This window comes from Chiloscyllium punctatum, chromosome 51 (genome assembly GCF_047496795.1).
Source record: "Chiloscyllium punctatum isolate Juve2018m chromosome 51, sChiPun1.3, whole genome shotgun sequence".
Classification (NCBI taxonomy): Eukaryota; Metazoa; Chordata; class Chondrichthyes; order Orectolobiformes; family Hemiscylliidae; genus Chiloscyllium; species Chiloscyllium punctatum.
In genome coordinates this window covers 27753278-27825366 of record NC_092789.1, presented here as the reverse complement: position 1 = coordinate 27825366, position 72089 = coordinate 27753278, and positions in this window count along the sequence as shown.

Sequence of the window (72089 nt, the reverse complement as noted above, 5' to 3'; positions counted from 1 at the left end):
CTGTAATGAAGAGACTAGAACTGAAAGCAATGTTGCAAGTCTGGTCTTACCCGGTCTCGAGAGATCTACATCAAACCCACACCATTCTTAAACTCAATCCCCCAGCTAACGAAAGCCAACGTACCATAAGCCTTCTCAACAACCCAGTCCACCTGTGTGGCAATTTTGAGGGATCAATGCACATTAAGCCCAAGATCCCTCTGTTACTACACACCACCAAGAATTCTGCCTTGAGCCCTATAATCTGCTTTAAGATTTGACCTTCCAAAATTAATCACTTCACGCTTTCCAACTGTAACTGCGTTTGCCACGTCTCAGCCCAGTTCTGCATCCTATCAATGCTCCGTTGCAACCTTCAAAAGCCCTACAAAGTATCCACCACTTGATCCACCTTTATGTCGTCAGCAAAATGACTAACCCACTCTTCCACATCTACATCCAAGGCATTTATAAAAATCACACAGCGCAGAGGGCCCAGAGCCGGCCCTGCACAACACCACAGGTCATCGTGCTCCAGGCTGAATGCTTTCTGTCTATTGCCACTCTGTCTTCTCTAGGCCAGCTCATTAAGTATCCAGACAGCCAAATTTCCCTGTACTCCATGCCTCCGTAATTTCTGAACAGGCAATCAGCGTGTTTTGTAACATCCTGAAAGAATTCAATATACAGACCCTGGAGAGATGTCTTGGGAGGAGGAGCTTACAGGGATAGACATGACTGTCGGAATTTACAGAGATAAAGGAAGGTAGTATCTACTGGAGACGTTTATGGCTTAGAGAGTTAGGTATGTCTGAAGCTGACAGAGATAGGGAGTGTTCCAGGGGTGGTTACAAACAGAAGAATGTTCGAAATGATATCACAAGGATCACTCTTTCAGCACGGGGCAGGATTGATCCCCGTGCTGAAATCCCCTATGAAGTCTCAGTAAAGACCAGTCAACAGAGGTAAGTGCATGTTACTCACAGGCTGGTGGCAATGAAGCCGAGAGCATTGCGTTTCCCTGCACAGTACTGTATCTATGCTATGTTATGTGGGTCTGAATATAGCAGTCCACTCGCCTCCATATGCTGTCTCCTGTGAGTGATCTTACCGACTGCAGGATTTACTGAAGGGTCCAGATCTCACTCTCCATCTCTCTTTGGCTGACCAACCGTCCTCCATGAGGGGATGGACGAGATGTTTTTGGGATGTCTGTTGAGTCAAGAACGTTCTATGTACCTGCCAGAGACGGAGAAAGAGGAAGAGTCAGACATTAGACTGATGCAGTGAGTCTTACATATTCAATGAAGACTGCTAACTGTCCTCAGTGAGGAGTGAGCTATTACATCAGGATGGGTTCATCTGGAAGGGTGCTGGGGCCAGTGCTCTGGTTAATCATATGACCATAATTGTGCAGAGTCTAATAAACTGACATCGATGAGGAGAAGCACGGCTCAGGTAAAAGTAAATTCCAAAGTCTGCAGGGAAATTTGGAAATATTGGATCACCATCGGGATATGGCTGAAGAAAGAAACAGGAATGGCCTGAGTTTCCCTAAAATTGTACATGAGCAAATAAAGTTTGTGACAGGGAATTGTGGTGAAACAGTAAGCTACTATTTCTTAATTTGAATCATGAAGTTTCTGAAAAAGGTTAATATGTGTATCTTGATTTCTATCTAATAAGGGAGATGTGGTCACAGGGTGAACCTAAAGGTGGGGTAGTAATATGCATGGATACACAACATTGTGGAAGGTCAGGCAGAGTGGGAAGCAGAATGGGGAGCACTCATACTTAGGGATAACAATGGGATGACCGAAAAATACGTGGCCTCAGATCATTAACGAATATGAACGCAAATTGTGACACAAAAGTGTCAGAACACAGTCGTAGAAGGACACTGTTAATGCCACTGTACAGCATTGTATTGAGGTACTGCATACAAGGAAATTATTGAAATATGTGACAGAGGCACTGTGATAATTGTGACAGGATCTGCTCTTCCTATCTCATCATCTCATTGACGCTGAGCCACAGACGATGCTGTCTGTTTCCACTCGCAGGCAGAGTCCGGAGTTGGCTGATAGACGGATGAGGAGAGCTTCTTCTCCTGCTCCTTTGATGCTGACTGACCTGCTGCGCTTTTCTAGCAACACATTTGTAATCTCTGATAGACGAATGAGGTCTTCCACAAACTCTGTTACATTTGGGGCAAAAGGTAGCCATGGGAAGGGATGGGCGTGGCGTTGGCGTGCTAGCGCACCCATTGTGCTGTTTGCTCCTGGATTTCCTTTTCTCCCCAACAGCAAGTCTCACGGTGATCGAAACGTTCCCAATGATCCAATGGCCCAGTGATTCACAGGTGTCGATTGGAATGCTTCACTTGCCCACTGAAACCTTGATGGTATTGCTGGAGCACTTCCTCTGTCCACCTGAGGCTCGCCGGCCGTTTCAGAGCTGGGAGTACAGCACCTGCTTGGGAGTGTCTCGTGTCAGTAATGGAGACGATGTACCCAGCCCATTTCAGCTGATCGGAGGCGGTGTGTTAGTGCGTCGATGCTGGGGATGATGGCCTGGTCGAGGACGCTGGTGTTGGTGAATCTGTCTTCCCAACTGATTCCCAAGCTCTTGCACAGGCAGCATTGGTGGGACTTCTTCAGCACCTTGAGGTCCTTGCTTCAGACATTCCACCTCCCAGAAACACACAGCAGGTTGGGTATCTCCGCAGCTCGGTATAATTTGAGTTTGTGGTTGGATCTGCTATTGTTGTCCTCGAACACCCTTTCCCTCAGACGGCAGAGGGCGGTACTAGCACACTGGAGGCAGTGTTGGATCTCTTTGAAACACCTGCTATGATCGACAGGGTACTCCGGAGGGGTTGGAATGTCCAAAGCGTCCCCTTGGACATTGATAATCGGGGATTCACTCAGCGATGCCGAGCCAGGGTAATTCTGAGCCTGTTTTGTGGATGTTCAGGACGAGACCCATGTTATCATATGGCCCTGTAAAGGTTCTGACAATGGTCTTGAGTACACCCTAAGATAACATCCACACGTAAAAATACCATCTACGTACTGCAGCTCGATGACACTGAGTTGGGGCGATTTTGGTTTTGGTTTTAAAGGCGCTGGGAATATGACTAATTCCTGTGAGGACTGGAGTTTAGCATGACTCCAGTGGGAAGCTTGGGTGCGGTGACGTGAAGCATTGCAAAAAGATGGATTGGGAACTTTGATGGGACAATGCTTAACACTGGTCCAAACAGGGCATGGGTTAATGATGGAGCCATTGGTCACTATTATTTATTCTCATTCATCATTAACACAAGACTTGGAGCGTTGGGTGATAAGAAGTAATTCAAATCGACAATGAAGATTCACACTGAGCACTCCAAGCTTCCCTAAATATCTGAAATTAAAAGAAAGCAAGCTACATGGGGATGAGGGGAGAATGGCCCAAGGACAACAGGGTAACCGGACTGAAATGCATGGCTCTAAATTAACAGCAAGAAAATCTTCAACGGAAGGACATTTCGTTGACATGGACAAAACTTCAGCAAGAAAGACCAATCATTGGACTGCAGCAATAATCGGATAGATTATCACCTCTCAGCAAAGAGTTGCCATTGTCTCCTCACTAAAGTTTTAACTTGAACTGTGAACGTCGTTTCCGTTTCACATAACGGTGCACCTCCTTTAATGTATTGCTCCTGAGACCCTTAAAATAAGCTTGTAATGCTGCTGACTTATTCCTTAACTTTTTTTAAAATAATGTTTTCAGAAAGCATTGGAAACATATTAAGATGTTTTATAAGATTACAGAAAGAGATGTTGGAGATAGTACCTTAGAACGGAACAACGATATGGCTAAATAATAAAAACCAGAGTGTCGGGACAAGGGGATAATTTTCGGGTGGCACATTGTACCTCGGGGACTGCCACAGGGATCAGTGCTTGGGCTGTAATTACCTCAAGTCGACATTAATTAATTGTACGAGGGAGGCGAATGCACCTAAACCAAGTTTGCAATGACATTATGATAGTCTGGAAGACAAATCATTTGGATCATGTGAAGATACTACAGAGAAACATAGAGAACCGATGTGAATGTGAAAAAAAATGGATGTTGCGACATAATGTGGGGAAATTTGATGTTGTGCATTTTGACAGGAAAAAAAGAGTAGCTCAATGTTATAAAATGGAGAAAGAATGCAGAACATTCTAGAACCGGGTGATTAGCGGGGCTCTATCCATGAATTTCGAAAATATAACATCGATGTGCAGCTTTTACGAGGGACAGCAACTGGAATGTGAGCTTTATTTCAAAAGGAATGGCGTGTATAATTCGTGTGGTTTTGCTGAAATCATGCAATGGACTGGTCAAACTACGGCTGGACATGTCAAAAATATTTAACTCTATTTAACCACACAAATACAGATTGGCATTGGAAGCACTACACAGAGAATCAACTGCTAGGCCTGAGCATGGAGGAATTGTCGTCAAAGCCGTGGTTAAGTTAATTGAGCATGCACTATTTGGAGTTAGATGAATGAAAGGAGATTTCCCTTAGTCGACAAGATTTGGAGCACTGTACAGTGTTCTGATCTGCATACCACATATTGCGAACACTTTGGGAACTCAGCATGTAGTTCTGCTCACCATATCCCTCACTTCCATAAACATTAAGCATGATGAACATTTCTGGTCTCCATATCGCTCGGCTAGATCATACTTGGATCTCTGTGCACTGTCCTGGATCTCCATGATCCTCTGTCAGAGGTTACTACAGAGTTCTCTTTACGTCCTTCCGTTGTTGCACAAGTGGAGCACGATGGATAATTCCGCCTTCAATATTCCTCTATTTGACCACTCTGCACTGTTATCTTCGAGGAAAAACGAACCCGGGAGACTACAGGAAAGGTAAGACACTTTGTTTCAAAATTACTTACCTGTAGCGGGCAGCGGAAGTGAGGTTGGAGCGCATAGCTGGGCGGGAAGGCAAGTGATTAGTATTTGAGTGGGTGTGTTCTAGACCCCAGGTCCTACTTTCGTAGGGCCTCCTCTAACCTAACTTTAAAGTCCACAGGTTATTGACTCAGTGTTCTTGTTTTTGGAGACAGTGTACAGTCATGGCAGCGCAGGCGGTGGAATGTTCCTCCTGCAGGATGTTTGAGGTAGGGGTGACCACCGATACTCCTGCCGACTTCGTCTGCAGGAAATGCAGTCAGATCCTGATCCTCACCGAGCGAGTTAGGGAACTGGAACTGGAGCTGGATGAGCTGAGGATTATTCGAGAGGCTGAGAGGGTGATCGATAGAAGCTACAGGGACATAGTTACGCCGGAGAACAGAGGTAGCTGGGTAACAGTTAGAGGTGGGAAGGGGAAGAAGCAGGCAGTGCAGGGTTCCCCTGTGGTCGTTCCTCTAAAAAATAGGTGTACAGCTTTGGAAACTGTTGGGGGGGACAGCCTTGCAGGTGTAAGCTGCAGTGAAGGGGTCTGTGGCTCTGAGATTCAGAAGGGAAAGGGGGAGAAGAGGAAAGCGCTAGTTATAGGGGACTCACTAGTTAGAGGGACGGACAGGCGGTTCTGTGGACATGGGCGAGTCTCTCGGATGGTTTGTTGCCTCCCGCTTGCTAGGGTCCGAGACATCTTGGACCGTGTCTTCAGAATCCTTAAGGGGGAGGGTGTGCAGCCAGAAGTCGTGGTACACATTGGCACCAACGACATAGGTAGGAAGAGTTGTGGGGAGGTCATTCAAGAGCTCAGGAGTTAGGCTGGATGCTAAAAGCTAGGACAGACAGAGTCGTCATCTCTGGGTTGTTGCCGGTGCCACGTGACAGAGAGGCAAAGAATAGGGAGAGAGTGCATTTGAACACGTGGCTGCAAGGCTGGTGTAGGAGGGAGGGCTTCAGATATTTGGACAATTGGACTGCATTCTGGGGAAGGTGGGACATGTGCAAACAGGACGGGTTGCACCTGAACCGGAAGGGCACCAATATCCTGGGGGGTAGGTTTGCTAGCACTCTTCGGGGGGGTTTAAACTAATTTGGCAGGGGGATGGGATCCGGACTTGTAGTCCAGCAAGTAAGCTAGCTGTGTGTCAGGATGTTCAAGACTGTAGGGAGGCTGTGGAGAAGGTAGCACTGACAGGGACTACTTGCGGACACGGAGATGGGCTCAAGTGCGTATACTTCAATGCAAGGAGTATCAGAAATAAGGTGGCTGAACTTAAGGCGTGGATCGGTACCTGGGACTACGATGTTGTGGCCATCACGGAAACATGGATAGATGAGGGACAGGAATGGCTGTTGGAGGTTCATGGTTACAGATGTTTCAGTAAGATTAGGGAGGGTGGTAAAAAAGGAGGGGGGGTGGTATTGCTAATTAGAAATGGAATAACGGCTGCAGAAAGGAAGTTTGAGGGGGATCTGCCTCTGGAGGTAGTATGGGCTGAAGTCAGAAATAGGAAAGGTGCAGTCACCTTGTTGGGTGTTTATTATATGCCCCCCAATAGCAGCAGAGATGTGGAGAAACAGATTGGGAAACAGATTTTGGAAAGGTGCAGAAGCCACAGGGTCGTAGTCATGGGCGACTTCAACTTCCCAAATATAGATTGGAAGCTCTTTAGATCAAGTAGATTGGATGGGGCGGTGTTTGTGCAGTGTGTCCAGGAAGCTTTTCTAACGCAGTATGTAGATTGTCCAACCAGAGGGGAGGCCATATTGGATTTGGTACTCGGTAATGAACCGGGACAAGTGGTGGGCTTGTTAGTGGGTGATCATTTTGGTGATGGCGACCACAATTCTGTGACTTTGACCTTGGTTATGGAGAGAGATAGGTGCGCACAACAAGGAAGTTTTTACAATTGGGGGAAGGGAAATTACGATGCTGTAAGACAGGATTTGAGGAGCATACGTTGGGAGCATAGGCTGTCAGGGAAGGATGTGGTGGAAATGTGGGACTTTTTCAAGGAGCAGATACGACGTGTCCTTGATATGTATGTACCGATCAGGCAGGAAAGAAATGGTCGTGTGAGGGAGCCTTGGTTGACGAGGGAGGTTGAATGTCTAGTAAAGAGGAAGAAGGAGGCTTACATAAGGTTGAGGAAACAAGGTTCAGACAGAGCAGTGGAGGGATACAGGATAGCCAGAAGGGACCTGAAGAAAGGGATTAGGAGAGCTAAGAGAGGTCATGAAAAATTCCTGGCGGATAGGATCAAGGATAACCCCAAGGCATTCTCTGCGTATGTGAGAAACCTGAGAATGACGAGAACGATAGTAGGTCCGATCAAGGACAGTGGTGGGAGACTGTGTATTGAGTCGGAAGAGATAGGAGAGGTCTTGAACAAGTACTTCTCTTCAGTATTTACGAACGAGAGGGACCGTATTGTTGAAGAGGAGAGTGTGAAACGGACTGATAAGCTAGAAGAGATACCTGTTAGGAAGGAAGATGTGTTGGACATTTTGAACAACTTGAGGATAGACAAGTCCCCCGGGCCTGACGGGATATATCCGAGGATTATGTGGGAATCAAGAGAGGAAATTGCAGTACCGTTGGCAATGATCTTCTCGTCTTCACTGGCAACTGGGGTGGTACCAGGGGACTGGAGAGTAGCGAATGTTGTGCCCCTGTTCAAAAAAGGGAATAGGGATAACCCCGGGAATTACAGGCCAGTTAGTCTTACTTCTGTGGTAGGCAAAGTAATGGAAAGGGTACTGAGGGATAGGATTTACGAGTATCTGGAAAGACACTGCTTGATTAGGGACAGCCAGCACGGATTTGTGAAGGGTAGGTCTTGCCTTACAAGTCTTATTGAATTCTTCGAGGAGGTGACCAAGCATGTGGATGAGGGTAGAGCAGTGGATGTAGTGTACATGGATTTTAGTAAGGCATTTGATAAGGTTCCCCATGGTAGGCTTATGTGGAAAGTCAGGAGGCATGGGATAGAGGGAAATTTGGCCAATTGGATAGAAAACTGGCTAACCGGTCGAAGTCAGAGAGTGGTGGTAGATGGTAAATATTCAGCATGGAGTCCAGTTACAAGTGGAGTTCCGCAGGGATCAGTTCTGGGTCCTCTGCTGTTTGTAATTTTTATTAATGACTTAGAGGAGGGAGTCGAAGGGTGGGTCAGTAAATTTGCAGATAATACAAAGATAGGTGGAGTTGTGGACAGTGAGGAGGGCTGTTGTCGGCTGCAGAGGGACTTAGATATGATGCAGAGCTGGGCTGAGGAGTGGCAGATGGAGTTCAACCCTGCCAAGTGTGAGGTTGTCCATTTTGGAAGAACAAATAAGAATGCGGAATACAGGGTTAATGGTAGGGTTCTTGGTCAGGTGGAGGAACAGAGGGATCTTGGGGTCTATGTACATAGATCATTGAAGGTTGCCACTCAGGTGGATAGAGTTTGTAAGAAGGCCTATGGAGTATTATCGTTCATTAGCAGAGGGATTGAATTCAAGAGTCGTGATGTGATGTTGCAGCTGTACAGGACTTTGGTTAGGCCACATTTGGAGTAGTGTGTGCAGTTCTGGTCGCCTCACTTTAGGAAAGATGTGGAAGCCTTGGAGAGGGTGTAGAGAAGATTTACCAGGATGTTGCCTGGAATGGAGAGTAGGTCGTACGAGGATAGGTTGAGAGTTCTCGGCCTTTTCTCGTTGGAACGGCGAAGGATGAGGGGTGACTTGATAGAGGTTTATAAGATGATCAGAGGAATAGATAGAGTAGACAGTCAGAAACTTTTTCCCCGGGTACAACAGAGTGTTACAAGGGGAAATAAATTTAAGGTGAAGGGTGGAAGGTATAGGGGAGATGTCAGGGCTGGGTTCTTTACCCAGAGAGTGGTGGGGGCATGGAATGCGCTGCCCGAGGGAGTGGTAGAGTCAGATTCATTGGCGACCTTTAAGCGGCATTTGGATAGGTACATGGATGGGTGCTTAATCTAGGATAGAAGTTCGGCACAACATCGTGGGCCTAAGGGCCTGTTCTGTGCTGTATTGTTCTATGTTCTATGTTCTATGTTCTATGTTCGATGTTAGAAATATAAGAAGGAAAGTGAATCCTGCAGGAGATTAGAGGAAGCGGGATTCACGGAACCTGCAGGATGGGATCGAGAATGGGTTGTGAAATCTGAAGGAAGGTACAATCTTGATCTGATTTGTTTGTGGGATTCAACGGTAAAATATTTTGTTTCTGTAAATACACAAATCTGGTTCCTCGCTAAGCTGATGCTGGGACTCTTTACTGGAATGGATGAGCACAGCTTCAAATTCCCAGGCGGGGAGATGTGATATCAGATGGCAATCTATTTACTCATTCTGTCTATGTGTCTGGTACTGATCTGTTGCTCCTCATGTGACCTCGAGATCTGCATAAACGACCAAAGCTCACCTTATCAAAGCCTTCAATTGGAATATTCTTTACTGTTTTCATTATTTTTAAGTGGCAGTTCTGTGATATGCAGTAATCGCTGGTCAAATGCAGAGAATGTCAGCTTTTCCATTTAGCCAGACTTATGCAATGGGGTTTTGTGGATTCTGTCCTTTTCTGTAGACAATCATTCAGAGGATTTTATACCCAGGGAATCTGAGTGCTGATATTCTTTGCTGTGCCGATTTAGTCATCATGTGACTGTAACAGAGACGGATTGTTTGTGGCTCGGCTGTAACACTGTAAATACCGATACTGGGTCAGTGTTACTGCACTGGCCTCTGAGCACCAGGACCTGTTTTTTTTACGTGGGGTTCGTCACTAGACAGGGAGAGAGCAGTTCACTGAGTAAATGACATTTCGAGATTTTGGAAACTTCCTGTTGTCTCTAGCCTTGTGCCATATAGTTATCTACCTGTCATGAAGCGAACCTTTTCCGTTCTCCAGTCCCAAATGTAATCCCCTTCTGCTGCTGAACGCTTCCCCTCTTTTTAACCAATTTCAGCTCTTACAGCCTGGCTTTCGTCTGCAAACTCCTGCAGTACGCAATGACGTTGTTCTTTATTGTCCTGTCAAATGCCAAAGAGCTGTGTAGAAACAAACTTGACTTAGGTTTGCGTCAATGAAAATAAAACACTGTTCCCTTCTCCATATTATACAGGAAGTCTCTTTGTCAAACTGAGTCTCCTTGTTTGTGTCTCCCAAGAGAAGAACGTCACATCCTTCCAGGATCCACCCTAAACATTCCCTTGTGAATCCGTACCAATGAGGTCAACTCTAATTCTGATGACCCTCAGCGGGCACAGAACACAAGTGCCCAAGTTGATATCCCTCTAGCTTTCTGCAATAACTTTCTGTTGCTCGATTCCTTCTTAATTCTGAAACCTGCAAGAGTCTGGACACTGCTCCAAACCACTGATTACTGGGAGTGCTGCACACCTCCATATGTCTGTAAACATCACACACTCCTACAGGTCGCCTCATCTCTACAAAATCCTCCACCTTCTGCTTTGTTTCTCCTCTTTCTCTTTTCTCCTCCAGCCATCGCCATCTCTGTATCCACCAATCACTACAGTTCTCCCTGGCTCAGATAACTCCCTGTCTCTGGAAGTGCCTGCAGCTCTAACAGCCATCCCTATCTGCGAAATTTACTCTCGACACCACAACTCTTGCAATGTCTGAAAACTCCAAAAGCTTTCGATATCTCAGTAACAACCTTCTGTCCGTCAACGCTTATTATATTTTATCAAGTGCTGCAACCCTCAGATCGGCGTAAGCTGCACCAGACCTTCCGACATTCTCGATCTCTCTGACTGTCTGCATTGATTTCCCGTCTCTGTAATACTCCCACTTCTTTAACTTATTTCAGACTCATGTTATAGTGAGCTACTCTAGTTCGTAAAACTCACATGGCAGTGGACATCACACAATTGAGAAGATTCTACTCATTTTTATAATTTCCTGCAACCTCTAATACCATCGCTATTTCTGTAAACTTTTCTTGCCACTCGTACTCACTCTATACTGTGTAAATGCTCCAAGCCACTGCAAACTCCCTTCCAGACCATACAGTGATCGCCATCGGTGTAATCAACTTCAAAACTTTATCCACCAAACTGCGGATACCTTCTCTATCCCTCGTAGCATATGAGCATTTTTCAGTCTCTAAATTCATCCCAATCTGTTGAAACTCCTTCAGTTGTTATATGTTTCCCTATCGGTGTGACGAATTTGAGGCCATTACATCCTCCTTCTCTCTGTAAATATCTCCTCTTACTGTAGCCCATCCTAATATCCGAAGGGACTCTCATCTCTGACAAACCTCTCTGCGATTGCAACCCCCTTTCAGTCACAAGAAACCAAGCTAACCCTGTCACGTCTTCCAGCATGCACAAGACCCACTCTCTATGAAATATCATCCACTGCATAAAATCCTTTCTCTCTCTAATATTCTGCAGTCCATGTTACCCTTCCTGTCCCTTTAATATTGTCCAGTTCGTACAATCCTTAATGTCACTGTAACATTCTCCACGACATGATACAATCCCCATGTCGGGAATGTTGTCCAGTACATATCACCGTTCCTGTCCCTGTAATATTCTCCAATCCATACCACCCTCTCTCCAGGTTTTGCCAATTTCCCTTTCCCTATAACATCCTCGACTCCATACCATGCTCCGTGTCCCTGTACTATTTTCCAGTCCATGACCACTCCCTATCCCTGAAACATTCTTCAGTCCATAGCAACCCCACCGCCCTGAATCATTCAGCAGTCAATTCCACACTCAGTGTCGCGACAATATTGTCCTGTACATGCTATCTTCTTTCTCCCTGTAAGATTCTGCGGACTCCACAAAAGGAATTAAGTGTTCTGCAACCTTAATTCCCTGAATGTCCCCACACCCTGCTCAATATATTGTCTTATGATCTGTGAGCTGCACACCCATTCATATGCCTGAAAACTAATTCAGTCCCCTCCATCTCTATAACTTCGACCAATGCAAAAACACTTTCTCCCGCGGACATATACCAGCACCTGCGAACATCCTTTACTCTTTTCGATCATCCTGCCACTGAACGCCTCCCTATCTCTGAAACCACCATCCATCTTATTAACCCCCATTAACTCTGAAACCATCCCCGCATTTGAAACAAGGCGGATGGAATGACTGCAGTAGGTGAAGTGAACACATTTGATCGAACTGTCACGACGGAGGTGTGCCTGCAGAATGACTATGGCCGGGAAGTTTTCAAAGTTTGTCTTGATTTAGGCAGAATGAGCGTGAAGGCAAACAAGGTCAAGTTATGTTGTGAAGAAGCGATGCAGTTTGTGAATTAGTGAGACAGCCAATTAAATATGGGAATTTTATAGAAAAGCATATTTACGTTTTGAGATTAAATTTAGCGTTGATTTTGATGAATCTGCGAAGCCGTAATCTGCAGTAACCGTTTCAGGAGTTACTCTCTAGTCAGCAAATAATGATTCTCATGTAAATACGGTACAGACAGCGAATTGAAAGTACTTGTCGCACGGACAGTACAGTAACTGTGTGTGACAGTAGTGTCCATCCCGACTAGATAACTAATGATTATCAGGGCTGTATTTGATGGAATCCTGGATTGTAAATGAGATAATTTTCAGTTATAGCATGTCGAAGAATCATCAAGAGAATCGTTTATTCGATTTCAGACACTATACAATGAAAAATGTCTTATGATCTCTAACTGAAGAAGGTTTGTGAACAGAGAATTATGCCACTATATAATATTTTTTTTGAGTTTGAAACTGATTAATAGAAGACCATGGGATGTCACAGTGGTATCAGGCCATTTGGGAGTTCGAGTATTTCGGCCATTCAACGAGATCATGGTGGATCTGATAATCCCCAATTCTACTTTCCCGCCCTTTCCACGTAACCATTTTATCCCAAATGAATTAAAATCCGACCATTTCTGCTGCAAATATGCTGAATTACCCAGCCTCGACAGCATTCTGAAATCAGGAATTCATGCATTCACCGTGATGTGAGTGAATAAATTCCTCTTCATCTCCACGTTGAATGTGGGAGATCTTGGTTGGATTTTATGCACCCTGAATACAGATTCGCACACAAGCAAAATCAAAGTGAGTGTCAAAGATATGTTTGAGAGACGACGTGATAGTTAGTGGCTAATGAAGAAGGATAGCAAAGGCTGCAGCAAAATACAGAGCAAATGGAAAGGTGCGTGGAGAGATGAGAAATTAAGTTTAATCCAGATAAGTGTGCTCTGATGCAATTTGTGATATTAAATGTAAGAGGAAACAGAGATGAGGGTCAACGATATTCAGAGGGAAGTTGGTGCACGCCCGCAGCTGCCTGAAAGTGTCCATACAACTCTGTAAGTTAGAAAAGAAAGTCCATATCATGCTTGCCCTCATTGGTCACAGGACAGAGTATAGTTGTTTGCACATCGTGTTGTATTTGTATGAAACTTTTGTTTGACCACAATTGCAGTACTGTAAGTAGTTCTCATCGCGAATCGATTCACAGGACGTGGAGAATTTTTACTGTGTGAAAAAGCAGATTCCTGGTTGCCTCTTTTATGTGAGTTAAAAGTATGTTAGCTGTAAGGCGACATAGAATAAAATCTTCGATTTCTTTTTTCTATAGTGTCAAAAACTGAGGGGCAACCAGGTTCAGATGGATAAATAAGGAGAGGCAAAGATAATGTTTATTATCGTAATCTCTTTGACCCTGCCGAAATGTTAAACATAACGATGCAATAGAGATTAAAAGATGATGGAATCTTAAAATGAACAAAGTTAGATCGATCCTTGGAAGCTCATTAAATCTATCACTGGACATTGTGCGAAACTAGGGAAGAGATTGCAGGGCTCCTAAAAAAGGCATTTATATGATCAAGAGAAACTGTATGGTACCAGAAAACTGTTGGGCGGCTCATATTGTTCCATCACATCAGGGTTGCTTGGAAATGCCAGGAAACTACAGACCTGTGAGGCCAGTGAGAGAGTAAGTTGCTAGAGGATATGCTGAGAGAAACGAGGTCCAAGCATTGGAAAAGGCAAGGGCTGTTGTGGTTCTGTTCGCCGAGCTGGAAATCGGTGCTGCAGACGTTTCGTCCCCTTTCTAGGTAACATCCTCAGTGCATGGGAGCCTTCTGCGAAGCGCTTCTGTGTTGTTTCCTCCGGCATTGATCGTGGTTTGTCTCTGCTGCTTCCGGTTATCAGTTCCAGCTGTCCAGTGCAGTGGCCTGTACAGTGGGTCCACGTCTAAGTGTTTCTTGATAGAAGTTGTGAATGAGTAGCGTGCTTCTAGGAACTCCCTTGCTGTTCTCTGTTTGGTTTGTCCTATAGTAGTAGTGTTGTCTCAGTCGAACTCATGTTGCTTGTCATCTGTGTGTGTGTCTACTAAGGACAGCTGTTCGTGTCGTTTCGTGGATGGTTTGCGACATGGATACGGATCGTTAGGTGACTTCGTTTGTTTTATGTAGGACAAATGCAGGAGGAAACATCACAGAAGCGCTTCACAGGAGGCTCCCAAGCACTGAGGATGTTACCGAGACAGGGGAAGAAACGTCTGCAACACAGATTTCCAGCTCGGCGAACAGAACCACAACAACGAGCACTCGAGCTACAAATCCTCTCACAAACTCTGAAGGGAAGTGTTGTTTATAGATTGGCAGTATGGCTTTGTGAGAGGTAAATTGTGCCTCACAAACGTGATTGACTCTTCGAGGAGGTGGCCAAGAGGTAAATGAATGCAGAAGCAGCAACGATGTCTACGCTTCCTTCATAAATCAGTTGACGAAATACCAGGGAATAGGAACAAATCACTGTAAAAAGTGTTTGGGATCCAGTTAGATCTATTCAAGTGGATACAAAATTGGCTTGATGTTCGGAGGCTGAGTGTGAGTGAAGACGTTTTAGTAGGTCCACTGTCGTTTGTCATTTGGATAAATGATTTGGATGAGAATATTTGTTTAATGGTAAGTAGCTTGTGGGTGACACTAACATTGCTGGCATAGTGGACACTGAAGAAGGTTACCTGTGATACAACAGTATTAGAACGGACTGAGGAGCTGCAGATGGAGTGCCAGATGTTGCATATTGATAAGACAAAACGGCGTGGGACTTGTACACTTAATATTCTAGCCCCGGGTAGAGAAGTCAAACTGAGAACTAGGGCTGTAGGTACACAGTTCATGGAAAGTGGTGTCACAGGAAGACAAGGAAGTGACGCAGGTGTTACCGACGTTTGACTTCATTGGCTGGATCACTGAGAGTAACATTTGTGGCTGTCCAAGACGTTGGTGCGGCCAAATTAAAACTGTTTGGATTAGCAGGATGAACTCATCTGGTTCACTGACGTCCTTTCAGGTAGGGCAGCTGACATTCTTACATGGTCTGGCTCAAATGTGCTTCCAGACCCACAACAATATGGCTGAATCTGAGCTGCCCTCTGGGCAATTAGCATTCGGCAATGTATGCTGTTTCCATAAGACCATAAGACATAGGAGTGGAAGTAAGGCCATTCGGCCCATCGAATCCACTCCGCCATTCAATCATGGCTGATGCGCATTTCAGCTCCACTTACCAGCGTTCTCCCCGTAGCCCTTAGTTCCTCTAGACAACAAGAACCTATCAATCTCGGCCTTTTAGACATTTAGCGTCCCGGCTTCCACTGCACTCCGTGGCAATGAATTCCACAGGCCCACCACTCTCTGGCTGAAGAAATGTCTCCGCATTTCTGTTCTGAAATGACCCCCTCTAATTCTAAGGCTGTGTCCACGGGTCCTAGTCTCCTCGCCTAACAGAAACAATTTCCTAGCATCCACCTTTTCCAAGCCACGTATTATTTTGTACGTCTCTATTAAGTCTCCCCTAAATCTTCTAAACTCCAACGAATACAATCCCAGTATCCTCAGCCGTTCCTCATATGCTAGACCTGTCATTCCAGGGATCATCAGTGTGAATCTCCGCTGGACACGTTCCAGTGCCAGTATGTCCTTCCTGAGGTGTGGGGACCAAAACTGGACACAGTACTCCAAATGGGGCCTAACCAGAGCTTTATAAAGTCTTAGTAGTACATCTCTGCTTTTATATTCCAACCCTCTTGAGATAAGAGACAACATTGCATTCGCTTTCTTAATCACAGACTCAACCTGCATGTTTACCTTTAGAGAATCCTCGACTAGCACTCCCAGATCCCTTTGTACTTTGGCTTTATTAATTTTCTCACCATTTAGAAAGGAGTCCATGCTTTTATTCTTTTGGCCAAAGTGCAAGACCTCGCACTTGCTCACGTTAAATTCCATCAGCCATTTCCTGGACCACTCTCCCAACCTGTCTAGATCCTTCTGTAGCCTCCCCACTTCCTCAGTACTACCTGCCTGTCTACCTAACTTCGTATCATCGGCAAACCTCGCTAGAATGCCCCCGGTTCCCTCATCCAAATCATTAATATATAATGCGAACAGCTGTGGCCCCAGCACCGAACCCTGCGGGACACCGCTCGTCACCAGCTGCCATTCTGAAAAAGAACCTTTTATCCCAAGTCTGCCTTCTGTTAGACAGCCAATCCTAAATCCATCCCAGCAGCTCACCTCGAACACCATGGGCCCTCACCTTGCTCAGCAGCCTCCCGTGTGGCACCTTATCAAAGGCCTTTTTAAAGTCTAGATAGACCACATCCACTGGGTTTCCCTGGTCTAACCTACTTGTTACCTCTTCAAAAAATTCCAACAGGTTTGCCAGGCATGAACTCCCTTTACTAAATCCATGTTGACTTGTTCTAATCAGACTCTGCTGTTCCAAGAATTTAGAAACCTCATCCTTAATGATGGATTCTAGAATTTTATCAACAACCGAGGTTAAGCTGATTGGCCTATAATTTTCCATCTTTTGCCTTGATCCTTTCTTGAACAAGGGGGTTACAACAGCCATCTTCCAATCATCCGGGACCTTTCCTGACTCCAGTGACTCTTGAAAGATCTCAACCAATGCCTCTGCTATTTCCTCAGCCACCTCTCTCAGAACTCTAGGGTGTATTCCATCGGGGCCAGGAGATTTATCAATTTTAAGACTTTTTAACTTTTCTAGCACTATCTCTTTCGTAATGGCAACCATACTCAACTCAGCCCCGTGACACCCTTTAATTTTTGGGATATTACTCATGTCTTCCACTGAAAACTGACGCAAAGTACTTGTTAAGTTCTCCTGCTATTTCCTTATCTCCCATCACGAGGCTTCCTGCATCAGTTTGAAGTGGCCCAATGTCTACTTTTGCCTGTCGTTTGTTTCTTATGTACTGAAAGAAACTTTTACTATTATTTCTAATATTACTGGCTAGCCTACCTTCATATTTGATCCTCTCATTTCTTATTACACTCTTTGTTATCCTCTATTTGCTTTTGTATCCTTCCCAATCTTCTGATTTCCCACTGTTCTTAGCCACTTTATAGAATCTCTTTTTCTTTAATATATTTCCTGACTTCCTTTGTCAGCGAAGGTTGTCTAATCCCTCCCCGGTTAATCTTTCTTTTCTTGGGAATGAACCTCTGTACAGTGTCCTCAATTATACCTACAAACTCCTGCCATTTTTGCTCTACTGTCTTCCCGGTTAGCCTCTGCTTCCAGTCTATTTTAGTCAGTTCCTCTCTCATGCCCTCATAATTACCTTTATTCAACTGTAACACCATTACATCCGATTTTGCCTTCTCCCTCAAACTCCAGACTGAACTCTACCATATTATAGTCGCTACTTCCTAAGGGTTCCCTTACTTTAAGATCTTTTATAGAGTCTGGTTCATTGCAAAGCACTGGGTCCAGAATAGCCTGCTCTCTTGTGGGCTCCATGACAAGCTGTTCCAAAAAGCCATCCTGTAAGCATTCCATGAATTCCCTTTCTTTAGATCCGCTAGCAACATTATTTACCCAGTCCACCTGCACATTGAAGTCTCCCATGATCAATGTAAACTTGCCTTTCTGACATGCCTTCGCTATTTCCCGGTACATGTTGTGTCCCTGGTCCTGAACACTGAGGAGGTCTATACACAACTCCAATTATAGTTTTTTTGCCTTTATGGTTCCTCAATTCCACCCACACAGACTCCACATCATCCGACGCTATGTCATTCAATACCTTAGATTTAATTTTGTTCTTAACTAACAAGGCAACCCCACCCCCTCTGCCCACCTCTGTCTTTTCGATAAGTTGAAAAACCATGGAGGTTTAACTGCCAGTCCTTACCCCCCTGTAACCAAGTCTGTGATGCCTACTACATCATAATCATTCACTATTATCTGTGCCATGAGTTCATCGGCTTTGTTATAAATGCTACGAGCATTCAGATAGAGTTTATCTAATGATAATCTCTTATCATTAGAGATGTTGGAAGTCATATGTCCTAAGTTTTTTTCTGCATTCTCAGTCTGCCTCAATTTTAAATCCGCCTGGAAACATGCTATCCGGCTGCTTATCTTTCCATTTACCTCCATACTCCCTGTCGCTTTCACTTTCCCTTCCCCCTAACTCAGAAGGGTAAAGTCCTACTGACCACCCTATTTATCCTCTTCGCTAGAGCATTGGTTCAGGTGATCGGTTCAGGTGGAGACCGTCCCAACGGTACAGATCCCCCCGTTCCAAAACTGATGCCAATGCCCCATGAAGTGGAATCCCTCTTTCCCACACCAATCCCTTAGCCACGTGTTGACTTGCCTAATTTTCTTGTCCCTGTGCCAGTTGGCACGTGGCTCGGGCAGTAATCCGGAGATTATGACCCTCGAGGACCTGTGCTTCAATTTCCTGCCTGGTGCTTCGTAATGCCCAAACTGGTCCTCCACCCTAGTCTTGCCTCTGTTGTTGGTACCAACGTGGACCACAACAACTGGATCCTCCCCCTCCCGCTCCAACATCCTTTCAAGCCGGTCAGAGATGTCTCGCACCCTGGCACCGGGCAGGCAACACCATGCGAGACTCCCGATCTGGCTTGCAAAGGATACTATCTGTCCCCGTAATTATAGAATCCCCTATAACCACTACTTGTCTCTTCACTCCCCCCTCTTGAATGGCCTTCTGCACCATGGTGCCTTGGTCAGTTGGCTCATCCTGTCCAGAGCCCTTTTCCTCATCCGAACAGGGAGCAAGAATCTCGTACCTGTTGGACAAGGTCAAGGGCTGAGGCTCCTCCACTCCTGAACTCCGGTTCCCCCTACATGCCTCACTTACAGTCACACTCTTTTGGGACTGATCACTATCTGAATGTGAATTAATTAATCTCCCAGGTGTGACTGCCTCCTGAAACAAAGCATCCAGGGAACTCTCCCCCTCCCGGATGTGCCGCAGCGTTTGAAGCTCAGATTCCAGATCATCAACTCTATAAGCCGCCTTCCTGACTTATATACTCACTTTTCCTTCCCAGCTGCCCCTCTGCTTGCCGTCACTTCCTCTGCTGCTCCCGCTCTTTCTGTGGAGAGAGAGAAAAAAAAACACTGCTGCCCGCTACAGGTAAGCAATTTTACAACAAACTGTCTTACCTTTGCTGTAGTCTCCCGGGTTCGCTTTTACTTCGACTCTGCTCCCACTCAAATTATGCTGCCTTGGTACAGAATTGGCTGACTCATCGAAGACAGAATATAATGATTGATGAAAAATATTCAGCCCAAAATACGGTGAGCAGTGATGAGACCGTTGTGATTTTTAAGCATCACATGGATGAGTTAGTAAGTGTGCCAATGACACAAAGTATGGTGGAGTCGCAGTTAGTGTAGAAGGCTGTGTGCAGAAGTTCCTTAGTTCCGGCCTTCGACCAGTGCCCATCGTACCGTCCTTCGACCATCATGCATTTCATCACTCCCATATCCGATGGCTCATATACACTGAGATGCACAGTCCTATGATCTAACTGCTTCAAGTGGAATACACTAGGAACATGGTGCACTGTTCCCCTCCTACTATTCTTCGGTGAGTCCCTTTCACGGTCCCTATCTACCTGTCACTCAGCCCACGCTGTGAGCAAAGTACACCATTCCCAAGTCCATATCTCTCAGTCCACACTGGGAGCACCGTGCACTGACCCGATCTTCCTATCCTTTAATTATACCCCACACTGGGAACGCAGTGCACAGTCTCCAGCTGCCTATTCTTCAGACCACATTAACTCTACCAACGGTTCGACGACACTGGTTGCACTGTATACAGTTCCAATCTCCATGCTGTGGAATCAGTGAGAACTTCAGCTGCTGGACGTCAGAGCCAGGAACATTTGGATCTGGAAAAGAACAAGTCAGACAGCATCTGAGAAGCAGGAACATCGACGTTCATTAGGAAATGCTTTCGACCTGAAATGTTGACTTTCCAAATCATGTGATGCTGTCTGACCTTTTGTCCTTTTCAGGCTTCACATTTTACCGAATCCCACATCTTAATGCTTCAGTTGTATCCACACCAGAGCACTGTGCACAGTTCTGTTATCCATTTGCTGAGGAAAATCAATTGATCGCTTCCTTAGAGCAAGCCTCTGGTTTAAATGGAGACTTGGTCGTAAAGGAGCATTCAAGTTCTCGGATGATCCCTTCACTATCTTCTCCAACTGGGGATTCATGAGCATGCCCACGGTTAGCTCCTATCTCGGCTGGTACCATGACAGTCAGGCTATTGGTAATCCCTAGGTTATTCGCCTGAAGGCAGAGCCTGCACGGCATGTAAGCATGACAGTCAGTATCCACAGAGACTACTTATTGTGATGAAAGTCAGTTCGATGCGGAGCATTTCAAAGTGGGTATGTCTGTGGCCACTCTCTAGTGCCATCTTAAAGCAAAAGCAACACATGTCAAAACATAGAATATAATGTTAGAAAATGAATAAATAACATCGGAGAATTCATAGAATCTCTACCATGTAGGAACAGGCCAGTCGGGCCAAAACGTCCACACAGACCTTCTGAAGAGTATACCATCCAGATTCATTCTCCCATTACACTACATTTCCCCTGACTAATGCACTTCTGTACACATCCCTGAATAATATGGGCAATTTAGCATGGTCAATTCAACTATCCTCCACATCTTTCGATTACAAAACTCTCCAACTTTACTACTCTTTCATGGGCAATGCACCTCGGGGCCAGGCACGAGGGTTGCCCTGGCACTGCAACTTGATCAAATACCACTCCTCTTCAGCGCCAAATTTCCGTTGCCACAATGAGTCGTCGCTGGACCTCACCAACACAGACACCACTGGTGCTGACAGGTGCAGAATCTGGCAATTTGCCGTCACCATGAGCATTTAGAAACCAGCGGCTGGATCAGACAGATTCAACATTGTTTTGTGAAGGGGAAATTGTGCTTCACAAATCTGTTTATTTTGGGGAGAAATCAGGATGAGGCTGTTGATTTGGGCAATCAGCCATGGTCATGATGAATTATGCAGCAGGTTCAAAAGGCTGAATACCTTCCTCTGGCTCTTGTCTTCGGTACTTCTCCAAGACGTTTTCGCACTTCCGTCGGTCATGTAGCCCTGGCTGAGGCCGCCAGGTGTCGTACGAGGCCCAAACACGCCTCGACCACAGCCTCAAGGAATCTGCATTCAGACTGTTTCAACAATGCAGAAGCCACGGTCACCAGTCCGCGCTGCTGAGCCCATTTATCGCCACAGAGCTCTTCACTGAAAGTCAAATAAAAGGAAATAGAAGATGATGAAAAATTACGGGAGAAGAGAAAAGTAAAAAAACGAAAATAAAAGCGGATTGAGCAGACGACCTGGTGCTCAGCAGCCCAAACCCAACTCCATTTTAGAGGAAACCAGGGACAATGACAGGAAATATGTGGAAGTAGGAATACTCTGTAAGATTGCACAACCATATGAACTGATATTTGAACACTCAGCAGTCTGCACTTGCATGCCATCGACAGCAATATAATGTCTACTACGTAGGAAAACTGATATCTGGAATCTCACAATTGTGCAAACTCTGTATTATCTACGTGATGCAATGTCTACAGTACTGTAATGTACACAGCGTGAGAAGTAGTGTCAACTGTTTTTCATCAAATTCTTATGTTGAAGCAAAATACATCCTTGACACTAATTTATAAATCACCCAGCACCAATTCATTTATCTAACTCTAACATTAAATAAACTAATTGAACTATTAACAAACTGAATAAACCTCTTCTAATTACAAAATAATACCTAATAAAAGATTCCTAAAGAAACCTGACAAGATGTGTTCGGCGTGCTGTTCCAATTGATACAGGTCCCACCTCTTTATGAAATCCTAGAATTTAGTCTACCAAATTATAACCAAGTTACATGTCTTCCGCGGTGGTTTTTTGCCTTCTCTGTTGATTCTACATCAGCATTATTCTCCAGTAGTGTCGCTGTTCTCGTTGGTATTTCGATGGTGTTTCACCTCAGTCATAGTGAACCGTGAGGGATAGACATTTTATGTCGGGAGCTGACGACCGTTAGTTCTGGAAGATGGCAGCCAGCTCTGATTCCTTTGTCCAACTGCCCCCTTCTTTTTATACAATTGGTGAGATAACTGTAATTTTTAATATCGGATTGGTCCTGTGTTGTCAGAACCATCATGCTTAAATTTATCGGATTCAGGAAACTAAGTGCCTGGTTCAAATTGATTGCCTAAATTCAAACTCCTGTCGTCTTGGTAAAAAAAAACTGCTGATTGCCCTGCTGCCTGTACGGCCTTTTGGTGCACTTTTCAATTCTGGTGCTTTCTGTGTACGTGCAAACTTTCAGGCTACTGCTCATAGATATACATTCTAAATCTCTAAGAACAGAAAATGCACATAATCGACAAAAGCGGACATGCAATGCTTTCATGCCAGTATTGAGCAAACACTAAATTCTGACTTTATGCCTCACAATCCATAACTTACCTTTTCAGTTTCACAACATTTGGACCGCATTTAATTGCAGCAGAGTACAGTCCGAACATTGAACACACAAGTTTACAAAGAGATGCTGGATCATTTCTAGTCTTTACTGTGTGACAATGCAAACTTTGTTAAACTCTCAGACTGAATGGAGCCTTGTGACCAGTGAAGTCCGTGTTAGTGGCGAATATTTAACAGAGAGATGAACTGTTCAAAATGATCAGAGACTACTTCCCGTCACATCACTGAAATGTAAGTATTGCTGTCAATTGTGCCATCCACCAGGCGTTTGGGCTGCTTTTCTGTTCGTGTTCTGAGTTTAGTCTGCAGCTGATTCTCACACATTGATTCTCCACAATAAAAGTTGAGTTACGGAGGGCTCATGTGGTGCAATGGAATTGTTCTCTCTTTGTTTCAGGAGATCCAGATTCATCTTCGAAAGCACGAAACCAACATTAAAATAAGCGCAGTGTTTTCATCGAAATTAAGATTGACTGCTCTTTCATAGTTATAGATTCATAGAGTCCTGAGCACGGAGACAGGCCCTTACACCCAAAATGATCAATGCCGACTAAAAGGTCACCCATACTAACCCCATTTCCCTGAACTTGGCCCATACCCTTCCAAACCTTTCCGATCCAATGTATTTGTCCAAATGCATTTTGAATGTTGCTAGTGTACTCGCCTGAACCAATTCTGCTAGGTGGTATTTCCATATGCCGACCAGCCACTGCATTTAAAAAATCGCTCTTCGTGTTCCTTTTATTAATTCCCATTTAACGTTTAAATGATACCCTATTGTCCTTGATTCCCCAACACTGGGAAAAACTGTTCTTGCATCTCATGATCGAATCCAATCCGATGAGATCCACCCTCAGTCTCCTATGCTATAAAGAAAATATTCTATCTTGTCCAACCTCTCCCTATAACTTTGAAAGTCGAAACTTCGCAGCATGCATGTAAACACAGTCTGATCTCTTCGCAGTTTAAAAACAAATGTTCTGTAGCACGCTGAGCACAACTGAGCACAGTACTCCAAGATGGGATCTCGCCAACGTCCTGTACGATTGCAAAGCAACTTCTCAATTTCAGTACTCAACGTCCTGTCTGATGAAGGTTCGTGTGTGAATAGACTTATGAACTGGTCTGTCGACCTGTGACTCCACTTTCAGGGAACCGTGTTCCTGAACTCCAAGGTCACTCCGTTCCAGCACCCTCCTTAAGGCCTTAACTTTCACCATGAAAATAAAATCTTGATTTGACTTTACAAAATGCAAGGCGTTTCTCTTATCCATACTAACCGCTCTTTGTTATTTCTCAGCCTGATTAAGGTCCTTCTGCAATTTATGATCATCTTCGTAACTGTCCATGATTCAGTCTACTTCATGTAGCACATGTTTCAGTTAAAAATGTCAAGTTACCCCAAATGCCTTCTAAAATTATATATCCAATGTGTCTTCTAAAATAAGCCTTATATCCCTGAACTGTTATCTTAAAGGACCCGTGCATATGTAAACCGTTTGTTCGAGGTAGGGTTCGGATTCTAGTTACATTTGGTCTTAGTTAATGAAATGTCATTATGATGAGCACAACGTGGATCCAATCCTCAGCGTTGATCTGTGATTATTAACTACACAATAATTTCTCACTTACAGTGAATAGTCTCCTTCTTCCAGTCATCGCATCATGCAGCTGACAGACTCTACAGAGAAAGATGAAATCACCGGTTTTCCTGTTCATTGTCTTGGTGCTTGTCGAGCCCATGACTGTGGATGGAGAATCTAGAGGTTTTTTTTCTTTGTCAAAACGGATTTCATCACCATCAGCTCCACAATCATGTGCTGTTTTGGATTTGAATTTTGATGTCTATTTTGCTTTCTGTCAACCAGCCAGAATCCCATTCCTGCCAGTTCTGAATGAAAGGTTAACATCTCATTTTGGAGAATTTTCGAAAAACTGTTCAATTCAATTTGCTAATTATCTGCCCTCAAAACTATGCAGCAAGTACTGTTCAAAGCTGCCTAGTTTCCACGTTGAACAGGGACATACTTTCAAATCCCTTTTTGACCTGCTACTCCTGATCTCTGCAATGTCCTTTAGTCGCGACAACAGTTCAGGATCCCCATACTATTCTAATTATGATAAACTCAGAGATCATTGTTTGGATTGTATTTAACTGACTGAGCCCCGTGTTGTGCAATGCACTCCGCAGGAACACAGCTTATACTCTAAAACAGTAGTTAAAATGAAACACGATGCAAATTTGTCTGGGAATCTGCTTGCGTATATTCTTGTGTTTTTTCTTATCTTTCTGTATGAAAGAAAATACTGTGCACAGAGTTGGTATACATATCCATTAATAAAGTCACACGGGAAGCATTATACTCAGTTCTTGTCCACATGTTTCCTGATAGGACATACTTGAAACACTGTGTGTAGGGATGGCCTCGATCCACTTTGGTAAGACGACATGAGAAATCTGTGTATCCGACTTTCCTTATCCCTCGGTTATACAAAACTGGGAGAACTATGCATAGCGCTGGACTGCATGTGGCTCGGCTAAGTTGCAGTTGGAGAACTGTGCTCGTTTCTGGTCTTTGTATACCTTCCTTAATCCCCCAGGGAGCTCTGTACGCCGTCCTTGTCCCCATATCCTTTAGTTAAACTTCACTTTGTCCGATGTATATAGCGATAGTTTCAACTCCGTTTGTAAGAACACACTGTACACAGTTGTCGTCTCCACATCTATCAGTTCGACGACATTTGTAGGACAGAACACACCCTTCTCTCAGTGACACAATTGGAGTATATTGCTACTTTTACTCTTTACCTTCCTTAATGAAACAGTACTGAGGGCACTGGGCACTGTTCTCCTCTTTACATCCCTTGGTAAGTTTACACTAGGAAGATTTTGCAGAGTTTTGGTGTCGACCTGCTTCAATTGGACCACACCAGCAGCAATAGACAGAGTTCTGCTCGCTTGATTAAATGGTTAATTGTCAGACGGGTCGTCAATTCTACTGGCGACGGCCTCATTGAACAGTTCCTTTTTGTCTTACAGTCCCCATACCACCTTGTGAACTCAAAAATGGAAAGTGTAGGGAAGCCCGTTGCCTTCCGCACGAAATTTGACAAAGTGACGCTTGTCTCGCAGAGACCTAATGCTGCAAGTCAAACCGGGTGTGAAGCAAAAAAAAAAGAAAATCGCATGTGAGGGCCGTGTGAGGGGCCAGCTGATTTCTGTTGACCGACTGTGTGCCATTGTGTGGATCCAATGACACTTGACTTACTGTTTTCTGAATTGTATAAATAAAATTAGTTGCCTTGCCTGTTGTTTGAGCTGTAGATTTTTTCCATCATTTGATGGGGGCGTTGGGGGTGGAGGTCGTAAAAAACAACCAGATCTCTCCAAAAGCACCATCCTCACAGTCATATCGTTCAGCAACATCCATATGTCACCATTACGAGAGAGGACCTGTCATGTTGGAAGACTCGGTAAAGGAATCGCCACGGTGGTTTGCACCTACCAATCTCTTTCAGCTGACCGTCTTGTCTTCTACAACATTAAGCAACAGTAATAAACTGTTGGAAAGCTGCCAGAAATCCTAAATCATTCTGGCTTTCGGACTTTAATCGTCTTCACCTTAAAAGCCTTGGCTTCTCTGATGCCGATTCAAATAGATTTAGGTTTGAGTGCCAACGTCTTTCCTGCAGTTCCTGGTGAGGGAAACCACATGAAGGGAAATAATGTCCTTGTCTTCCATCTTTCATATCTTCCTTCCTCGAATACATTTATCCACATAATCTTTGGTAGGAGTAAAGGCCATTGAGTCCTTTGTAAAGATGCAATGTTGCCTTCACACTGAGGACACATTTCTGTTGTTGGGTACTGTCATTGAGCCAACTCGAGCAGAGCCTGGACCGATCAGTAAGTTCCAATCCGGGCATTCATGTGGCGACAATGGGGTTTAACACAATTACAATCTCTTAAGTACCGTTGTAGATTATTCCTCATGCATAATCCTCTAAGTCCCCTCCTGACAGACGTGTGCAAATTCATCTTACCTGGAATTTGTGAAGGGATCGCCAAGGAGATGAGATGAGATCCAAATCTATTGGTCAATATGGCTGAGCCCAAACTCTGTGTGTTCAACAGGATCTCCCTGAATTTACGCATTTCAAAATTAGCTTCTCACACTCAATTTGATTTGGGCTGTTAGATGAAGGAAGGAGTTACGGGAAGAGGTTGTTCCATCAGATGTCACTTGCAGAGTCTGGAAGTCAGAACTCGAACATGTTTCTCAAAAGCAAACCACACGAGGCAGTCTTCACCTTGGATTCAAGTTACAATCGGATCCTTTTCTGATATTCCGTGTTTCTTTCGGTGGACACCTAATATTTACACACAGAATGACATCAGTGGAACAGATTATGCCATCATAACCGTATTTTCATCCATTTTTTGATTATATTTCCCTATGTCTATCCTGAGGTTTCATGAGTTAATTCTCTCTCTGCTTGCCCATCTTTCAATGTCTCGCAACATTTCTCCCTCTTTTTCCCTTATAGCTTCAACTGCCCCAGACGAATAAATGTTCCTTTTATTTTATTCACTCCATGATTTGGTATTTATCACCATACGCAACTGCAACTTCAGAAAGTAGTGCCTTTTTGAAATACTATGTTTCATGTGTTGTAGGCAAATTCTATATTGCCGTTACAAAAGGAATTTCAAGATCTTGACCATGCAGGAACGGTCAAAATAATTCAAAGTCAGGATTGTGAGTGGCCTGGATTGGGGACATGCAGGATGTAATGTTCACATATATCTACAGCCCTTGTCCTTCCAGGGGGAAGTGGTCATCGTTTTAGAAATTGCTATCTGCGGACATTTGGAGAAGTTAAGCATTGCGTTTTGTAGTTGGTAAACTTTGGTGATACTGTGCGTTGAATGTGAAGGGACGTCATGCCTGTGTACCGCAACATGAAATGTAAACTCTCTTTTCTCTTCACAGATGTTGCCAGACCTGCAGAGGTCTCCAGCAAATTCACTTTTTGTTTGTCCCTTACTCTTCTGAACATTTCTCATTCACATAGCCATCCAGAAATCTTTTAAATGTTACATGATTATAAACCTGCACCACTTCCTCGGGCAGCTCATTCCAATCATTCACAATCTATGTGTGATAGAGTTGCCCCTTTGCTCGTTTTTACATATTTCCCATCTCATGTTAAGCCTGTGCCTTTTTGCTTGGACTCTCTATTCCAGAGAAAAAGAGTTGTCTATTTACTCTCTTCATGTCCCTCATGATTTTATAGACCTCTTTAAGTTCATCACACAGCTCCTGATTCTGCAGGAAAAAATAGCCAGAGCCTAATCAGCCTCTTCCTCTATCTCAACCTCAAAACCTTCAACTCTGGCAACATCCTTGTAATATTTATCTGAACCTTTCCAAATTTCACAAGATCCTCCCTATAGCTCAGAGAACAGAATTGCACACAGTATCCCAAAAGTGGTCTAATCAATGTCCTGCACAGGCACGACGTGATCTCCAACTCCTCTCGTGAAAGCAATGACCTATAAAGGCAGGGATACCAAAAACAGCCTTCACTGAATTATCTATCTCCAACGCCAATTAGCTTCAAAACTATTTACAAAGTGCGACCGCTCACGCCAACCAATTTGAACACGAAAAGCTGCCACACGCTTCAGAATGTTCGGAAGTGGAAGAGCTGTGCTTGCTTTGCTGCTGACGGGGCAAGACCAGCAGTAAGAACGCTGTTACTGCATGAATAGGCGTGGACCAATCCGTAAGAAATAAGATATTGTGTGGGCATCTGTAAGTATTTATCACATGGTCAACTGAGTGTTTCACAGTAATGCACCTGTACTGACATGAAGCAGGATCTTGATTGATCTGTGCCTTCATACCATCAGAAAATTGTGATACCTGAATTGGAAAATAAAACAGAGGAAAAGCTGTCAAAATAAATGCATTATGATTTTCGATACAGTAGCCAAAACGATTGCCCGCCACTGATCTATCCTTACTTCCCTCTAACATGTCATGCAGCATAAAAAAAAACAGACCTTTCGCTCAAGCTGGTCCATTTTGGTAAACATGTCCACCTTATGCTAACCTGATTTTCCAGCACTTCGCTCATATCCTAATAGGAGTTTCGTATTCAAGTATTTTCCCAAATGCCTTTTAAATGTTATTAATATACTTGCCTCAACTACCTCGAAGTTACGCCTAATTTCCATCACTGTGCATGGTTCTATTCTCCATGTCTCGAAATTAGACCACACTGGAAGTAATGTACACTGCTCCATTAATAACAAACCTCTGTTAGACCATACGAGGAGCACCGTAGGATGGTGCACAGTTCTGATATCCATTATGCTCAATGTGATGCTGTTTTCATGCCACAATGCATTGAACATTTTATTAATTGAGACCTCATTTGCTTTTCGCAGTTAATGAGCTGGAACGTGAGTGTGAAGAAGGGATCTGCAGAGAAGAAGACTGTCATGCAAATGAGATTGCTTGGAGTAGGAGATGTTCCTTCAATGCCATCTGCTGATTTATTATAATACATAAAAACGGGGTGTTTCCGATTGTAACATTCATCTGACTTCCGACTGATGCTTGCTGTCAATTTAATCAATCAGGTTCTGCTTTATTATCAAAAGTTAACCATTCAATGACCAACTGCTTTCGAAAAGATAGGAGTACTGCTCACTGCATTTATTTCCACATCTTGGACGTCTGTGAGTTTTTAACTGGGTTTAGTTTGTGCACACTATGACAGGAGAAATAGAGTGGTCCAAAATGGGAGGGGCACATTGCCATCATGGAGCTGTATTATTATCTACACAATCAATGTCACTGCCCCCTGCATTACTGTCCCAAGCGGTGTCTATCTCTTCATTTTTGCACTCTTGCTACCCACCTCCCACTTCTGGTTTCCTTGTCTAAGTTTCCCCCAACATTCCAGCTCTCTTTCTATTTCGGTATTTCTCTGTTCCTAACATTCCTCTTCGGTCTTTCTTTATCACTTCTGTTTCTTCCTTTGTGATTCTCCATCATTTCAACTCTCCTTGATCCTCACGCCTTATTTAACCTGGTCTACTTCTCCGTTTGTAGTTTGCACTCTTTCTTTTCTCAGCTATTTATTTCCCTTTGTTTCACCCCAGTCCCGTTCCATCACCTGTTTCTCTCCTTCCCCTATTAATTCCTTCGGTGTCTGTTTTGCTATTTCTCCCTATTTCCCTTCCCCTTTTTCCTCCTGCTGTATTTCTCACTCTTTGTATTTGCCTTCTGTTTGTCCCCATAAATATTCTGTCTGTGTCTCCCTCTTTTTACCTGTTTCTCTGATTCTCCCCAGCGTTCTCATAACATCCCCATTGGGATTGCTATTCGGCCCATAGAGCCCACACCGACCCTCCAATGCTCACAATCCGCTACCATCACCCTTGGTATATTTCCCATCGGTAAGCCACCATGTTTGCACATCCGTAGACAGTTCGGGCAATTGAACATGACCAACCCACCCAACTTGTATATTTTTGGACTGCAGGAGGTCATTGGATCAACTTCATTTAACTGACACAGGCACAGTTGCACTTGGATGGTAGCTTTGGTCTTCTCCGATCAAAAAGGCCAATTTCCACACTGTGGGGAATCAAATCTAATGTTACTCGCGCACCACCTCACGACAACAGATAGTTAAGCGAAGGACATGTATCACCTGACAACCACGAGTGTCAGCGAACGGGATTTGGAGGGGCGGGCACTTGCAACATTAATCTTCCAAATCAAATGTCCGTGAAATGTTTTTGTCTCTGAAATTATTTATATTTGGAGTAGAACAGAGTGGGGATGCGTGCATTTGGGAATCGACAACAACACCCAGAAAATAATCCTCTAAGCTGCTCCACAGATCTTCTGACAAACCTCTCGCTCTTATTTGCTCTGTTCCCCAGCCTACATGCGTATATCTAATTTTATTTTTCCTACCTATTCAGAAGGAGGCTGCTTGAACTCCAGGGTCTGACAACACAATGTCACAGAGATGATTGCTGGCACCACAATATTTCAAGGAAAATAAAGCTTTTGTATTATTTTAAAGGCATCAAGTGGTATGAAGTGTAAGTGGGAATATGACATTGTGGTCGACGATCATTTTCCAGCAGATTGAGATTGCAATGAGATTTCACCGGGTCCTAGTTTTCGTAGTTCTGGGTCTGTCCCTCTCTCTGTCAGTGTGTCAGTCTGTCTGTTTCTTTGCCTGGCCTTCACGGATATTTCCATTCCTACTCATATTTAGGCGCGGAAAAGGTGTGAGGTGCCGATTGGTCTATTTGCACTCCTATCGAACGTGTTGTCGGGTCTCTCTCTATCTGGGTATATGGGTTTTTGTGGATGTATCTCTTTCCCTGCCATTGTCTTGCCCTTCCTTCCTCTCGAAGGGAAAACGAACAGCAAGCTGCATATTGAAAATATCAGAGGAGGCAATGTCATTCGTCGGACTTATGGGGAGTGAACAATTACTGGGGCCAGTAGCGCTGCGTGGAGATACGGTTGGGATCAGTCTCAGCCATCATCGCCTTGGACAGCATTTAGTGTTTTTCACTGTGAGGTCCATCCTTTCGAAAAGACCCACCCACACGCCCCAATTTGGTGGCGGCTAACCTTTGAGGATTAAATAAGTCCATGGCAAGGAGATGGCCCGATTGCTGACATGGCCAGGAACCCAACAAGGAGAAATGATACTACTTTCTTCTTCTAGTCAGTTCCTCCTAGCCCGGAAAGGACAGTGGTCAGAGCGAATCTGACACCGTTTACAATCCTAGTTTCATGGAAGTTGACTCCAACAGCTCCACGTTAAGAGGAAAATTAGAAGCTGAATCCTGCAACGTGATAACTGGAAAAGAGCAGGAAAACTCGGATTGTGAATATTGGCAAAGATTCCCGAAGTGTCTTTCTGTTTCTAAGTTTATTTCTGTCGTGTTCTCATGTTCTCACTCTATTTCTATTTCTCTCTCACTCCATCACTCTCGTCTCTCCCACAGTCTGTCTTTCCCTCATCTTTTGTCTCCATCTTTTATTGCTCACTCTGTCGCTCTGCTTATCTCTTTTATTGTTAAACTGTATGTGTGTTTCTCTGTCCCACACATTCTCAAAATTATCACCGTTTCTGTCATTCTATAGTCCCACTCACTGTCTCACTGCACTCATTTATATCTTACTCTGTTTCTATGTCCATCGCTGTCTGTCTTTCACTCCCTCGTTTCTCTCACACTTTATTTCATACATTCACTTTCCGTTGATATATTGCTCAATCTCTGTTTGACGTCCATTCTGTCTCGTTGTCATTATTTCTTTCACTCTCACTATGGCTGGTTCTATATTGATTTCAATTTATCTCTCTCATTGTCTCATCTCTTTGTGTCACTTGTCACTCTTACGCTGTCTCACTTGTTTTATTTCCTCTTAGTCTCACTCACTATGTAACAATCTGACTCAGTATCTTTCATTTTCAGTCTCTCACTCCCACTGCCTCACTTGCATCTGTGACATTCTTTGTTTCTCACTCTTCCCTGCTCCTTTCTTACTCTCAAATATTCTGCCTTTCTGTCACAAGCTGTCGAGCTGCCTGTTTTACTGTCCGTCCCTCTCGCCTCTCTCATTCTCTCTCCATTCCTCTCTCTGGCGTTCAAACACAAACACTATTGCTTTTAATCTCTGATTTGCCTCTGTCTGTCTCGCTCACACTCTCACTGTAGATTTCTGGTTTCTGTGTCGATTCTCTTCACAACGATTTTCAACTTCAGATTCTGAATTTTGCTCCCATTGCATCTTTTCCAACTTTTGTTTACAATGGAATACTTTGCTGACACGCTCCAGGTAAAATCCACTGCCTCCCCTTTGTTACTCCAAAGTGAACGGGCTGTGTTTGAGGTTTTGTGTTGGGTAATACTGTAAAGCCAGCAGATATTTTGAGGACCGATTCTGTACAAGGTCCGTCCTAACTCCTCAGAGCTGAGTTGCTATGAACCCAACATATCCATAACAATACGTTCCTTTTTATATGGTACTCGACAGGCTGAATCCGTGACTGCTTGAAATAATTAAAATCCGTACTCGCCTTCCGACAAATCCCGGGCTTGCACCACCTCACTGCATCTGCATTTCAGAGAATCTGTCCAAATTTCATTTCCTTCTTCACTGGGTCAAATTGCTGTTCATTTTCCGTAATCCCACAAGCTATCTGAGAGATGGCTATTCCAAGATATATAGTTAGAATCCCGGCGGTCTATAAGCTGAAACTGAATGATCTGGTCCAAGTGATGTTGGGACGATGTTTCCGTTGACGGGGAGAATAGGAACCGACGGCACAGCCTGAGACTAAAGGGAAGACCTTTTAAAACGTGGAATCTATGCTGCTGTATCTTCCTCCGTTGCCTGTCACTTCCTCGTTTCTCTCACACCTTTTTTTGCATCTCACCCATATATCACTCATTCTCTCTTTGCCTTTCACTCTGTCTCTTTGTCATTCTTTCTGTCAATCTCACTCTGTCTGCTTCGATGTTTATTTTGATATATGCATACATCATTCTTTCATCTCTCTCAATGTTGCTTGCCACTGTGACGCATATTGTCTCACTCACTCTCTCTCGTCCCACTCTCACTTTTTTTTTAGATTATGTTACTTACAGTGTGGAAATAGGCCCTTCGGCCCAACAAGTCCACACCGCCCCGCCGAAGCGCCACCCACCCATACCCCTACATCTACCCCTTACCGAACACTACGGGCAATTTAGTATGGCCAATTCACCTGACCTGCACATCTTTGGAATGTGGGAGGAAACTTGTTGTCGAACTATCTGATTCGCTCCCTTTCACATTACCCTCTCGCTTGTTTCTCTGCCAAACATCCTACCTTTCTTTCTGTCTGTCGTGCTTCCTGTTTCACTGTCCGTCCCTCTCTGCCTCGATCACACTCTCTTCATCCGTCTCTTTGCCGCTCAAACGAAGTCCCTATTGCACTCAATCTGTGTCCACGTGTGTCTCTGTGTGTATGTGTGTGTCAGTATGTTTGTGTCTGTGTCTGTGTATGTGTGTGTGTGTGTCTGTGTCTGTGTGTGTGTGTGTGTGTGTCTGTGTGTTTATGTCTGTGTGTGTGTCTGTGTATGTGTGTGTCTGTGTGTGTGTCTGTGTGTGTGTAAGTGTGTGTGCCTTTCATTCTCTAACTACAGCTGCCTCGTTGAATTGTCGACTCTCTGAACATCGGTTTGAACTATTTGATTTCAGATGCTGCTCCACACAATACTTTCCCTGACGTTTTTTTTTCCAATGACACAACTTCCTGGCTGACATGCGAGGTATTGTAAGAAGAGATTCAGGACAAGGTCCGTCTTAACTCCCTGCAGCTGCTTATGAATATGGAACCCCCGTTCCTATGAATATAGAACAGGATAGGTCGAATTGGTGAGTGTGTTAAATCATTCGCATCCATACTCACATTCTGCTCTTTCCCAGGCTTGCTCCATCAAAATACCTTGGCATCTCAGAGACTCTGTCCAAATTTCAGTTTACATTTCACTGGGTTCAGCTGCTGAACATTTTCCCAATCGCACAGGATGCCAAAGAGATGGCTATTTGAAGAATTGCATTCAGATTCCCAAAGATGTGACGTGGAATATTGAATGGCCAGGTCAGATTGCATACTTTAAAGATGTTTCCATTTGTACGAGCGAATAAAACCCGAAAAGTCACCCTGAGAGTAAAAAGAAGCCATTTAGGAACCGAGACAAGGAGAAATTTCTTCAGTCAGAGATTGATGAATCTGTGGAATTCACTGGCACAGACGGTTCTTGAAGTCAGGTCGTTGAGAACTTTAAAGACTGAGATAGATAGATTTTGGTTATCATAGGATCAAACATTACGGGGGGTAAGCGGAAAAATGAAAATGAGAAACGTAGTCCAGTATTAAATGGCGGAGTAGACTCCATGCATTAATTTCCGAATGCTACTGGATACATTCTGGAGAGATGGGACATGTAAAAGAAGTGCGGGTGCACCTAAACTGGAGGGACAATAATAACCTCTGCGGGAGATTTGCTGGAGTTCTTTGGTAGGGTTCAAACTAGATAGGTAGGGAGCTTGGAACAAATAGTGCGGTAGGTCGTGCAGCGCAGAGGATTTGTGAGAAGGGGCTCGCACTTGATGGAGCAAAGGTGCAGTCATTGTGATGGGTTTAATTGTGGCTATTTTAATACAAGTATCAAGAATAGATGTGAGCTTCTCAGATCAATACATCAATACTTCAACCTGTCGTGTTGTGGTCATTACAGAGACTTGGATATCAAAAGGCAGGAGTGGTATTGGATGTTCCTTGGTTTAGACGTTTCAAACCAGAATGAACGTGTTCGATAAAAGAGGTGGGGGAGTGGAATTGCTAATCAGCGATAATATCACAGCTGCAGAAAGGAAGATCGTGGAGGAGGGTTTGTCTCCAGAGTCAGTCTGGTTGGAAGTCAGAAACAGCAAAAGAGCAGTCATTTTATTGGGAGTTTTCTGCAGACATCCCAATAGCAACAGAGGCACGGAGGAAGACACTGGGAGTCAGATTTTGGAAAGGTGCAGAAGTTGCAGGATTGTTATCGTGGGTGACTTTAATATCCATAATATTGATTGGAATCTATTATTCCAAACAGCTTGGATGGAGCAGTATTTGTGGGGTGTGTTCAGAAAGCATTCCTGACTCAAATTGTGGATAGGTCGGCAAGAGGGGAGGCCACATTGGACTTGGTGTCTGGCAATGAGACATACCAGGTTTTCAGGCCGCAAGTGGGAGTGCTTATCAGTGACAGTGATCACAACTCCCAGACGTTTACGTTTCTCGTGGAGAATGTAGGAACAAACGGTTTGAGAAGGTATGTAATTGGGGGAGGGGGGAATCACAATTCTATCAGTCTGCAATGGAGGCTCCTAAATGGGAATAGATGTTCACAGGAAAATGCACGACAGAAACGTGAAGGTTGCTTCGCAAACTCCAGCTAATATTGCTGGATAGGTTTGTGCAATTGCGACAGGAAGGGATGTTAGGTTGAAAGAACCTTGTGTGACAAGGATGATGGAACGTCTTGTCATTAGGGAGAAGGAGATTTACTTAAGGTTGAGCCAGCAATGATCAGATAGGGTTTCAGAAATTTACGAAGACCTGAAGAGTGGACTTAGGAGAGCTAGATGGGTCCAGAAAAAGGAATAGAGCCTAGTATTAAGGGGACTCGAAAACACTCGACACTTATTTAAGGGACAAGAGGATGACCACTGTGAGTTCGGGCCGATCAGGGCTTGTGGAGGGAACTTGCGCCTGGACTCAGAGGAAGTCATGTATAAATGCCTTGATTCAGTATTCACAACAGATGGCGCCCTTGACGTTTCTGGTGATAGCAATAAGTAGATTGATATAATCGAGCCTTTGATGTTAGGAAGGAGGTTGTGCTGAATATTTTGAAAACTGCAAGAATACATAAATCCCTTTGGATAACAGAATATACTCTTGGATATCACAGGAAGCCATGCAAGAGTTTGCCTCTGGCCATGATCTTTGCGTCATTACTGTGTACTGGTTTAGTGCCACATCGTTGGAGTGTGGCAAATGTTATTCCCGTGTTCAGAAAAGGATATTCAGATGTTTGTGAGAATTACAGACTAGCTAATCTTACGTCAGGGGTGGGCAAAATTCTGTAGACTTTTCTGAGAGACGGGATTTATCATTACTTGAAAATCGTAGTTTTATTATATATAGTCAATATAACTTTGTGAACGGCAGGTCATACCTCACAAACCTTATTGAATTCTTTGAGGATGTGACAACACATGTTCATAAAGGTCGAGCAGTAGGTGTGGTGGATATGGAATTTCACAAGGCGTTTGATAAAGTAAACCATTTTAGGCTTATTCACAAAATAAGGAGGATAGGGATAAAGAGAAGCTGAATGCCCAAATATAGAATTGGATGGCACATAGAAAATGGAGAATGATAGTAAATGAAAAGTTTACAGCCGGGATTTCGGTGACGAGTGGGGTTCCGCGGGGAAAGTTCTAGGACCTCTGTTCTTCTTGATTTTTATCAATTACTTCAGTGAGGAATTGAAGGTGGGTTCATAAGTTGACCAATGATGTGAAGTTTGGTGGTGTTGTGGATAGGATGGAGGGCCGTTGTAGATTTCAACGGGACATTGCAAGGATGGAGACATTGGCTGATAAGTAGGAGGTGAAGTTCAACCTGCAAAAGTGTGAAGTGATTCTCTGTGGAAGGTCGAATGTTAACGAAACGTACAGAATTCCTTGCAATGCAGAGATACAGAGGGAACCATGTCCATAGATCCACCAAAGTTGCCATCCAAGTTGATAGTTTCGATAAGGAGGTGTACGACGTGTTCACGTTCATCAACATGGAGATTGAGTTTAACAGCTGCGCGGTTATACTGCAGCTCCATAGACCCCAGGTAAGACCACTCTTGGGACATTGCATTCAGTTTGATCACCTCATTAAAAGAAAGACTGACGGAAAGTTCGGAGAGATCTTCCCAGGATATTGCCTGGACTGGAGGGCATATCTTATGAAGGAAGGTTGAAGCAAGTAATGACTTTTCTCATTTGAGGGATGGCGTATGAGAAGTGACTTGATTTTCTTGCACAATATGCTGAGAATCATAGATAGAATCGATAAACAGATTTTTGTCCATAGCATTAATGTCTATCACGAGGGGGAATATTTAAGCTCATTGGAGGAATGGTCAGAGAAGATGCGAGTGCTGGTTTGTTGACACAGGCATTGCTGGGTGTGTGGAATATACTGTCAGTAGTCGTAATAAAATCAGATATGTTTTTAACCAACTAGTCCATCGGCACGTTTGATCAGTGGTTAGCGCTTCTGCTACACAGCACCACTGACCTGGGTTCGATGCCATCCTCACTGGAATGTCTATGAGGAGTTTGCACGTTTTCCCCTTTTCTGCGTGCTTGCCCTCCAGGTGCTCTGGTTTCCTTTCAGAGCCACAAGTATGTACAGGTTAGGTGAATTGGCCATGTTAAATTGCCATTAGTGGTCAGGGATGTGGAGGCCAGGTATATTAGGCAGGGGAAATGTAGATTCATAGGTGTGGGGCCATGGGTTTAAGTGAGATATTCTTTAGAGGACCAATGTGGACCTGTTGGACAAATGGTTTGTTTCCTCACAGTGGGGATTTTAATTCTATTAGTGCAATGAAAGGTATGTCAGTTTGCCTGAGCTTAGAGTAGCTTAAAAGGCTGGCACAACACCGAGGGCCAAATGCCTTTACTCTTTTGTACTGTTCTATGTTCTTTATTTAGGCTTGAAATCTTACAGAATCTGGAAGGTTATTGCGAGATTTAATCGAAGGTTTGGATTACTAACAGGGAAAGATAAGATATATCAGAACAAACAATGTGCACACGTTGACGTTGAAGTCAAATATGTGCTGGTACAAAATCACGGAATTCGCGCTCTCGGGTCATTGTGGGTAAACTGCAACGTATGGATTACTGCGAATCAAGAAGGCAGTTCACCACCACATCCTCACATAGACAACTCGGTTTGGGCATTCAGTGTTAACCCCCAACCAGAGAGGTCCACATTTTTGTCTGAGAACGAGGGTCAGGCAATGCAGGAAAGATGACAGAACCCACTTCTACACTAAAACAGTTCTGGAGGTTTGTAACTCACACCCTCAAATTGTTAGCGATTCTAATTCAATCGTTACATTTAAATGTGAGATTGATCTTTTTCATTGAGGCAGAGGAGCAAGGGATATGGTCCCAAGCCTTGCCTATGGAGTTGGCTTACAAATTAGACATGATCTTCCTGAGGAGCTGACCAGACACAATGTGCCAAATCGCCTATTCCTGTACCTACATACTTGTGAAAAATTGACTTCAATCCTCGAAGGTTCACTAATTACTCAGGCCCTTAACTCAGCTTGCTTGATGATGTAAGCGTTAAGGAGATATTTCCAATTTTCCATTCCAGTTACTGTCAGTCTGAGTTATTAATCTACACATTATTAGAACGTAAAGTACAGCCAGTCGCCATTGTATGAATAATTGATAGCACCAGTGTGAGCTGTGAACCTATAAAGAGAGGATGATCGTTTCTTCTCTCATAACAACAACGATGATGTGGGCGACACTGCTATTCCTACTTGGAACCCTGGTACTTATGGAAGCCACCACAATTGGTAAGTTTTACTTTTTGTCTTAGTTGCAGAGGTTTTTAATCTCCGCTTTGGCAAACATGGGAAGCATGGCTTGGAAAATTAACTGATGTGTTCTTTCGATGTGTGCTGCCATCTGTGTGTCTCATGTCTGTCCATTCCGTCAGCACATACTGTTTTTGTCATCTTGGAAGGGAAAGAAATCCATTCAGTAAAAAACTGAGTGGAATTCCCACTGGGTGCAGAAATTGTACGCCTGATTTTTTTCTTATTATACGTATTGATGACCAAGTAGCTATTCCCTGCCATCTCAGTCGTCACATCCACATGTAGCACTTCAAAGACAGCCAGCTGTAGTATTGCAATGGAAATGTCCCAGCTGCCAGCCGGAAGGCCTGGTTTCAGTCTGTACCTAGTCCAGATGCGTGTAACCACATCGCTGAACAGTGTGATTCAAAAATAGCTCCCCCAGGTTTGTTCAAAACTACGTTCATAGCTGTTCCATGAGATTGATATGTAAAGGTCAGGACGTTTTGCTAAGAGTGAACTAGACACTCGTTAAAGTACTGGTGGAATACGATAAGTAACGGTGTGCATCTTATCTGAGGAAGGAGCATAAGATCAGAAGACCACAGGAGCAGAAATTGGGCCATTTCGCCCAGCGAGTGTGCTCTGCCATTCAAACACGGCTGGTTGAGTTTTCAACCCCATTTTCACACTTTCTTCCTGTAAACTTTGATCACCTTCGCAACCAAGAATCTAACTATGTCAGTCTTATATGTACTCATTGACCTGGCTCCATGAACTTCTGTGGCAATGAATCCCATAGATCCAACACCCCTTATCTCTAAATGTTCCTGTTTATCTCCATGCTAAGAGTTCTTCCCTTGACTTAAAGTCTGACACCTCGAATCGTCGTTTTTATTTCTGTCAATGGAAACACCTTCCAAATTCCACTTTGTCCTGTACTTTCAGTATTCTGAAAGTTTCAATCAGAGATAAGTGATGGTTCTGAACACTATCGAGTTCAGTCCCAGAGTATGCAAATCTTCCTTAAATGTTAAAACTTTCATTCCTCGAATGACTCTTGTGAACACCTTCCAGACCGCTGCAGAGCCAATACATCATTCCTGAGGTATGAGGTCCAAACTGTGCACAATACTCCAACTGTGGAATGACCAGACTTACAGTGTCTCAGATGTACATCCGTGCGTCTTTGTTCTCGTCTTTCGAGATGCTTGACAACATTCTATTTGCGTTTCTGATTACCGACTCAACTTGCACGTTTACCTGAAGAGGATCATAGATCAGGACTCTGAGTCCCTTTGAACTTCAGATTTCTGAATTTTCTACCCATTTTGAAAATAGTCCATACATCTATCCGCTCTCCTAATCTCTAAACCTGTTTGAAACCCCCATGTCTCCTCAATTTTACCAGCCCCTCTACTTATCATTGTCTCATCTGCAAACTTACCCAGAATGCTCTAAGTTGTTTCAGCTAGCTCGTTAATATGTGAAGTGAAAAGCTGTAGTCGAAAGGCACTGGCCACGGGTTTCTTTTCTGTTTTTCTCCCACTCTCTGCGTTCTGCCAGACAGTCAATTTTCGATACATGCTCGTACCTGGCATTTGACAACGTACGGCCATTTCCTACTATGGAACTTCCTTCGGCATCTCATCAAAAACCTTGTGGAAGTGGAGATAGACAACATCGATTGGTTCTCCTTGGTCTAACCTTCTCTATGCCTCCTCAAAAAATTTAAAAACCCCTTGATAAAACAATACTGAGTTTGCCCTGTTTTGCGATGCATTTCTATGTATTCAGAATTCCCACCCTTCACAATGGATTCTTAAATCTGACCATTGACTGAAGTCAGGCTTTTCATTCTGTAATTTCCTGTCTTTCTCGCTACTCCATTCCGAAACAGGGATTTAAATGAGTAAGCTTCCAGTATTCTCGGAGTCTCCCTGAATTTGTTGATACCACAAAGATCACTATTGAAGGCTCCAATATCTCTTCACTTATGTGCTTCAGAATCGTGGCACGTAGCCCATCTATATCAGGTAATTTCCACACTTACAGATTTTCCATTTTTTCAGCACCTTTCCTTGTTGCTGGGCACCGTATAATTTCTGCTGTACACCACCGCCCCCCCAACGATGTTACCCCTTTTCACAGCAAAGACTGATGCAAATTAGTCATTCAGCTCCTCAGTAATTTCTTTGTTTCCAGATGGAGCAGAAGTTGAGGAATCCAGAGAACATCACGGAACTGACATCAGCTATGGAGAGATTGAGTAGGACAGGATAATAGTGGTGGAAGTTGAGAAGAATGAGATCTCAGCCTGCTGAAACATGAAAGACTCTTAGAAAAAAATATTCAGTGGAGAACAGGAGGTGTTGTTTACCATTGTGCAAGAATTGTGGACCAGAGTGCATCAGCTCTGAATAAAGTGTAGCCCATTTAAGTCGGCATCGAAGAAGGTTATCTTCTTTTTAAGGGCATTAAAACAGGGAAATTCTTCAGCATAGAGTGCATTTTCATTCAGTACGTTTATGGGTGAGGTTGACAGATTTTCAGTCAGGATGGGAATTGAGCAATTATCCGGGAGGTGTAGGAAAGGGAAGTGGAGATGATCAGCTCAGTCATGACACCAGATGCACACACCGTTTTACATTCAAACATACTTACGCAGACCTTCTTGGAGATACACACTCTCTTTCAGACACACATGTGCAGATACACAGACACACACACACACACACACATACACACACACACACACTCACTTCCCCTCTCTCCCACCCACACATACATGCACACACACACTCTCTGTCACAACTTCTCTCCCTCACACGAACACAGAAACACACAAAAGTCGATGGTGTGACTTCTTTTTCAATACAACCTTTAATTATCTCAGAAATACAACTTGAAAGAAGTTCTGGGATTTACATATTAAGGAATCTGAACTTGCAGCCCCATTCTAAAAGACAAAAGACTGAACAGGAATCTCTGCTTGTTTAATATATTGCATATGTGTATGACATATTGATATTTTGCTCCAAATGCTTCTTTGTTCTGTAATCCTATTCCACGAGATTACGCAACAAAAGAGCAGCGCTCTCCGGTTGCACTTTCAAATAAACCTGTTAGACTATAAACTGATGCCGTGCGATTTTATACAACTAAATGTCCACACCAGTAAAACATCTGCACTGACATATCATCAAATCGAAGGGCAAGGTTAACTGTCTAAACGGCCGCCTTCTGCACATCCAATTTCTTGTCCAGTGTCTGCAAATGGATGCAGGTTGAAAAACGTCGTAGAATCTGAGTTTGTCCAAGTGGGAATTCTGTTCTTGAGGCTTTATTAGTGAGCTGGCTTTATTGATCATGACTCAAGACGTCTGTTCTCTGAGGTCGTGTACCTACTCACAGACACCAATCTCATTTAATCCCGGTCTTGAAGCATCCTTCCATACCGAGACCTGTTGAGTTCTCTGTCACATAGTCATCATAAAATTGTACAGTTCAAGTAGGACATTCTTACGATCGTGTATGTCCTGATGCTGGAAAATCCTGTCCATCTAGCTCCATTTGCCAGTATTATTTTGATTCCCCATCTAAATTCATTCCATTAAACTGCACATCCAGCTCTCTTTTGAAACCTGCCGTGGAATCAGCCTCTGTCACTTTCCAAGGCAATTCTTTCCAAATCCCAGCACCTCTCTGGGTAAATAAGTTATAGAGTTATTGACTTTGGGATCGTTCCCTTCTTAGGCTAATCAAAATTGTCGATGCATTTTCACTCCCTGAAGGCAAGCTGCTTGAGTACCTCACAATTCCTCACCCCAATGCCTCACAGTGAGATCGCACTTCTCAGTTGTCAGTAAACTGTACCAATATGAGGCTGGACATGGAGAACTGCATACAGTTCTGGTCTGCACGAACAGTTATTGGAATACAATTCAAGCAATATGTACCCTTACAAATCCAATAATGTCTGGTTATCATCACAAGGGTGAAATCTGCATTGTTCTGGCATTGTGTATCTGAGTCAGGTGCCAGGTAGATGTCCTATCGCATCTGACTGTTAACATCAACGAATCTTAGTTTTTCTTTTTATTCTCTCTCCTAGCGCCAATATTTTCATGTATTTTAGAAGGGAGTTACTGCAGCACCGTACCATGTGAGAAGGGTATTTCAACGAGGGTTGAAGGAGTGTGCCCCATCTTACAAGTGTGTTGCGTACGTTTGTGAAATCGAAGAAGGAAAGAGCAACATGTAACACTAGAAAACATCTGTGTTTCTGATTGGAGAGTTCTGTCATCTCATCAATTCAGTCTTCATGTTATTGTTTCAACTGAACGATCACTGGCCCACTGCTTTCTAAACTACGTGAATAAAACTGGATATTGTAAACATTGATTGACCATGTCTCACTTCACTTTCATATCAATGTCTTAACACAATGTCAGGAATGAAAGGAGTGCTCAGAAAATGGGTATTATGCATTGATGATCTTTACACTGTCGTAGGTTAGCTGACATGTGGGTCTTTGGTGTGGCCACAACTGGAGGATCGTTTGCAGTTCAGGTCGCCACACCATAGGAAGGATGTAAAAGCTTTGGAGAGGCAGGGAAAGAGGTTTACAAAGATGCTGCTTGGATCAGAGACGACTGGTTACCAACAGCCGTTTGACAAAATTTGAATTGTTCGTGCTCGGGTTTTGGAGATGAGAGGCGATTTGAAGGAAGTATATAAAAAGATGAGGGGCTTGGATAGATTACCTAGCCAGACTCTTTTGCCCAGGTTGGAAATTTATTGGGCAATAGTCTAAGGTAGGGTCCATGTTAAAATGATAAACATGAGGCAGTTTTTGTTAACAGAGAGAGTTGTAAATGTCTGGAAAGGGTTGCCAAAGAAGGTGGTGGACAAGGATAGAATAGCAACATTGTCAGGCAATTAGATAGATGGAAGAACAGACAATGTGTAAAGCGTTATGGACGATGTGAAGGCAGATAGGATTAGTTTGGAATAATACACTTGTCTTCACAGACATGTTGCAGAAGGGTTTGTTCCTATGCTATACGCTTCTCTCTTCAATTAAGCATTTTAGCTTCGGTGAGAGGCTGGATTTAAACGGATTGTTTTCATTGGATCGTTTTCATTGGATCAGAGACAATATTGGGCAGGCCTGTTTCATGTGAAGATGTTTATGAGGAGTAAGAAAGAGTCAACTGCAAACAACTGCACTCCTCAGTCCAATGAGGGGACACAATTGGAAATTTAAAAGCATAAGATCTGGAACGGCGTTGAAGGTAATCTCCTAACCGTTTTGAAAACTGATCGGACACAAACAACAGCCCGCAGACAATGAAATTGACTCATTTTCCACTATTCTCTTTGGGAAAGGGAAGCGTGATGTTCCATTCAGTGGGCTGTTTTCCCATCTCCAATACATCTCTGTCCCAGCTCCAGGACTGGAGGGGAGTTTGGAGGCGCACTGGGAAGTAGCAGGAGAGAAAATGTGCGCTGCTTGCTAGTGTACTACCAAGAGAACACCAGTCACGTCACTTCTTCAATCATCACAAAAGTATATTTACAGTCTCATGTAGTGGCAGCGTAGGTAGTTGATAATGATAAGGCTGTGGTTGTGGATGTACTTGTGAAGACAGTACAAGTCAGTGTTAGTCACAATACCATATGTCTGGCCGCAGATGTATAGACACTGACGAACAGCAGTAATAACAGTGTTATGCAAATGCACTGACTGTTGGAAATGAAACAGGTCAGTAATAACCACGGCAATGTGAGTCTGGAGTTACCTGTAGAAACAGAGGAGGTCACTGGGAACCATAGTATTGAGGGTCTGTAGTCAATTGCAGGGAAATTCCATGTCAGCGGTAACGACAGCGCCGTGACTCTGGTTAATATTAAGTTAAATGCTGTGTGAATGGATCCACATGCAGGTACAAAGCAGGTCAATGACAACCAGAGTGTTATGAGGATCGAATCACATGTACAGATGACCAGATTAGGGTTGACGATAATGCTGTTGTTCAGTACCATGTAGAAACAGAGCAGTTCAGTGGTGTGGGCCTGGGGTTATACAAGGAGACAGTACAGATCCGGCAAAATGAGGAGAGGGAGTTAGAAAGAGGCTGAAGAGCAGGAACTCAACAATATTAATCTCTGAATAGCTGCCAGGGTCACGTATTGGTGCTGCAAGGAATAGAAAGAAGGGGAGATGAATACATGGAGAAGAAACTGATTTAAGGTATTGGATTTTTTGGATCTTGGATCAGGGGAAGCTTTTCTGCTGCCAGGGTGAACTGTAAAAGAGGCACTGATTGCTCCGAAGTGGAGAACAACCAACACCTCGCTGCAACTTTCGCTCGTACTATATGGGAGGGCTTAAGCTCGAGTGGCAGGGGATTCAATTACAGCAGCAGGACAACAAGTGGAGAGATTGACGGGAAGGCAGGTGCTAAGACCAGTGAATCAGAAAGAAAGGAAAGCAGAGACGGGTGAATGAACACAACAGCACTCATGGTCTAACGTGTGTTTGCATCAATGCAAGGAGTATTACCGGTAAGACAAATGAGCGTAGAGCCTAGATCAGTACGTGAGACTGAGATGTTGTGCCCACTGCAGTGACCTGATTGAGAGAGGGACTGGAAAGGCTCCAGGATTTCGTTAGTTTAGACAAGATAGAGAAGAAGATCAAATATATGGATGAGTTGTATTATTAATGAGACAGAATGTTATATCATCAGTCTGAGAGGAAATGCAGAAGGGCACATACATTGAGGCAAGAGGTCGAGAGCTGAAAAGTTAGGTGGGTGCAAACAATCTGCCAGAATTCTAACGTAGGAACTCCAACCGCAAATGGGAACAAATATGTGGCCGATTATAGAAAGGTTCGATAACAAAAGAGTTTTCATAATGGGTGACTTTAACTTCCCCAATATTCATTGGGGCTCCCTTACAGCAAGAGGGGGAAACAGAGTGGACATCCTTAAATGCATGTAAGTGTATTTCTTGAAACAGTGTGTGGATAGCCCAACTGGCAGAGGGGCCATAGTGTAACTTGTATTGGCAAATGAGCCTGGTCAAGTGACTGACCTTTCAGTGGGAGAGCATTTTGAAAACAGTCATCGTAGCTCGTTTAGTTTGAAGATAGCTATGGACAGAGAAAATTCAGGAGCTTCGGTAAGGTAAAAAAATGTTGGAAGGCAATTTACATCAGCATGAGACAAGAGCTAAGGAGCTTTAATTGCGAGGTTCAGTTATCGGGCAAGGCAACATTTAAGCATGTGGGAATTCGTGAAGATCTGGTGTGGAGAGTTCTGGACCGACATGTTCCAGTGAGGTGGACGGACAAAGGGAGCAAGGTTAGCGACATATGAAAACGTGGGTGGCTGTGAATTTCTTCAAAAGAGAAAAAGATGCATGTGTAAGTTTTAGGAAGCTAAAATAGTACGGGCCAGGGAATAATTTTTGGAAAGTAAGTAAGTACTCAAGCGGGGAACAAGATAGCAAGAAGGGGCCATGACATGTCCTTGACAATTCAAGTTAAAGAGAATCCGACAGCGTTCTATACATATATTAAGAACAGAAGTATAACTCGGGAGAAAGTAGGACCACTCAAGAATACAGGATGGCACTTATGCTTGGAGGCAGAGGATGTTTGAGTTCCAAAGTGAATAATTTGCCTCACCATTGTCTCCGTAAAACGACATGGAGGATAGGGAGATATGTGTGAAGCATGCCTATAGGCTAGTACATTAAAGAACAAGAAAGTGGTGGAATTGGATCCCTTGAAGAGTATTAATGCAGATAGCTTCCCAAGGCCTGATGATAGCAACTCCAGTTTATTGAGGGAGGCAAGTGAGGCAATTGCTCAGGCTTTGACCAAGAAAGTGGTCCTCTCGAACCACTTAAAAGATCCCAGAGGATTGGTGAGTAGGCTATGTTTTCCCCGATTCAAGAAGAGAAGTAGGGATAATCCAGGTAACTATCAGCCAATAAATCTCACATCAGTGGTGGGAAACCATTGAGTGAAATCTTACGAATAGGATATACGCATGTATGGAAAAGCATGACAAAATTTGGCGCAGTCAACATAATTTTGTGCATTGCAGGACATGCCACACTAACTTAATTGATCTATCTGACGAGGGCTCAAATTTGATTGATAAGGGTAAACCAGATGATTTGCTTACATGGATTTTAGTAAGGCTTTTGACAAGGACCCACATGGAAGTCTCATTCTAAAAATTAAGATGAATCCAATCCACGCTGAGCTGGCCGCTTGGACTGACAATTGTGTTGTCCGTAGAAGGCAAAGAGTAATGATGGAATGGTGCCTTTCCGGCTGGAGGTCCGTGACTAATGGTTTTCTCAAAAGATCCATACTAGGACCTCTACTATTTTCTGTTGTATGTAAATGAATCAGATTAAAATGTACATGAGCAGGTGAGTACGTTTGCAGACGACACAAAGATCGGTGGAGTTGTGGATAGTACAGAATTTTGTTAAAGGATACTGGGGATATATACCAGTTGCAGATATTGGCAGAGTAATGGCAGACATAGTTTAATCTGGATGAGTATGAGGTGCGGCAATTTGGGAGATCAAACCTTATGGAAAAGCATGCAGTTAATAGCAGCACGAAGAACAGCATTGATGTATTGAAGGAACTTGGGATTCAAGATCTTTGCTCCCTGAAAATGGCCATGCAAGTCGATAGGTGGTAAATTAGTCATATGGTGTGCTTGCCTTGATTGGTCAGGGAAATTAGTTCAAAGTTTAATATGCCATGTTGAAGCTTTCTAGGACGTTCGTGAGACCACACTAAGAGTGCCACGTTCAATTGTGGTCGCCACATTACACGAAGGATGTGGTTGCTTTGGCGAGGGTGCAGATGATATTTACTAAGATGCTGCTTGGATTACAGTGTTTGATCGATAAGGAGAGGTGAGCAAAATCTCAGATTGATTTCTCTTGAAGAGAAGAGACTGAGAAGTGACGAGATAGATGTCTGTAAAAATATAAGATGACGAGGTGGGGTTAACACACAGAATCTTTTCCCCAGAATAGAAAAGCTCTATGCTAAGCAGCAGAAGGTGAGGGTGAACGTTCACAGGAGACGGGGTGGGCATGTTTGTAAAACAGAATGTTGTCGGATTCGGAAATGTACTGGCAGGGATTGCGGTGGAGGCAATAGCGATTAGGGTACTTAGGGGACGTTTAGATAAGCACATGAATATGAAAGGAATTGAGAGATATGAAGCAAGGACATATATAAGGGATTAGTTCCGCTTGGTGTCATGTTTGGAACAACATTTTAGGCTGATGGGGCCATTAGTGTGCTATGCAGTCCTGTGTCCTGTATCAGTGGTAACAACAGTGCAGCAGATAGAACCAAATTTACAGACAGAGCAGATCAGTGCAACACTCAGTCGTGCTGGTCTGCACTCACATGTAATGACGAGCAGGTCAGGAAAATACTGTGGTATGGTTCTGGAGTCAGATGTAGAGAAAGAGTATGCCATTAGTGCTCACTGTGTAGTGTGTCTAGCGTCATAGGATGATACAGTCAAAAACAGAACCTTTGCTCCAACTCGACCAAGCCGAAAAGACATCCGTAATTTATCGAACCACATTTGGCAGCATTTGCCCCATAAATGCTTCCGATTCAAATCCACAACCATATGCCTTTTAAATTTTATAATTTTTGCAGTCTTTTACAAATCCTCCGGCAGTTAATTTCGTGCATGCGCCCTGCTCTAGGCGAAAGGAATTTGCCACTTAGGTCTCGTTTAAACCGTTGCCTTCTCAGCATGAAACAGAGGCTCTTTCCTTTGATCTCGCCTACCGTGGAGAAAAGGCAAACACTTTGCACCCTATCCATGCCCATCATGATATTTTAAACTTTTCTAAAGTCACCCATCAGCTCCAGGGAACAGGAAGAATCGGACTCTTGAGACTAATGCTCAAAAGCAAACCCGCCAACAGTGACGATGTACTTATAAATCTTTTGTGGTACCCACAGGGCTGTGGATTTTGAGTTACATACAGAGACAGATCACACTTGTAGTAACTACAGTTCTGTGGACTGGAGTCACGTGTAGATTCACAGTCGGTCAATGGTAGCCACAGTGCTGTGGGTCTGGAGTTACGTATGGAGACAACGGAAGTCGGTGGTAATCACCGTGTTCAGCTTCTGGAGTCACGTGCAGAAACAGAGTAGATCATTTCGTACCAATTGTTTTCCCACTGTTTTACTTACTGAGACAAAGTTGGTCAATAGTGTACTCAGTGCTATGGCCCTGTCGTCCCAGGACAGGTCAGTCACAACCACAGTGCTGTTAGTCTGAAGTAAACTGTACAGACAGCGCAGGTGGGTACTGACCACATTACTGTGGGTCTGAGTCAAATGCAGGTACAGTGCAGATGAGTGGTAACCAAAGCACTATGTGTTGGGACTTACACATATAGACGGAGCAGGTCACTGGAAATCACAATGCGGTGTTTCTTGACTGATATTTATAGACAGAGCAGTTCAGAAATAACAACTATGCTCTCCTTCTGGTGTCACATGTAGAGCCAGAGGCGAACAGTTGTACCCACAGTGCTGTGGGTTCCGAGACACAGAGACAAAGCACATAGTGATAATGACGATGCCGTGGATCTGGAGTCAGGTACTGAACAGTTCAGTGGTAGTCACTGGGCTGTGTGTCTGGAGTCACATTAAGATACAGGGAATATCAATATATTGACAGATCTGTTGGTCTGGAGTCAGATTAGTGGTAGAGCAGATTAGTGATAAACAGAGTGTTATGGATATGGAGTCACATATACAATGTGCAGTTGACAGATAACCACAGTGCTTTTGGTTTGGAATCAAATACAGAGTGAAATCTGGTCGGGGAAATCATTGTGCCGTTGTTCTGGAAGGAGATGTTGAGACAGAGTAGATCAGTAATACCCATAGTGACGTGGATCTGCAGTCATCGTTCATAGAAATGTACAACAAAGAAACAGAACCTTTCGTCACCCATGACGACCAGATATCCTAAATTTATCGAATCACATGTGCCACCATTTTGTCCATATCCCTCCAAAACTCTATTTTTAAAAATCTCACTCAGATGTCTTTTAAATGTTGCAAATGGAGCAGACTCCAAAACTTGGTCCGCCAATTCATTTCATGGTCACACAACACTGAGTAAAAAACATGCCATATAGTTTTGAACTCAAATAACCTGGGGGAAAGACATGGACTATTCACCATACCCATGCCTCTCATGTTTTTATAAGCTTCTGTAAGCTTTCCCCGAAGCCTCTGACACTCCAGAGAACAAAGCAACATCAGTGCCACTGTGTGTCTGGAGTCATTTGCAAAGGGAAAACCTAGTATTGGTAACAACAATGTTGTGGGTGTGTAGTCGCGTGTACAGGCACAGAACGTCAGTGGTAATCACAGTGCTGGGAGGCAGACGTCACTTGTGGAGACAGAATAGGGGTAGTAAACAAAATTCTACCGCTCTGGAGTAAATTGCTGACAGATATCCGTCTCTGCGAGTTATTCAGGGATTCTAACGAAGGATTCCACAATGACCTTCAGTAGATTACCATTAAGCAACTATTCCTTCCACAATTTTATGAATTCAAATTTGTCCATCTGTCTCGATGCCATTCGAATCTGCATCTCATAAGGTTTTCTGTAAAACGTCTGGAGGAGCTCAGCACGTTTTGTTTGTTCCCTACATCATAATATTACCAGAAGATATGTCACTCGTTTTCACATCAGAAGTTTTAGACTAATAACACAGATTCTACAAGGGAGTGAATGAATGTAAACTGGATTGCTAGGCGGCATTTTGCAGAAAATCATCAAGGCAGCAAAAGCAATGCTGGCTTCAACTCTTGGGACTGGAAAATGAGGGCACAGAAGTTCTGCTTCGGTTTCACAAAGCTCTGCTGACGCAGGATTTGGACTACTGTGAACCGATATGTGAACCAGATTTCAGAAACGTGATATTGACATTGGAGCAAGTAAATTGCATGGTACAAGAATGACTTCTGCACTTCATGGGTTACGTCATCACTAGGCCCGCATTGTTTTGAATTTAGTAGATCAAGGGGTGACCTAATTGATGTTTTCAATGGGTGATCAGTAAACGGCAGTGTATACAAAAATATTGTGATGTAGGTCCATCGAGTCGATGTCGACCCTCTGAAGGACATCCCGACCAGACGATATCTTCACCCTTTCCCTTTACACTTGGTTTCCCCATAACTAATTCAACGATGCAGCCCATCTTCAAAATGTGGGAGGGAACCAGAAAAATCAGAGGAAAGCAAACAATTATGAGGTGAATATGAAAACTCCACACAGCCAGTTCTGCATTCGTGAAATCAAGTCTTTGTCCTGGTGCTGTGAGACAGTAATGCTAACGGCTGAGCTATTGTGCTGCTTAATGAACGAATTTGAGGTGACGTCAATATTCTTGTGGCTGACATGCTATAATATAATATAACACAAGAATGATATAATATGGATGTCGGTTTGCTCGATGAACTGGAAGGTTTTGTTTCCAGATGTTTCGTCACCATACTGACCATTCTTCATTCAGAGGCTCTCTGAAGATGTTACCTCGTGTGGTGATGAAACGTCTGTAATGAACCTTCCAGCTCAGCGAGCAAACCTACATCCAGAATGTCAACCTGAGCTACAAACGTTCTCAAGACTGGCCCTGATATAATTTAATGATATAATATAGCATAATGTAATATGACATGACATAATGTAAGACAAGGTAATATAATATAACATAATATTACCTTCTTTATTTCTCCAGTTTTGACCTCCTCATCTGAGGGAGAATGTTCATGGAGTCAGTTCATTAAAGGTGTACCAAACTGATTCCTGAGTTGGTGGGACTGTTCTATGAAGAACGATGTGATCAGTTTGTATCATCTTCATTGTGGCTCGGGCATATGCGGCATGGAGTGTGAATTCTCAAAGAATCAGGTCATGACCTCATTGGATTGCAGAACGAGGCTCGAGGGGGCTCAATGTCCTGAATCTAATAAATTCTAATGAGACTATGTTGGTTGAAATCAGAAAAGAATGTTCCCGATAACCAAAGGACTTCTGAACCAAATGGGGGCAAACAAGTGAGGCCATTTTCGACTGAGGCACGGGAACTTTCCTGACCAAGTGAGTGGGGACACTGTGGAATTATCTACTACTGAGCAGTGAAGGAGAAAACATTGATCTTTTTGTTTTAAAATAGTTTGATATGGTTCTTAGAACTCCATTGATCAAAGTGTACGGGGATAAAGCAAAAACAGGGATTGTGTTTAACGATCAGCCAAGGTCACATTGAATGGTGTAGCTGTATCGAATGGTTGAATGGTTTGTTCCTGTTCATAGCTTCTATGTTTCTCTGTGAAACGAATAATGCTTTGATTCATTCGTGAAACGCTGAATAACGTAGTTCCGAGCAGACAGAATGGCAACCAACAACCAATCTGTTCCATGAATCTGGTAAATATTTGACAAGATGAAATAACATACTGGCAATATCAGGTGAAAGTTTCAGAAAATAACAAAAAGTGACATAGGATGTGGACAGCTTTGACTGGGTGCATAATTTATTGTCTGTAAACGGAGGAAGGAGCAATATTCTGTTTCCTCTCCTTAGTATGTCAGCAATAAGGGATTGACACGTTTAAGATTGTCAGCAAGAGAGGTGGGAGTGAGAAGAAAAAAGCAGGGATGCACTTCTGAGGCTTTATAAGGGTCCCCTCAGGTTAGACCACATGTTGACTATTGTGAGCAATTTTGGTCCCGTATGAGAAGAACAATTATCTCAGGAATGAAAATATTAACATGTGGGGAACGTGTTCGGACTGTAGGTCTGTATTGTGTCGAGTGATCCGGGGGGGGCGGGGGGTTGGGGGCGATCTCATTGAAACGAATAGAATACTGAATGGCCGAAATTGAGTGTATTTTGGGAGATGTTTTCATTTGCAGGAGAGACCAGAGTCGAGTGCACAGGCTTAGAGTGAAGTGAAGACCCCTTTACCGCGAAGATAATAAAATATTTCATTAGCCACATCATTGTGACTCTGTGGAATTCATTGCAACAGGAGCCTGCGAAGTTCAGGTCAATGAATATATTTAAGAAAGAGATTGATAAGTTAGCCATTGTTAATGGCATCAAGGCTTACTGGGAGAAGGCGAGAGTTTTTTTTTTGAGATCATTCCCAGCCATGATTGAATGGCAGAGCAGAATCGATGGTCTCAATTTCTGCTTATTTGTCTTCTAGTCTTATGACTTGAAATCATGAATTGATATCAGTTCCTCATCATCCATTTCTTCCAGAAAATTGGAAAAATTACAGGCATCATTATATGAGAAGATACGGAGACAAATATAACACAACTCTCGTTAGCTTACTTTCAGTCATTTTTAACATGTTAGATTCTATTACAAAGGAAGTGACAGCAAATATTTAAACATTGACAATGTCATCCAACACACTCAGCACAAATTTAAAGTAGATTTAGTGGTAATGTCATATGAATTGTTATACAGTGAAAAGTGTTGTTTTCCGTAGCATACAAAAGGTTCATACCATCAAAGAATAGTACAGTAACATAACAGAGTGCAGATTTCAAAGTTACAGCTTCAGACAAGCAGCAGAGGAAAATTATCATGATAAATTCAGCGGCCTGCTTAGAGGTCTGTTAGTAAAGTGTTAAACGTTTTTCTTGAATATGTTGGCACGTGAATTAAACATTTAATTGCGTCGGGATTCTCTGCCCGTCGGGAGAGAATGGAACGTAAGATAACCTGGACAATAGATATTACAAAATAATAGACTTAACAAGAAAACAGACTATTGCTCAGATTGGGCAGTTCAAAGTCGATCTCTGCTGTGGTACTGGAGTCATGTGTGGCCCAGACTGCGTAACGACTGCAGACTTTATTCCATGACGGGAGCCAAATGGAAAGTAAATGAAAGAGACCCACTGTGAACAGGTTTGAGCAGCTATTATTCCCATATTGCTTAAAATTCAAATGTGACGCGAATCAATCGAATGGTGGAGAATATCCAGTGGGCTAATGACCTTATTCTGTACCTACTTTTTCTGCTCTGACTTCGTGCCTGCCTGAGATTTGATCCGATTTTTGTACCCAAAGTGTCTGCCTGGACAGCTGGGAGAGGTAACCTTGACACTGTGCCACAACCTCCTGAAGGGAGTACGTATCAATGAATGCTGGACACACACAAAACCGCGCCAGGAGTCGAGTACTGCTGCCGTGGTCCGAAATGTCCTCTGTGCCATAAAGAAACTGGAAGTGCACCAATGGTAATCGTTGCTGGATGCAACGATAGCATCTTGAGAGGGTTAAAGAGAAATCAATAATATTACAGCAGAGGCCCTTTGGCACATTGTCCTTCCAAAACAAAATACGAACACCAGTAGACCCCCTTTCCCACTTGATCTCGAGCCATTAATGTTCAGACGTTTCAAGTGGATCATCCAAGTGCACTTTCCGGTCGAGATGCTTCCCTTCTCTTTTATCGACCCAGGCAGGGCATTGCAGACTCACCACCAGCCTGTGTTTGAAAACAGTTTTTTGAACTCCCCTCTGAACCCTTGCCTTTCACTTTAAAATTGTGGCCTATTGCTATTAAACGTTCGGATAAGGAGACCTGCTTTTTTTTCTCGTTTTGTCCATGCCGCTCATGTGTCTTGCTCTTGCCTTCACTCGACCTTCTCTGCTTCTCATAAAACAAACCAAGCTTCTCCAGCACTCTGCATTGCAGAACCTGCTCACGCTGGAGAATTTTCTCTACTGAGCCCACTCTCTGGTGAAATCATATCCTGCCCGAAACAAGTGAAAAAGAACAAATGGCAAAGAAGATGGCACTTGAATCCAGAGTGGCTAGATTGGAGGGAGGGGAGTGTTGTATGTCAGCTTTTAACCCTTTTTTTCAGGGTGCTTGAGTTCACCGCACTGAGCCTAACCATTGCACAGTGATGCGAATTCGCCTGTTCTCTGTTTGTGAACTGTCACTTTAACAAGTCGAGAGCTCGCAGAGAAGTGCGGATGGTACTGCTCCTTGCCGAGAATTTCAGAGATTATTCACTTCAGAGTCTCTGAACCGCTGAATGTAACTCCTGTTTTTCATCGATCTCACTGGGATATTGTGGAAGTTTTGTAGGTGTTAATGAAAGCTGCGCTCTTGCTCCTCGGAACGTGGCCTTTTGAGCAGGCGAACACTCATAGTAGGAGGCTGAAAGGTACGTAACTAGCCACAGGTGGATGCATCCATCAGTTACTGATGTGAAGGAATCTTGACAAAGTGAAGACAGCATTCATCATTTCCAGCCAGGCCTGCTGCTGATTTCGATCCTGCTGGAATTGGAGACACAGACTGCATCGCAAAGTCGAACCAAAGAGGAAAGTTAAGACATCCAGAAGAAGGGGTAAAAGACAGAGTGAGTAATGAGGTAGTGAGAGCGAACGGTAATGGAGATTGAGAAAGGAAGAGGAGAGAAGGGAAGCGACAAGAAATGCAATAAATAAATGTATTACAGAGATAAATGGAGATGGAGAAAGGAATGATGGACAAAGAGGCAGGCAGTTAAGGTGTTAGAGAGAGAGAGTAATGAGGAAGGCAGAATGTAGATAAAAAGGGGTTAGAAAGCGAAATAGACAAGGTAGAATAATGAAAAGCTGAGAGGAAACAGAGATAGGCATTGCAATACAATGGACAAAAAAGAGAGAATTGTGGTTGGAAAAGAGAATAATGAAGTACGGAAAAAGAAGGTGAGGAGGTTTGAGAGATTTTTTTAAAAATGAGAGAGAGGGAGACCTACATGGAAAAAATAATTTTTAAAAAAATGATATTGAGTAATGATTGTGAGAGTGTTCGAATAGAAACGTCAGAAAAAGACTAAAACAGGTATTGAATGACGACAGCGAGAGAACAACAATAGCGGCAGTCACGACATTAATTGAGACTGAGAGATTGATGGGGGAAGAGAGAAAGATAAGAATAAAATGTGAACAGAAAATAAACTCACAGATAGAGAGAGAGAGAGAACCTTCGTGTGATCTGTTTGTTGATTTACGTTCTTCTGCCATTTTTAGGATCCTTGCTTCTTACAGTCATGTCTAAATGCTTGTAAAAAGATAGCAGTTTCGCAGTCAGTTCTCGAGATTGCAGCAAGACAGAGTCGGGGAGGGAAGAAGGACATCCAACGTACAGGTCGGTCTGAAACCACAGCAACATTGTATTCAGTCATCCTCCATTGCTTTGCATTCGCAGGATATTGGTCTGCGATATTGACCATTCCGCCGTTTGTTGACAACCCCCAGTTGTCGCCCTTGAGGAGAGTGTGACTGAACTCCTTCTCAAACTGCCTCAGTCCGTGTACCGCAAACAGACCAGCAATAAAATGGCAGGGAGGCAGGTACGGGATTTTATCCGAGAGACAGCGAATGAACAATCGATATATTTCACTTACACTTCATCCGATTCATTCATGGGATTTGGAAGGCGTTGTCAGACATCAGTTATTGCTCTCTGTAGTTGCCCCTGTTAGAAAGTGGCAGTGAGCGGCTTTTTTTGAAATAATGCAGTCAATATGCTCACGGTAGACCAGTGATTCCATCAGGGAAGTACTTCCTCAATTTTAATCGAGCGGCAAAGAATAAATGGTAATATATTTCAAGTCAATATGGTGAGTGGCTTGGAGGGGAATGTGCAGGGGTTAGTGCTCAAATCCATCTGCTGCCCTTGTGCTTCTCAATGGAAATGAACGTGGGTTTCGAAGCTGCTAACTACGGAATTTTGGTAATCATTTAAAGTGCGTCTTGTAGATGGTACACATTGCTACTGGGCATTGCTGGCCGAGAGAGTAGAAATGTGTAGATGTATTGCGAATCAAGTGGGCTTTATTGTCATGGATCCAGTCAAGATTCGTGAGTGCAATTGCAGCTTTAACAATCCAGATTGGTAGGTTTGACACTATTCTCTTGTGCCTTGTCGATGATAAAACAATTTTGTGGGGAGTGCAGGGGGAGATGAGGAGCTGGAGGGTAAGGAGCTGAGAAAGGCGCACAGAATTCCTAATCTCTGAATCGTTATTTAGCCAGTATATTGAGCTAGCTGCTCGAATTTAGATTTTGGTTCAATTTGAACGAGGCTGAATCTAAAGAGATGATAGCTGGGGTTCGGGGTGTGTGGCGTACGAGGTGTACAATAATGATGACTCGATTGAACATCAAGGGTCAATGTTTAGATTCTCTCGGAATGTTAACCTTTAGGACGTTCAGGTTTGGCAGGGAGTAATTCAGTTGTGGTAACACCATTGAAGTTCAAGCGGCGACAATTACTGAAAGAGTGAGAAGGAGGTCAACTCGGACGATTATGAGTGGGCATAAGTGGTGACGGCATGAAAGGACAACCTGAAAGGTAATTGGGTTGATGAAAACCGCTGTATGAATGAGTGAGGGTGGGGGAGTTGAGCTGATGGGCAGTGTCAGCAGTGCGTCAGCATCACCTCCTATTTCTGATTCCAAGTAAAGACAACAAAGCTCTCTGCTTCCACTTTATTCTGAATTTGCAAAACATTTGTGCACGACCTGGCTGTGTCCGTGACTGTCTCTGTGTGTGAATGTCCATGTGTGTCTGAGTGTGTGTGTGCTTGGATTCCGTAGGTGTTATTTGTTATTGTAAATGTTGATATGTATGCCTATCTCTCCCTATGTGCTTGTGTTGTGTAAGTTTGCATATGTGGTAAAAACAATGACTGCAGATGCTGGAAACCAGATTCTGGATTAGTGGTGTTGGAAGAGCACAGCAGTTCAGGCAGCATCCAAGTAGCTTCGAAATCGACGTTTCGGGCAAAAGCCCTTTTGCCCGAAAAGTCGATTTCGAAGCTACATGGATGCTGCCTGAACTGCTGTGCACTTCCAGCACCACTAAGTTTGCATATGTGGCTGTTTCCGTGAACCTTCCATTTCACGTTCATGTCTGGGGCGCGCGGTGTGTTTGTGTGTGTGTGTGTGTGTGTGTGTGTGTGTGTGTGTGTGTGTGTGTGTGTGTGTGTGTTTCAGCCTCTGTGTTTATCTTTCTGTATGCATTTATGATTCCATGCATGTGTCTTTGTCTGTGTTTCTGTGTGCCTCGATGTCTGTGATTCAGTCTCTGTGTCTGAGTGCATTCCTGTGTGTATCGATGATTTTGTTTAATTGTGCACCTCTATTCAATGGGTTTTCTGTGATCGAGTCATAGAGTTCTAATCCTGGATCAGTGGTTCTGGAAGAGCACAGGAGTTCAGGCAGCATCCAACGAGCAGCGAAATCGACGTTTCGGGAAAAAGCCCTTCATCAGGAATAAAGGCAGTGAGCCTGAAGCGGGGAGAGATAAGCTTGGGGAGCGTGGTGGTGGGGAGAGAGTAGCACAGAGTACAATGGGTGAGTGGGAGAGGAGATGAAGGTGATAGGTCAGGGAGGAGAGGGTGGAGTGGATCGGTGGAAAAGGAGCTAGGCAGGTCGGACAAGTCCGGACAAGTCATGGGGACAGTGCTGAGCTGGAAGCTTGAAACAAGGATAAAGTGGGGAAAGGGGAAATGAGGAAGCTGTTGAAGTCCACATTGATGGCCTGGTGTTGAAGTGTTTCGATGAAGAAGGTGATGCGTTCTTACTTCAGGCGTCCGGCCGTGAAGGAGGCCCAGGACCTCCATGTCCTCAGCAGAGTGGGCGGGGGAGTTGAAATTTTGGGCTACGGGCGGTGTGGTTGATTGGTGCGGGTGTCTCGGAGATGTTCCCTAAAGCGCTCTGCTAGGAGGCGCCCATTCTTCTGGGCCGTAATGCAGGTCGTTTATAAAATGACATGCAGCAGTGGACATAAAACAGATCCTTCATGTAGAGCGCTTGTAAGTGAACTCCAGGATGAACAATTCCCATCAAACTCCACACTCTGTCGTCTTTCAGTCAGCCAATTTCAGATCCAGACAGCTAAATCACTCCCAATCACATGCCTCTGTATTTTGCACAATAGCCTACGGTGGGGCACCATATGAAACGACTTATTTAAATTCATATGCACCACACTAACCGCTTACCCTTCATGCACCTATTTTGTTGCCTTCTCAAAGAACCCAATCAGGTTTGTGAGGCACGACCTATCTTTCACAAAGCCGTGTTGACGATCCCTATTCAGCTTAGTCCTTTCCAGATGATAATGGATCCTCTCTCTTATAACCTTTTCCAACACATTAACCACAACCGAAGTCAGGTTCCCTGGTCTCTCATTCCCAGAGTCGTCTCTACTCCCCTTCTTGAACAGGGGGAAAACATTTTCTATCCTCCAATTTTCTTGCACTGTTCCTGTGGAAAATGATGACTATAGGTGATAACTATCAATGAAAATGATAAATATAGGCTCTCTCATAGCAACCCCCTGTAAATACTGAGAGAGTGCCAGGGACCTGCCGTGTGTAACCTTACCCACCCCCTAAGTCACCCCTGCCAACACTGTCACACTGCACAGGAACTCCACTATAAGTACTGACATAATCCTCACACCACTCCTGTAAACATACACGCACTTCCTGGGACACGCCTGTAAATACTGACACACACCCCGAAGTGCACCTGTAAACAATGGCACACTCTCCTGCACATTCCTTTAAATGCCGACACACACACCGAGCCCCCAATTTAAATTCTGCCACTTTTGCATGACACACGTGTAAGTGCTGATGCATACCGCAGAACCTCCTGCAAGTACTGCCATATTAGCTGGGTCGCCCATTCCCAACACTACCGTGTAAAGTCTAAGTTTCTCCACGGACATCTCTGTAAATGCTGGCAATCTCCACGGGACCACACTTGTGAATACCGGCACTCTACCTGGGATCACCCTGTAAGTACTCACTCACTTACCAGGACGCCCTGTGAATACTGACACACTGCCTGAGGAGACCCTGTAAATACTGACAAAATGGAGAAAGTGAGGACTGCAGGTTCTGGAGAACAGAGCTTAAAAATGTGTTGCTGGAAAAGCGCAGCAGGTCAGACAGCATCAAAGGAACAGGATAATCGACGTTTCGGGCCTTCTTCAGGATTCCTGAAGTCTTCCAATTCCGACACAGTCCCTGTGACCCATCCTGTCATTACTGTCTCACTCCCTTGGATTCACCTGTAAATACTGAAACACTCCACGGGAGCCCCATATTAACACTGATGTGCTCCCCGGGATCCCCACTGCAAAAACTGGCACAATCTACAAACCACCCAGTAAATACTGACACTTTCCACCGGGACATCCCTGTAAATCCTTACACTCTCCATGTGCCCTCCCCTATAAATACTAACCATCTCTCTGGTAACCCACTGGAAATACTGACACACAGCCCAGGACACCACTAAATACTGACAAATTCCAAGGCACACCTCTTTTAATGCAGTCACACTGCTCAGGAATCCAGTGAAAATTCTCACATATCCCCTGTTCCCCTAATAACTACCGAACACTGCACGGGAATTCACATCTGAATACTAACACATACTGTGAGACTCCTTCATCCCTCCCACCCCCCCCGCCCGTAAATACTGAAAATCTCCCGGGGTACATTCTTGTCAATGCTGACACATGCTCCGGTGCACCCCTGTAAATACTGTCACACTGCCCAGGAATATGAATACATTCCCTGGAAACACCTATAAATACGGACTGCTGCCTGACAATTTCCCACTGAATACTGACACATAGTACAGGACAGCACGCCCTGGGAAAACCCGAAAAACCCGGGGAACCTTCCTGTAACTCCTGACACACTCCTCGGCGCACACCTTTAAATGCCATCACAGTCCCCTGGAAACCCTCTGTAAATATTGGCACACACCGAAACACGACCCTGTCAATAATGACACACTTCCCGGAAACTACCTGTAAATAACGACACACTCCCCTGTATAGCACCCCACTCCCCGTACACACTGAAGTCCTGCCCAGAACCCCCGTAAATACTGACCCTACCCCGCGCTACATACCGAATTTCTCCCTCAGACTCCCCTGTCAATACTGACACACATCATGAGACACACCCATAAATATTGACACACAATCCGGATCCTTCCTGTAAATACTGACACATTACATGGAAACCCTTCTGTTAATACCTACCAGTCCCCAAGACACCCAATGCGGAAGTGCAGCAGTCTCCTCAAGAACATCTGACACACTCAACATTATCACACCGTAAATACCGACACTTTCCACCGGGACACCACTGTACATACTGTCATTTATCCCAGTAACTCTCTGAAAATACAGACACACTCCCTCTGACCACCCCTGTAATTCTTGTCAAACCCCATGGTATCCCCTGTAAAAATGAACTCTCTCCCCCCAAGAGCCCTGTAAATGCTGACACATTCTTCGGCACACCCTTGTAAATGTTGTCACACTGCCATGTTACCTCCCCCCCAGAAAGACTGACACATTTCCCGTAAATAATGACACTTTCCCGGGGAACGCCTCTGTAAGTAGCGACATACTCCCCTGCACACACCCCTGTAAATATTGACCTACGCCCTGGAACTCCCACTAAATATTGAAACACTCCACGGGACACAACTGTAAACATCAATACACTCCACGCGACCCCCGTAAACACTGACACATTCCCCAGGACCACCTGTAAATACCGACACTTTCCCCGCCATATCCCAATTGATACTGACACATACCCCTTTAACACCCTGCAAATTCTGACATACTCCCTTGAACCAACCCCCAGGAAGAAATGGCACCCTCCCTGAGAACACGCCTGTAAATGCAAACACTGTCTCCGGGAACCCCTCTGTAAAGGTTAGATTCCCCTACAGTGTGGAAATAGACCCTTCTGCCCAACAAGTCCGCACTAACCATCCAGATCCATTTCCCTCTGACTAATGCGCCTAAAACTACAGGCAATTTATCTTGGCCAATCCACCAATCCTACACATGTTTGTACGGTGGGAGGGAACTGGAGCTCCCGGAGGAAACCTACTCAGGCACGGAGAGAATGTAGAAACTACAAAGACAGTCCGGATTCGAACCTGTGCCACTGGGCCTGTGAGGCAGCAGTGCTAATCACTGAGCCATCTTGCCACCCCAAATATCGCCATATTCCCCAAGAACCCCTCTAAGTTCCGATACTCTCCTCTCAATGCTCTCCAAATACTGACACACTCACCAAGAAGATACCAGTAAGTTGTAACACACTTCCTGTTACGATCCTGTGAATACTGACACACTCCCCGGGATCCCCCTGTGAATAACGACACATTACCTGGGACACCCCCTGTAAATACAGACGATCACCCTGTGACCCAACCTGAAACTACTGGCACACGTCACGGTAAAACCCTTGTTTCTGCCGACAAAATACACTGGGACACCCCTGTAAATACAAATACAAACCCCAGTTACCCTTGTCGATACCGACACAATCGCCGGGAACCCACACCCCCGGAAATACTGATGCACTCTTCGGGACACCCTTACAAATACTGATACTCGACTCTGGAACCCACTGTAAATACTAACACACAGCACAAGTGTCCACTGTGAATACTGACACATTCCATGGCATCACCCTGTATACACTGACACACTCGCTGGGCGTCCCCAGTAAATAATGATACGTTCTACGGGAGCACCCTGTAAAATACTGAAATACTCCCATGAAGACCTCCTGTAAATACCGGCACAGTCCATGGGAGCACCGTGTAAATACTGACATACTACCCAGGACACCCCTGTAAACACTGACACACACCACAGCACCACACTGGAAATGGTGACACACATCCTGGATGCCCCCTTTAAATAGCAATGCACTCCCTGGCGCCAAGCCCTGTAGATACTGACTCACTCCACGGGGCCCCCATTATTACCAATACTCATCTTGGGAAATACCTGTCAACACAAAGAGACTCCCTGGGATCCCCCTGCAAATCACAGCACACTACCCGGGATGCTGTGTGTAAATACAGACACTCTCTCTAGGTTGCCCCCTGTAAATGTCAACATACTTGCAAATAAGGACATCCTCACTGGGACATCCTGTAAATACTGACACAGTCCCTCGGTCTTGTCCTGTAAATAGTGACACACTCCCCAGGACACTATTTGTAAATACTGACACACTTCTGAGGAGCCTCCTGTGAATCCTGGCAAACTCACCAAGATCCCCCTGGAAATAACAATACCCTGCATGGGACCCCCTCCCAGCCCAATAAATGCATGCACTCTCCCCGGGACCCCTCTGTAAATAGCGACAATATCCCAGGACGTAACCCCTGTAAATACTGACTCAACTCCAGGGACACCCCTTCTAAATACCGATACACTTGCCGGGACAAACCTGCGAATCCTGGCACACCCCCCAGGACACCCCGCAAATAATGACACACTGCCTGGGACCCCCTCTGCAAATAGAAACACTCTACCTGGGGACCCCTTTTAAATACCGACACTCCCCCAGGACACAACCACTGTAAATGCCGACTCAGCCCCAGGGACACCCCACTATAAATACCAACACAGTCTCCAGGACCAACCTGCCAATACTGACACGCTTCCTGGGTCCCCATGTAAATACTGACATGCTCTGCTTGATGCCCCTGTAAATACCGACAGACTCCCCAGGTCTCCCTGATAATACCGACCCACTCCCCGGGACCCCATTGACTCAATACATGGGACCTCTCATGAAAATATTGACAGACTCTGCAACACACTCCAGTAAACACTGCAACACGCCCCGGGACCACCCTGTAAATACTGACACACTCCCTGAGACCATCCTGCAAATTCTGATGCATTCCTTGGAACCCCACTTGAATACTGACACACTCCCTGGGAACTGCCTGCAAATACTACCACATTCCCAAGGAACGTCTTGCAAATACCAACACACTCCCCGGGGCACCCTGTACATATCGACACACTTTCCAGGACCCCCCTGTTAACACCGATACACTCTCCAGGGCCCCAATAAAATAAAAACACACTCCCCAGGACCCACTTGAAATACTAGCACACTCCCCGGAACCACCCTATAAATGCCGACTATGTCCTCAGGACCCCACGATAAATACAAATACGCTGTATGGAACCGCCCTTTAAGTGCTGACTCATTCCCAGGCACCCCCTGGTAAATACCAACACACTCCCTAGGACCTGTACTTCCAAACACTCTCCCCGGGTCTTCACTGTAAATATTGACACACCCCATGTTATCCCCCTGTTAATAATTTCACACTCGCTGGGACGCTCGCTGTAAATTCAGACACTCCCCCTGGTACTTCCCTGCGAATACCGACAAACTTCACAGGACTCCCCTGTAAACATTAGATTAGATTCTCCACAATGTGGGAAACAGGCCTTTCAGCCCAACAGGTCCACACTGCTCCTCCAAAGAGAAACCCACCAAACCCATTCCCCTACCCGATATTCACCCCTGAAAAACGCATCTAACCCTGTGGCACGTCAGCTTGGCCAATTCACCTGAGCTGCACATCTTTGGATTGTACGAAGAATCCGGAGCACCCGGAGGACACACATGCAGACACAGGGAGAATGTGCAAACTCCAAACAGACAGGCAGGAATCAATAGAAATGACCCTGGTGCTGTGAGGCAGCAGTGCTAAACACTGAGCCACCGTGCCGCCCAGGACTGACACACACTGGGATCCCCTCTAAATACTGACATGCTCCCGGACAGACCTGAATACCGTCACATTGCGCCGGAACTCCACTGTAAATATTTCACAATTCCCAGGACCCCCCTGTAAATGCTGAAAACACCCCAGGAAATTCCGTGTGCATAATGACTACCATGCAATTAACGACAATCTCCCTGGGAACACACTGAAAATACCGCTACTCTCCCCTGGACCACCCACATAAATTTCGATGGTGTCCCCCTCAGCCCCACTGTAAATACTTACATTCCACACAGGATCTACCTATAAATACCGACAGTCTCCTCTGAAACCCCCTGTAACTAATAACGCACTGCCTGCCAGTCCCTTGCTAATGCCGATACTCTCCCGGAGCATACCCCCCAAACACCCACCCCCCGTACAAACTGACACACTCGCGAGAAGACCCACTCCCTGCGAACCCCTGCACATCCTTACACTCTTCGCAGAAACCCCCTGTAAATACCAGCTCACTCCCCGGGACACAGAGCTTGCATGCCATCGCGGTCCCCAGACACCCTGTAATCACTGAAAAACTCCAGGACGCCCCTGTAAATACCAAAGCACTCACCAAGACACCCTGCATACACTGTCAGAACACACCTGTGAATATTGGCACACTTATAAGAATCCTTCTGTAAATATTGCTCGTATCCCCAGGAATCCCCGTTAAAATATGATACACTCTCGTCCCGCTCTGTCTCATCCTCTCTCTAAGACACCGCGCTCTCTGTCTCTCTCTTCCCCCCTTCCCGTTCCTATTTCACTCTTTACTTCCCCACTTTCTGTCTCTCTAACCCACTCTCACACTCTCTCTCTACGACCTCCCACTCTCTCTCCCTCCACGATCCCAATCTCTCCCTACGCTCTCTCTCTCTCTCTACCCCACTCTCTTCACCCCTCCCTCTCTCGCTGCAAACATCTCCCACTCTCCCCTTCCCTCTTGCTGTACCCGTCCCACGGTCTTTGCCCTCCTGCCAATCTCTCTCTCCACACCCTCCCACTCTGCCTCTCTCTGCACCCTTCCTCTATTTCTCTCCCCACTCCCACTCTCTTATTGTCTCCCCACTCCAACTCTCACTCTGTCTGTATACTCCCCTATCTCTCCCCACTTCCACCCTCTCACTAGACACTCCAACCCTCTCTCTTCCCCACCAATCTCTCTCTACGCCCTCTCACTCTCAATCGCTGTACCCCGACCCACTCTCTCTTTGCCACCTCCTCCTCTCGCTTTCTAAAACGTCCCTCTCTCTATCCCCTCCCACACTCTATATCCCCCTTTCCAAAACCCCGACTCTCTCCACTGAAATATTTCCCATTCTCACTATCTCTCTTTCACAACCCCGTGCCATTCTCTATTCCCTCCTCCAATTCTCTCCATACCCTTCTCAAAATCTGCCCCTCTCGACCCCCCAGTCTCTCCAAACCTCCCAATCGCTCTCTCTCCACCTTCCCACTTTCTCTAAATCCCTTCTACATTCTCCCTACGACCCTCCAACTCTACCTAAGTCACCTATTCCCTCACTCCCCCTCCCTACCCTTCTTCCTGCATCCCACTCTTTCTATCTGCCTTCCTCCCACACGATCTCTCCTCACTCCTCGCACTCTCTCTCTATCTACGCCTTCCCACTCTCTCTACCACACCAACTCTCTCTTTTTTCTCTCTCTATCCCACTCCCTCTATGTCTCCCTACTCCCTTACTCTGTCGTTTTCTCAATCATCCCTGCTCCCATTCTCTCTGTCTACCCCCGCTCTCTACCACCTTCTCCCTCTCTCAATTTACCACTTCCCACTCTGTCACTCCACCCCCTCCAATTCTCTCAGCTCTCTCCATCTCTCTCTCTGTCTCTCTAACCAGCTCCTTTTTCTCTTTCTCCTACTCTGCGTCTCCGTCCCTTTCCATCTGACAGAATCTCGCTTCATCCCTCTGTATCTGACACACAGTCTCTCGCTGGTCCTTCCCTCTCCCTCTGCTCCAGAGAGTGGGGAGGAGTGGATCCGTCGGTGTTGGGGAGTGGTAGAGAGGTTAGAGGGATATGGGGGTTGGGAGGAGGGAAAAAATGGAGGAGGGATGGAAAGGCAGGATGTAGTCAGAGGTAGCAGGAGATTGAGAGAGAAATAAAGGGAGCGTGAGACGAGTTGAGGCAGTTGGAGCGACGGGGTGAGAGACAGGAAGAGTTGGGGCAAGAGAAATTGAAAAGGAGAAGTGCGGAGGAAGAGAGAGATTGAGGAGAAAGAGAGAGAGAAATGAGGAGGAGAAAGATGTGGAGAGGAGATGGGAAAAGCGTTCAAGAGAGGGAGTGAGGGGGAGGAGTGAGAGTGAGGGTTTGAAGTGAGTGACAAAGAGAAGGATGCGATTGAGTGGAGGTGGAGGAAACGCAGTCGAGAGATGAATTTTGCCGAAGACCATGTAGGAAAGGGGGTAACCAAGAGGTGAAAGCAAGGACAGAGGGAGTTACACCCAACTCCTGAGCTCATGTTTCAGTTCTCTCTGCTTCCCTGAGGACCAGGACTTGGAGCTGACTTTGTCTCTCTCCGTCTCAGCTTCTTCAACACAAAGACAAACAAGAACATCATTGACTGTGCTGCTCGTCACATTTAATGAATATTTTTATTGTTTCCAAACTGAAGTAATTCGTACAGTCAGTGCGATGGTGCCTTTTCTCACTGACAACTGAGTTGTGAGAAACATTGAAATACGTCCCCGCGTCCCTTTAATCACCACCCTCCCCCACCACGTGTGGGATAAGAATGGAGAAACCAACGCTACCCTCAGTCTGTTACAATATTTGTAGGCTGCTCCATCGCTGAAACACTGAACTGAAATGAGAAAATCCCGGATGGATTGATTAATGTGTGAATTTACTTGATTGTTTAATTTGGGTGAAGGGATATTTCAGCACATTCTTCAGCTGCTGTCTGAACTTCGTCTGGGTCACGGCATAAATCGCAGTGTTTGTGCAGCAACTGAGGAGCTGCAGCATGAAGCCCAATTCCTGAACGAAACGATGGGGAATCACAGGAGTATCCACAATCCAATACAATCGGTTCCACATAGAATACATCGTTAACGTTGACCACAACAGGATGAAATTTGCCGAGATCACAAACAGTAAAATGATGGAAATCTTTCGGTTTTTCATTTCAGTGTCAGACTGAGCGTCCCTATTGGTGTGAGCCCGGAGTCTCCTGCGGGCTCTGCTGGTGAATAAAATGTGTCTGACCGTAAAAACATTGAGCAGCAGAATCAGCAGAAATGGGAGAGCCGGGGTTAGAATTTGGTGGAGGAACTCATTTGTGATCCAGAAACGGGATGAATAAGCGCCATCTATTGCAACACAAAACCAGGGGTCATTTTCCAGCCGATACCGAGTGGTGAGCAAAAAATACCAGAAAATGTTCTTGGAGCAGCTCAGCACAACTACTGCTCCCAGAACCACAGCCGCCGTTTTCTCACGGCAATATTTACTTTTCAGCTTTTGGCAACAAATGGCCACAAACCGATCAAAGGTGAACGTGACGGTGAACCAGACAGAACAGTCAGTGGCTGCATAAAGCAGGACGGCGTGGACATTACACACAGGGATAGAGTACAGGAAATAAAACTTGGCGCGAAAAGCAATGGGAATGTGTCTCAATATCAGGTCGAGGATAATAACCAGTAGATCCGCAGCTGCCATAGACCCCAAGTAACGTCTGATACATGGAGACAATCCACAATCTTTACATAGCAAGACATAGATCGTCATTATGTTAACTGTGAGGAAGGAAAATAAATATATTATCCATCTGCTCGGAGTCAAAGTCACCAGTTTGATTGAAGAGTCAGTGAGATTTTTCAAATATGTCACTGTATTCAGAGATTAACTAAAATAATTGGAGCTGAAATAACAAATGGGTAGGTCGGTATTATGGACAAAAAAATTGTCATCGAACACATGAAACCCTCCCTCCCCAAACACACAGAGACACATCCATAAGAACATGTGGTTTCCAGAACATTCCGACACACTCGATCACTCCAGAGCAGACCCAAGTCACTGGTTCGAGATCCTAATACAGAGTTTAAAAACGGTGCTGTCCTCAGGGATTCTCTCTCAGTTCCTTGAAGACAAACGGAAGTTGGAAATATTCTGTCTTTCAGTCGAAACTGTATTTGATCCAAGTGAAAAAATGGAAATACAATGAAAACGTATTCACATCTTTAACTGTCTGAGATAACTTTGGAACAGACTCTCCTTCTCTCTGGAACGGGATCTCTTCCCTCTGGGTCTTATCTTTTGTTCAATTCACTGACGTTCGGTCGTTCACAAATAATGTCAGAGACGGAATGGTCCAGAGAATGTCGGTTGTAGAATGCACGGGTAGAAAGTGAGGACTGCAGATGCTGGAAACCAGAGTTGAAAAGTGTGGTGCTGGAAAAGCGCAGCAGGCCAGGCAGCATCCCAGGAGCAGGAGAATCGACATTTCGGACATAAGCCCTTCTTAAGACTTATGCCCGAAACGTCAATTCTACTGCTCCTCGGATGCTGCATGGCCTGCTGTGCTTTTCCAGCACCACACTTTTCTACTATAGAATCTACGGTACAGAATGATCTGGGGATGTGTATTATAGAATGTTGGATACAGAATGTTCCAGAAAATTTCAGTTATTGATGGTCGGGTAGAAAATGTCAGTTATAGAATGTTGGATACAGAATATTCCTGGGAATATCGGTTATAGAATGTGGGGTACAGAACGTTCCAGCAATGTCATTTATAAATGTTGGGAGAGAACATTCCATGAAATCTTCAGTCGCAACACCATCACCTTTTCCTGTGCTGCATCAATGACTAAATCGGTGCCACCACATAATCCCAAGAGGAGGATGTGCAGTTTTTCAACGTTCTAAACATATTCCACCCTGACCTTGAGGTCACTTGGATCATCTCACTCACCTCACTCCCCTTCATGGATCTCTCCATCTTCATCTCTGGTGACTGACTAACCTCGGACATCTACTGCAAGCCCACCGATTCCCAGAGCTTCCTATACTACATCTCCTTCCATACTGTCTCCTTTAAAAACGCCATTCCTTATTCACAATTCCTCTGCCTCCTCCACGCATGCTTCCAGGTTGAATAATTCTACGTTATATAATGTCAAACTGACTCCTTCTTCCTTGAACACAAATACCTTTCCCACGTTGTCCACGATGCCATCCAGCGCATCTCCTCCATTTCCCATACCTCCCCACTTGAACACCACCACTCCCAACGAAATCAGGACAGAAACCCACAGTCTACACCTTCCAGCTCACCAACCAGCAGATAATTCGCCTCATACTCAGCCACTTCCGCCAGCTACAAACCGCACCGCCAGAGATATATTTTCTCCGTGCAGCTATCAGTGTTCCCTAGACAACATTCCCTCCATGACTCTCTTGTCAGATCCACGTCAATCCACCAGTCCACACCACATTCCCGACACCTTCCCCTGCCAACGCAGGAAGTGCAAAACCTGCGCCATCAACTCTCCCCCCACCTCTTTCCAAGGCCACAAAGGATCCTTCCACATCGGACAGAAATTTACCTGAACTTCAGCAAATCGCATTCACTGCATAGGTTGCACCCACAGTGGTCTCCTGTACATCCGGGAGACTGGAAGCCATCTTCCGGTTCCTTTCCGAGAAAATCTCTGGAACACCCGCACTAACAAGCTCCATCGCCCCGTGGCTGAACACTTTAACTCTCCCTCCCACTCCATCAATGACATTGAGATCCTTGGCCTCCTCCAATCACCAACCCCTAACCACCCAACGCCTGGAGGAAGAACTGCCTTGGGATCCTGCAACCACATGCGTTCAATGTGGATTTCAACAGATTCATCATTTCACCTCCCCCTGGATTTATCCTAGATCCAACCCTACAAATCAGCACCGCCCTCCTAACTTGTCGATCACCTTTCCCATCTTTCTGCTCCATCCTCCTCTCTGGCCTGTCATCAAAACTCCCACATTCATCGTCTATCGTATTCACAGCTACCTTCTCCCCAACGCCACTCCCTCCCATTTATACACTAACACCACGACCCGCAAGCACTAATCCTGATTAAGGGGTTATGCCAGAAACGTCAATTCTGCTGCTCCTCGGATGCTGCCTGACCTGCTTTACTGTTCCATCGTCATATTCACAGAATGAGACCTGATGGATAATATTTCATGAAGCCCCATTACCACCCCGGTTATACCCTGTCACACCGTCACCATGGAATATATTTAGGAAAGGAGTTACCCTGGAATTATACAACATTGATTTTAGAATCCGGGCAATCTCATGGGAACAGGTCAAAGTTGGTCAAGAACCATTATGTACTACATAAACAGAGAGAGATTACAGGACTTAATAATACAGTGAGTACTGGAGGGTTCAATCTGAAACTTTCAGACATCGGAAATGTTGCTTCACCTCCTTGATGGTCTGCTCACCGGTGTTCCCGGGACCCCATTGCTCTCAGTACACACGTGCTGGTTTGATGTGGTTGGTTGACGACTGGGACTCAACTTTATTTCCTCATGGAAAATAAGACAGGGTATGTGATTGTGCTGTTACACTCATATCACTTTGGAACCAATGATTGCCATTCCCTTAGTTTGAAAATAGTTCCGGCGAAGACTAGACCTTGTCCACAAGTTAACTGTATAATTATGGGCAATTTTGATGGCATTAGGCAGGAAAATACAAAAAACAATCAGAGAGAAACTGTTTGAGTTTGAAGGACGTCTGGAAGTGGGCATCTTTCAAAACCGAGATAATTAAAGTCCAGGGCCAACGTGCTCCTGTTAGTGTGAAGAGGAGTGCTCGCAGGAGTCGGGAATAACACATGACAGGAGATATTGTGCTTTGGTAAGGAAAAAGAAGGAGACATTTGTCTGTTGTAGGAAGCGAGGATCAAAGGAATCCCTTGAGCATCCAGGGTGTCAGAGTACACTTACGGCGGAAGTCAGAAGGGCAAACAGGGAACAAGCGATCGCTTTGGCTGATGAGGTTAAAGAGAATGGAAAAAAATCCTGCAAGTATATTAAGCGCAAAAGACAAAGTAAGGAGAGAATAGAGCTGCTTAAAAATCAAACTGATGTCTATGTGTGTTTCCACAGGAGATGAATTAAGTTTTTTACGTTTCTTGTAACATGTACTCACATCAGAACAGCGAAGAGTTTAAAAGTCACGACATGTGACACAATCT